At 41.0% G+C, this 72,089-nt stretch overlaps 1 protein-coding gene across 1 annotated transcript; it reads left to right on the top strand.

Annotated features, from left to right (window-relative positions):
- The first annotated feature begins 24,957 nt into the window (after positions 1-24,957).
- On the top strand, positions 24,958-65,803 carry pskh1 (protein serine kinase H1). The gene is made up of 3 exons (XM_072279487.1): positions 24,958-25,136; positions 25,581-26,669; positions 58,222-65,803. Exons 2-3 carry the CDS (start codon positions 25,728-25,730, stop codon positions 58,537-58,539), a joined length of 1,260 nt encoding a protein of 419 aa, XP_072135588.1. The 5' UTR covers positions 24,958-25,136; positions 25,581-25,727; the 3' UTR covers positions 58,540-65,803.
- The last annotated feature ends 6,286 nt before the right edge of the window (positions 65,804-72,089 follow it).

Below are 72,089 nucleotides of genomic sequence, written 5' to 3'. Positions count from 1 at the left end.
GGTTGTCAACCACTGACTTTCTCAGCCATCGTATCTCTGTGGAAGGTGCAAAACTCCTCCCATCAAAGTTAGTTGCTATTATGAATTTCCCACCTCCCCACACTACTAAGAAACTATGGGAGTTTTTAGGCATGGTGAATTTTTATCACCGTTTCGTTCCGTGAGCTGCTGAATTTATGCTCCCCCGTATAGTGGCTTTTGTCCTGGGTATGCCTCGAAACTGCAACCGGTGATGAGGCTCTGATTGGGGACTTTCAGAGCTTTGGGGAAAGTGGAGTTACCCCTTAGTCATTCATTGCTCCCAGGGCCGCTCTGACCCGGAACGGTAGCGCCTGCAAGGGTTCCTGCTCAGGATACGAGCCAAGGCCAACGGCAGATCTGCCAGGTTCAGTAACTGAACTTATGACGGAGAAGGCGGATGAGCTGTGACCTCAAATGTCAATGGCTATAGTACAGGCGGATGAACATTTGGGAAGAGAAATGGCGATTTCTTTAGTTCGCCCAACGAAATAGAACACTAATTTATTCTTGTGGAACATCCAACACTAATGGAGTAAGAATTCTTATGGATGAAAACATGGCAAAAAGTGTTTTAGGACATTGAGCAATATCAGAAAGAGTGCTCCTTGTTAGATTCACAGGACAACCATTTGATTTAGCAATTATACAGGTAAATGCACCAACAACAGATGTAACAAATGAGGATAAAGATAAATTCTGTGAAGATCTTGAACAAGCAAAGAATGGATGCAAATCTCAAGATATTGTTATTGTCATGGGAGATCTAAATGCTAAAGTAGGACAAGGTGCTGATGGAAATACCACAGGAAAATTTGGACTAGGGGAAAGAAATGAAAGAGGTGAGAAATGGGTAGAATGGTGCAAGATGAATAATCAGGTCATTATGAATGCCTACTTTAAAAACCATCCAAGATGCTTGTGGACCTGGAAAAGTCCAGCTGATAACACTAGAAATCAAATTGACTTTATTACTGTAAACCAAAGAGTTAGAAACTCAGTGACTCAATGTAAAACATATCCAGGTGCAGACTGTAATAGTGACCATAACCCAGTAGTATGTCATGTAAAAGTAAAACTTGAAAAATTAAAGAAGCAAAAATCTGAACAATCCCTTGACTACTTGAAATTAATTAAAGAAGAAAACTTAAGACAAAAATTTACAATTGAAGTAAGGAATAGATTTCAAAGTCTAGAAATGGAATCTGTTGAAGATGATAGCAATCATGTAGAAATGAAATTTAACTCTCTAAAGGATTCCTTGGTAGAATCAGCAAAGACAGTGATTCCTAAAAAAGAAAAAAGCACAAAGAATAAATGGAAGACAGATGAAATCAAAAATCTAATGGAAGAAAGGAGACGGAGGAAAGCAAATCCCATAGAATTTAAGTCCTTGGATAAAAAAGTTAAAAGCTTATGTCAAAAAGCCAAAGAAGAATGGTTAATCCAGGAATGTGAGCAAATAGAAAGAATCCCTATTACTGATCCAAAAAGATTACATCAACAAATCAAGAATATCACTGGTAAAAAGCTCCTCTGTTCTTCAGGTGGATGTTTGAAAGCAAAGGACGGTACCATTATCATGGAAAAAGATGAGATTATGAACAGATGGACTGAGTATATTCAGGAATTGTTTGAAGACGATCGAGGCGAAAAACCAGAAATTAAGAAAAACATTGAAGGTTTAAAATCTGAATTTTGTAATGCATTAAATAAGATAAAGAAAGGAAAGGCAGCAGATCCTGACGAATTAGTAATAGAAGAAATTATTGCCCTTGAAGATTATGGAATTGAAAAACTTACTGATGTAATCAATGACATTTATGAGACTGGAATAGTACCAGAAGAGATGAAAAAATCAGTATTTATCACTCTTCCGAAGAAACCTGGAGCAATAGAATGTGAGTTACATAGGACCATAAGTTTAATGAGTCATACCACCAAGATACTTCTAAGAATTTTGATGACAAGAACTAAAAGTAAGATACAAGCTGAAATAGGTAAAGAACAATGTGGTTTTGTGAAAGACAAAGGTACAAGAAACGCAATATTGATGTTAAGGATACTATCAGAATGAGCTGTTCAGGTGCAAAAAGATTTGTTTGTTTGTTTTATCAAATATACAAAAGCATTTGATAAGGTGAAGCTCAATAAGTTATGTGAAATATTACAGGAAACTCTAGATCTAGATTCGAAAGACCCCCACCTATTCAGAAATTTGTACTGGGAACAAACTGCTGCTGTAAGAATGGATGGAGAAGTGAGTCAGTTTACGAAAATCAAGAGAGGCGTTAGACAAGGGTGTGCTTTCTCCTCTGATTTGTTTAATGTGTACAGTAAAACAATATTACAAAAAATAAGAGACACCTTGGGAATCAAAGTTGGTGAAAACATCAATAATTTCAGATATGCAGATGACACTGTGTTAATTGCAAGTACGGAGGAAGAACTACAAAACTTAATTGATACAGTTGTTGAAGAAAGTGCAAAAATGGGTCTATCTATCAATTGCAAAAAGACAAAATGTATGGTGATATTCAAAAGGAAGGAGAGTCCTGTCTGCAGGCTGAAAATAAATGGGGAAGACATAAAACAATTACAGAACTTTTGCTGCTTAGGAAGCTGGGTGACATTGGATGGCAGGTGCGACATGGACATCAAAAGAAGAATAGGGATGGCAAAAGACACCTTTACGAGAATGAAGAGTATACTGACCAACACTAAACTAGGCATGACAACCCGCCTCAGAGCACTGAAATTTTATGTTTATCCAGTTATGTTATATGGCTCTGAATGTTGGACAATATCTAGTAACATGAGGAAACGAACTGAAGCAGCAGAAATGTGGTTTTTGAGGAAGATGCAAAGAATGTCATGGACAAAACGATTATCTAACGAGGATGTCATGAACAGAGTAAACACAAAAAGAGAAATAATGTATGAGATCATGAAAAGGCAAAGTAACTTCATTGGACATGTAATTAGGAAAGAGGAGTTAGAATGCATGGTAATTATGGGAAAGACTGAAGTGAAAAATGCAAGAGGAAGACAAAGACAAATGATGATGGAGACAGCAGCCAGAGAATTGGAAATGAATATCAATGAATTGATCCACTTGACCTGAAACAGGAGTGTGTGGGCCATGGCCGTCAAAGCTCAAACTGGCACGGCACCTGATGATGTTGATGATGTATAGCGGCTTAAAGGCAATACCCTTAATCAAGTGCTTGACTGGTCAGCGGGCATGACCAGGGCATTTGATGATACCAAATGAATTCTTTCCAACTCAAGCCTGCTGGTGTACCCGCTCCCCAGTGCACCCATAGCCGTTACTACTGACGCTTCAGACTATGCTATGGGTGCTGTGCATGAACAATTGGTCAGAGGTGTGTGGAAGTCGCTCGCTTTCTTCAGCCGAAAGCTCCGTCCCACTGAAAGGAAGTACAGCACGTCTGACCATGAACTTCTGGGTCTCTATGTGGCCGTCTGCAATTTTTGTTTTCTTCTAGAGCGTTGCCATCTTACAGCAATCGTTGACCACAAAACCCTTGTGTACACGATGGCTAAAATATCAGACCTTTGGTCTGCATGGCAGCAACACCACCTGGCTTACATATCCGAGTTCACAGTGGATATACAACATATCAATGGGAAAAATAATGCCGTGGATGATTGCCTCTGGCAGCCATTTGTTGAGGGGTTAAATATGCTGGCATGGCAGCCGACAAATCTACTGACTCAGAGTCCAGGCCTATTGAACAATTACAGGCCTGCAGTCAGTTGACGTTACGTTTGGAGAAGCTGCTGTTTCTCTCTCTCTCTGTGATGCCTCACCCAGTCGCTGCCCTAGCTCCATATTGTCCACAAGCTGGAGGTGGGCTGTTTTTCACTCCGTACGTTTGCCTCACACATCTGGGCTGGAAGGCCTCAAGGAAACTGGTTGCACTGAAGTTTGCTTTGCACAGCCTTTGAAAGAACATGGGCAAATGGCGTGCCAGCGGGCAAAAATTAACCGTCACGTTCAAGCACTATTGGTAGCTTTTGCGGCTCCTGAGTGACGGTTTGAGCATGCCAATGTGGACCTTGTTGGTCATCTTCCCCCTTCCCTCGCTTGCACGCACCTCCTTACCATGGTGAATCTGTGGAATTTGTTGCCACAGGTGGCAGTGGAGGCCAAGTCATTGGGTGTATTTAAGGCAGAGATTGATAGGTATCTGAGTAGCCAGGGCATCAAAGGTTATTGTGAGAAGGCGGGGGAATGGGACTAAATGGGAGAATGGATCAGCTCATGATAAAATGGCAGAGCAGACTCGATGGGCCGAATGGCCGACTTCTGCTTCTTTGTCTTACGGTCTTATGGTCATATGGTCTCATGGTGGACCGTACTACTAGGTGGCCAGATGTAGTCCCCTGGCATCAGCATCTGGGTTGCTCAGCTTGGCCCTCCCCTTTTGATATTTCCTCTGACCACGGTCCCCAATTCATATCAGACCTCTGGGGTGCGATGGCCCAGAGTCTCTTCGGTAGGCTACATCGCACCATGGCGTATCACCCGCAGTCCGGTGGCCTGTGCGAACAGTTTCACCGTTCCTTAAAGGCTTTTCTGAGGGCTTCCCTGACCGATGAGTGTTGGGATGATCGTCTCCCATGGGTCCTGCTGGGGCTCAGAACAGCTCCAAAAGAGAACCTGCAGTCGTCTGCTGCTGAGTTGGTATACGGGCAGCCATTATGAGTGCCAGGTGATTTCATTCCTGATGCCACCAGCACCTGGTTGGCCTCTCAACAGCGTTCCATCCTCCTCAGTAAACACAATTCCTTTGCACCTATTCCTACCTCCCATCATGATGTACAGCACTCTTGGGTTCCTGTTAACCTACATTCCACCTTGTTTGTTTTCGTCCACCATGATGCACACCAATATCCCCTAAGGCACCCTTATGATGGCACATTTCATGTTTTGGAACTGAAACAAAAGTTTGTTGGCTTTCTGAAGATCGTACCTAACCTCTTGTATTTAACTTGGTCACCCTGCCTGACTGCCACTGATCTTGCCTTGAGGAGATTGTGAACATCATGGTTCATCCAGGGCTTCTGGTTAGTGAAGACTCTGAATGATTTTGTGGGGACACACTCTCTGTGACTGATTTTATAAAGCCAGTGACAATTGTGGTGTATTCATTCAGATCCTCTAATGAGTCCTTGAACCCACTCAGTACCTTGGATGCCTGCTTAACATTGGCCTTAGGAGGTATGTAAACTTCAGTCAGAATCACAGTGAAAACAGTCGGTACTTAATCATCAGATGTTCCAGGTCAGGAGAACAAGAGTGCAACAAGACCACTGCATTTGAGCACTACAAAGAGTTTATCATGGAACACAGATATTCAGCTTTTGCCTTCTCCAAATCAGCAGTTCAGTCCATTCAATGTACCAAGAAGCTCTCGGGTCTTATCAACGTATCCGGTGTGTCCGGAGTGAACCATGTCTCCGTGAAACACAGAACACAGCAATTTCCTATTTCCAGCAGTACAACAATCTTGCCCTTAGGCCTTCAATCTAGTTCTGCAGCAACTCTGCATTTGCTAACAAGATGCTGGGTAGGAGATGTTTCATTCCCTGATATTTCCATCTGGCTTGGAGTTCTCCCCTCCTCCCTCTCTTCCAGCCGTGGGGATGTACCTTCATCTGCTTAAAGCTGCTGTACCTACATGATTGAGAGCTTAATCCACCAAGTCCTTCAGAAGGTTGTGAAATCGCTAGTTCGTTAAGATGGTCCAAAATACATTACTTAAAGGGAAATTACCGGCGACAGATTGTAGTGAAGTAGTTCAGAAGAAGCATATTTAGAATTTTAGTAAGCTACCTGCAACACTTTGCCATATTTCACCAGTGCCATCTTGCATAAGACGTCTTGTGATGTGCTGGCTGCAGCCCTCAAGTATCGCCATGCTTCCAGCACAAACACACACAAAATGCTGGAGGAACTCAGCAGGTCGGGCAGCATCGATGGAAATGAATGAACAGTCGATGTTTCAGACTGAGACCCTTCATCAGGACTGGAAAGGAAGGGGGTAGATGCTAGAATTAAAAAGGTGGGGCAGAGGAAGGAGGATAGCTAGAAAGTGTTAGGTGAAGCCAGGTGGGTGGGAAAGGTAAAGGGTAGGAGAGGAAGGAATCTGATAGGAGAGGAGAGGGGACGATAGGAAAGGAAAGGAGGAGGGGACCCAGTGGGAGGTGATAGGCAGGTGAGAGAGGTAAGAGGCCAGAACAGGGAATAGAAGAAGAGGGGAAAGGGAGAGAATTTTTTTACCGGAAGGAGAAATTGATATTCATGCCATCAGACAGAAAATAAGGTGTTGCTCCTCCACCTTGGCATAAGAGGAGGCCATGGCCCGACTTGTTGGAGTGGGAATTAAAATGTTTGGCCACCAGGAATTTCTGCTTTTTGCGGGTGGAGCGGAGGTGCTCAACGAAATGGTCCCCCAATCTACGATGGGTTTCACTAATGTAGAGGAGGCTGCATTGAGAGCACTGGACTCAACTGACAACCCCAACAGATTCACTGGTGAAGTGTTGCCTCACCTGGAAGGACTGTTTGGGCTCCTGATTAGAGGTGAGAGAGGAGGTCAATGGGCCGGGGTAGACCTAGGCCACTTGCAGGGATAAGTGCCAGGTGGAAATTTACTGGGGAGGGATGAATGGACAAGGGAATCATGGAGGGAGTGATCACTGCAGAAAGTGGAGAGAGGGGTGAGTTAAGGATATGTTTGGTGGTCAGAGGAAACCAGTGTGCCCAGAGGAAATCCACGCAGTCATGGAGAGAACATACAGACAATGGTGGGAATGGAATCCTGATCTTCCAGTTGCTGGCACTGTAAAGTGTAACGCTATCTGCGGCCCTTTGTAAAGATTAGAAAAGGCCATGTAGCATCTCTGGTGAGAGAAATGGAGTTAACACTTCAGGTCTCTGAGCCTTCATCAGAAGTGGAAAAGCGAGGAAACGTGTGCTTTGAGTTGCAGAGAGGGAGAGGTTTTGGACAGAATGAAGGGAATGTCAGTGACAAAACTTCGATGAAGATTGTCCAGATTTTGGGAGTCATTGAGAAGGGAAAAGAACACTTGTAAAGTGTTACCCCAGGTGGAATGCACTAAACTGAAGTACAAGTGAATTGCAGGTTTATCTGGAAGCTGAGAAGGAACGAGGTCAAAAATAGGGAAGTAGTGTACAGCATATGATGCTTACGATGTAGTCTCCTCTCCACTAGGAAAACCAAACACAGATCAGTGACTGCTTTGAGGGGTGACCTCTTTGAAACCTATCGACTATTGAATGGCCTAGAAAAAGTGAATATGAAGAAGACGTTTCTTACAGTGGAAGTGTCTAGAATCTGAGAGCACAGTCTCTGAATACAAGTATGTCCATTTATTACAGAGAAGAGGAGGAATTTCTTTAGCTAGAGAGTAGTGAATCTGTGTAATCCATTGCTGCAGGCAGTTGTGGAGGCCAAGTCCTTGGGTATCAGAAATTGATAGTTTCTTGATTCATAAAGGCATCAAAGGTTAGGGGGTGAAGGCAGAAGAATGGTGTTTAGAGAGATAATAAATCAGCCATGGTGGAATGGAAGAGCAGAGTTAATGCAATTCTAATTATGTGATATCTTAGTGTTTGACCTCTTACACTGTTCTAACAAGCCCAACATAAGCTGAAGGATCAGTTGGCAATGTTCCATCTCAGTATATTGCAGCCCCTGGGCCTCAGCAACTTCAGCTAACCAGCCTTTCCTGTTTATGTTAGAAATGGCCAGTTCTGATGTAAGATCATTCACCTGTAACATTAGCTTTGTTTTTCTCTCTCTAAGGAGGCCACCTGAGGCAGCGACTGCTTGCAGCTTTTTTTGTTACAGATTTCCAGAGACTGCTTAGTCCTGCAGGCCCCAGTCCTGGTTTGTACCTTCCCTGCCCTGTTACCTTCACTCACCTTCCTCTACATTTAAACAGATAGAGCATTGGTAAGTTACAAACACTTCCCTTTGCTTGACACCCTCTGAAAACTACCGCCATGCACAACTTGCTATTGATTGTAATTTGTTTCATTCTCTCCAACCATCCACCTTTCTTCAGCTTAAACCCCACTTGACATCTCACCCTCAGTTCCAATAAAGCATCATCAACCTGAAATGTTAACTTCGTCTTTCCTACAGAGAACTGGTCAATCTGCTGCATACCTTCTCTTGATAGCTTTCAATACGCTCACTTGCTTTGTCCTCTTTAGAATCACCTCATTCATTGACTCACCCAGTAGCACAACTTTGCTTGGATCATCCCTTACTCATTCAATAGTAGACTCAACCTTTTTAGCAATGACTTTTGTTCAGTTCCTCAGATGTTCACTTCTGCAATGTCCCAAGATCCTTGACCTGTTTCTCTTCGTTGTTACATGGTGACATCTACCTGCAGATTAGGATGTCATTTCTGCTTATTCACTATGATGCAGTCCTGGACATCTTGGACTTCTCTCCAGCTCTGAAGGGCTAAAAATATTGTTCTTTGTTACCACCCACCAACCCCAATGAATACCCCAGATACCAAGTCCATTTCATGTCTGGTTTCTGCCTTAGTTTGAGGCAGATAGTCTGGCACTATAGCGGTCACTTTGCGCACCCCCCCTCCCCCAATAGACAATAGACAATAGGTACAGGAGTAGGCCATTCAGCGCTTCGAGCCAGCACCACCATTCACTGTGATCATGGCTGATCATCCACAATCAGTACCCTTTTCCTGCCTTCTCCCCATATCCCTTCACTCCGCTATCTTTAAGAGCTCTATCTAACTCTTTTTTGAAAGAATCCAGAGAATTGGCCTCCACTGCCTTCTGAGGCAGAGCATTCCACAGAACCACAACCCTCTGTGTGAAAAAGTTTTTCCTCAACTCCGTTCTAAATTGTCTACCCCTTATTCTTAAACTGTGGCCTCTGGTTCTGGACTCCCTCAACATCGGGAACATGTTTCCTGCCTCTAGCGTGTCCAATTCCTTAATAATCTTATATGTTTCAATCAGATCCCCTCTCATCCTTCTAAATTCCAGTGTATACAACCCCAGTCGCTCCAATCTTTCAACATATGACAGTCCCACCATCCCAGGACTTAACCTCATGAACCTATGCTACACTCCCTCAATAACTAGAATGTCTTTCCTCAAATTTGGAGACCAAAACTGTACACAATATTCCAGGTGTGGTCTCACCAGGACCCTGTACAACTGCAGGACGACCTCTTTGCTCCTATACTCAATTCCCGTTGTTATGAAGGCCAGCATACCATTAGCTTTCTTCATTGCCTGCTGTACCTGCATGCTTACTTTCAGTGACTGATGAACAAGGACACCCAGATCTCATCGTACTTCCCCTTGTCCTAACTTGACACCATTCAGATAGTAATCTGCCTTCCTGTTCTTGCCACCAAAGTGGATAACCTCACATTTATCCATATTAAACTGCATCCCACCGCGCCCCCCCCCCCCCAAGTCTGCAAAGATAAACTAATCTATCACACTGCATTCATCTCAAATATCTATAGCTGTGGCTCTTGTCATGTCTTTGTCATCCCTTGATTTGATTATTCCAATATTTTTATCGCTGTCTCCCCACTCCTGTTAATTTCATTTTATTCTGGCTCATAATAAGTTCTGCTCGCCCATCATTCCTGCCTCACAGATCTAAAGTAGTTTTCTCCCCTCAATATCTCAGCACTAAAATCTCATTCAGGTCTCACCACCGCCTTGTTGTTCCCTTTCACAGTAACTACTATACCTATCCTTTATTCCGCTAATCATAACCTCTGATGCCTCCTCCCTTTTTCTTTCAAACTTACCTCTGTGGTTGTGCTTTTGGTCAACACCCCTCATCGCACAAAGTGTCTGCGTCTGTGAAGCAACTCCCATGTCTGAGTAGGTTCTGTAACCACAAGGAGTTTTTGTTGCATCCACTTCTAACTCAGGAACCTGAAAAAGAGCCAGCAGGGTGTACAATAACTTTACCCTTTAAGATCATAAGACAGTAAAATATAGAAGCTGAACTTGGCTATTCAGCCCATCTAGTCTGCTCTGCCACTCCATCATGGCTGACTTACTATCCTTCTCAACTCCATTCTCCTGCCATCTTCCTGTAACCTTTGATGCCCTGACTCACCAAGAACCTATCAACTTTAAACATACCCAATGACTTGGCCTCATAGCCTTCTATGGCAATGAATTCCACAGATTCACCAGCCTCGAGCTAAAGAAATTCTTCTCATCTCCACTCTAAGTGGACAGCCTTGTATTCTGAGGATATGCCCTCTGGCCTGAGACTTAACCAGCATTGGAAACCTTTTCTCCACATCTACACTATATAAGCCTTTCAATATTTAATAGGTTTCAATGTGAACCCCCCTCCCCATACTTCTGAGCTCCAACGAGTACAGGCCCAGAGCCATCAAACGTTCCTCATACATTAAATCTTTCATTCTCTGAATAATTCTCCTGAACTTCCTCTGTGCCCTCTCCAATGCCAACCCATCTTTGCTTGGATAAGGATCCCAAAGCTTCTTACAGTACTCCAAGCACGGTCTGACCAATGCCTGATAAAGCCCCTGCATCACATCTTTGCTCTTATAATCTAGTCCTCTCGAAATGCGTGCTAACATTGTACTTGCCTTCCTTACCACTGGCTCAACCTACAAGTTAACCTCCCAAGTCCCTACTGACTTTTGAATTTTCTCCCCGTTTAGAAAATAGTCATCCCTTTCATTTTTCCTACTGAAGTGCATGACCATACATTTCCTACACAGTGTTTCATCTGTCACTTCTTTGCCCATTCTCCCAATCTGTAAAAGTCCTTCTGCTTCCTCAACACTACCTACCCCTCCACCTATCTTTGTATCATCTGCAAACACGGCCACAAAGCCATCAATTCTGTCATCCAGATATATAACATGAAAAGAAGCGGTGCCAATACTGACCCCAGCAGAACACCTCTAGTCAATGGTACCTAACCAGTATAGGCTCCCTTTATTCCCACTCCTTGCCTCCTGCCAGTCAGCCACTCTTCTGTCCATTCTCATGTCTTTTGTGCAATACTATGGGCTCTTATCTTGTTCAGCACCTTTTCTGTTTTCTCTCCACTCAGCCATCCCTGTGGAATCTGCAGCCACGTAGAATAGGACAGGCAGGGAATGTTAGGAAAAGGAGGTGGAGTGGTAGTCTGTTTCCTTGTGTTCCCCATTTATTATAGTTCTAAGACCGTACCCCTGTGGGAGGCATGATTGTATCACACAAGGGGCAGCAGGAAGTGGGAGAAGGAGGAACTTATGTAGTTAGTCCGGCATGAAAACAGGCCCTTTGGCCCAACTTGTCCATGCCAACTGTGTTGCTCAGGGAGCTAGTCCACTCTGCCTGCACTTGGCCCAGAGTCCTCCACACCTTCCTATCCATATGGCTTTTAATCATTGTTAATGTCACCCACTCCTTCTAGCAGCTAATTCCAAATGCGCACCACTTTTCACGTGAGGGAGCTTTCCCTGATATCCCTTTTAAATCTTTCACCTCTGATCTCAAACCCATGTCTTCTTGCTTTTAGTAACCCCTCCTTGGGAAAAAGACTATGCATTGTATCTCATTGGTTGCCTTCTCAAAATGCATCACCTCACAGTCGCTGGGATTAAACTCCATTTGGCACTGCTCTGTCAAACTTTCCATCTGATCGATACCCTATTTTTCTCGCCATCCACAGCACCAGTTTTCTCATCACATCCATACAGGAAGTGTCCATTCAGACCTGCAACCCCCTCCCAGCTCCTATCACCTTGATCAAAATATATCTAAACCTAATGCTGCAAACATCTATCAACTGAGCAAATTCCAGACTAGAGCCTTGGTTATTTCCATCTTAAATAGCCAATTTCTTTTGCAAGATGATGGGTGATCTGTCATAGATATCTGTTGAGGCCAAATGAATGGGTATACTGTATTCACAGTGGAGGTGGATAGGTTCTGCCTTAGTGTGGGTGTCAAAGGTTACTGAGAGAAGGCAAGAGAACGGGGTTGAGAAGGATCTGTGGTGGCCAGTGCTATCATGTTTCCTGTTGTGTGCTGGGGCAGCAGGCTGAGGGTAGCAGACACCAACAGTATCAACAAACTCATTCGTAAGGCCAGTGATGTTGTGGGGATGGAACTGGACTCTCTGATGGTGGTGTCTGAAAAGAGGATGCTGTCCAAGTTGCATGCCATCTTGGACAATGTCTCCCATCCACTACATAATGTACTGGGTGGGCACAGGAGTACATTCAGCCAGAGAATCATTCCACTGAGATGCAACACTGAGCGTCATAGGAAGTCATTCCTGCCTGTGGCCATTAAACTTTACAACTCCTCCCTTGGAGGGTCAGACACCCTGAGCCAATAGGCTGGTCCTGGACTTATTTCCTGGCATAATTTACATATTACTATTTAATTATTTATGGTTTTATTATTATTTATGGTGCAACTGTAACGAAAACCAATTTCCCTCGGGATCAATAAAGTATGACTATGACTATGACTATAATAAATTAGCCATGATGGAATGGCAGAGCAGACTTGATGGTCGGAGTGGCCTAATTCTGCTCCTATGTCTTATGGTCTTATGCCAATAGCATAGAGTAAGAGATAACAAAATATAGTAAGCAATGCTAAGTCATCAACTAGATTTCATCTCGAGTACTGAATCCATGTGTGTTCATCTATTGGTGAGAGTCTTACAGCTTTGGAGAGTTGTGAGAATTATTGGAAGGGAGCTGTGGTAAGATGTAATGACTGGAAAAGGTGAGGTTACTCTTTTTATCTGAGGGAAGGTTAAGGGGAGATTCTGTAAGAGGTGTTAAAATTCATGATGAGTCAATGGAGTAAATAAAAGACATTTTCCAATGTCAAAAATATTGTAACAAGGTTAAACAGATGTTATGGTAATGAGTAGAAGAAGCAGATGAAATTTATTTGTACAGAAATAAGGAAAAGGTGATGTAGGAAAATGTGAAATTATTCTTTTGTGGCAGGAAGTGTAAGAAAGGACATCGAAATGATGAGAGGGCAATGTAGTTGTGAAAGCTGGCAATGTTTTTGGCGCATTGCTTGGGAAACTTTATGCAGGTTACACTTTGGTTATATCGGTATCGGTGAGATCGGGAGCTGGAGGACTGTGTATATCACTGAGTTTCCTATTAAAGAAACACGTTAATGAAATTAGAGTTATAGAGTACTGAGCACAGAAACAGGCCCTACAACCCATCCAGTCCATGCCCACCTGCTCGTCTGCCTAGACCCAGGTCATTTCCCTCCGAACCCCTCTTATCCCTGACCTATCCTTTCTGACGAACAATATGACAGTTGAGTAAAGGCACAGAACTAAAATGCTTTGATACCATTGTATCAGACTCACCCACTTCCTCTGGCAGCTCATTCTGTATACTCACCCCCTTCTGCATGGAAACAATTGTCCCTCTGGTCCCCTTTTAAACCTCTCAGGTCAATAAGTGTCTTGTGGTCATTTTGTTTAGAGACACCGGAATCCCGTAACAGGGATGACTGCATTTAAGTTACTGACTGTTCACTTGATTTGGTACGTGTCTGCTTCGGCTGCTGGTGCTTTGAGAAGTCAGCTGCAATATATATTCTTGACAATAAACTCAGTTAATATGCTGAAATAATGCAGCTGGCTAAAGCTTATCTCAGGAACCTAAGTATTTCCCAGTTGCACATTTTGCCAAAGAAGTCTTGTTAACTCTTGAGTTATAAACTCAAATACAGTTGTGGCATTAACCCTGATTAGTCATGCAACTCCTTTACTTCCATCTCTATCTCTTCTAAAAACATCAAAATCCCCTGGAACATTAAGCATCCAGTCCTGAACCTCTCTCAACACACATCAAAGTTGCCGGTGAACGCAGCAGGCCAGGCAGCATCTCTAGGAAGAGGAACAGTCGACGTTTCAGGCCGAGACCCTTCGTCAGGACTAACTGAAGGAAGAGCTAGTAAGAGATTTGAAAGTGGGAGGGAGAGGGGGAGATCCAAAATGATAGGAGAAGACAGGAGAGGGAGGGATGGAGCCAAGAGCTGGACAGGTGATTGGCAAAAGGGATATGAGAGGATCATGGGACAGGAGGCCCAGGGAGAAGGAAAAGGGGGAGGGGGGGAAACCCAGAGGATGGGCAAGGGGTATAGTGAAAGGGAGAGAGGGAGAAAAAGGAGAGTGAGAGAAAGAATGTGTGTATATAAATAAATAAATACGAGGGGGAGGTGAGACATTAGCGGAAGTTAGAGAAGTTGATGTTCATGCCATCAGGTTGGAGGCTACCCAGACAGAATATAAGGTGTTGTTCCTCCAACCTGAGTGTGGCTTCATCTTTACAGTAGAGGAGGCCGTGGATAGACATGTCAGAATGGGAATGGGATGTGGAATTAAAATGTGTGGCCACTGGGAGATCCTGCTTTCTCTGGCGGACAGAGCGTAGGTGTTCAGCAAAATGATCTCCCAGTCTGCGTCGGGTCTCGCCAATATATAGAAGGCCACATTGGGAGCACCGGACGCAGTATATCACCCCAGTCGACTCACAGGTGAAGTGTCGCCTCACCTGGAAGGACTGTCTGGGGCCCTGAATGGTGGTAAGGGAGGAAGTAAGGGCATGTGTAGCACTTGTTCCGCTTACAAGGATGAGTGCCAGGAGGGAGATCAGTGGGGAGGGATGGGGGTATGAATGGACAAGGGAGTCGCGTAGGGAGCGATCCCTGCGGAAAGCGGGGGGGGGAGGGAAAGATGTGCTTAGTGGTGGGATCCCGTTGGAGGTGGCGGAAGTTACGGAGAATAATATGTTGGACCCGGAGGGCGGAAGTTACGGGGGAAGTTTCCCTTTCTGATATGTCTATCCACGGCCTCCTCTACTGTAAAGATGAAGCCACACTCAGGTTGGAGGAACAACACCTTATATTCCGCCTGGGTAGCCTCCAGCCTGATGGCATGAACATTGACTTCTCTAACTTCCGCTAATGCCCCACCTCCCCCTCGTACCCCATCAGTTATTTATTTTTATACACACATTCTTTCTCTCACTCTCCTTTTTCTCCCTCTCTCCCTTTCACTATACCCCTTGCCCATCCTCTGGGTTTCCTCCCCCTTTTCCTTCTCCCTGGGACTCCTGTCCCATGATCCTCTCATATCCCCTTTGCCTATCACCTGTCCAGCTCTTGGCTCCATCCCTCCCCCTCCTGTCTTCTCCTATCATTTTGGATCTCCCCCTCCCCCTCCAACTTTCTAATCTCTTACTAACTCTTCCTTCAGTTAGTCCTGACGAAGGGTCTCGGCCTGAAATGTCGACTGCACCTCTTCCTAGAGATGCTGCCTGGCCTGCTGCGTTCACCAGCAACTTTGATGTGTTTTGCTTGAATTTCCAGCATCTGCAGAATTCTTCGTGTTTGCGCTGAACCCCTCTCAACCAAGTTTCTGTAATGGCCACGACATCATAGTTTCATGCCTTCAAAGTTCGAAATAAATTTACCATCAAAGTACGCATATGTCACCTTGCAACACTCGGATTCATTTTCTTGCAGGCATTCACAGTAGAACAAAGACATACAATAGAATCAGAGAGTGGTGGCTGTGTGGAACGAGCTTCCAGCAGAAGTGGTTGAGGCAGGTTTGATGTTGTCATTTAAAGTTAAATTGGGTAGATATATGGACAGGAAAGGAATGGAGGGTTATGGGCTGAGTGCAGGTCGGTGGGACTAGGTGAGAGTAAGAGTTCGGCATGGACTAGAAGGGCCGGGATGGCCTGTTTCCGTGCTGTAATTGTTATATAATCAATGAAAACTACACACAAAGGCTGATAAGCAACCAGTGGGCAAAAGAATACAAACTGTGCAAATACAATAAGTACACAGACAAGGAAACAATTACCAAAATAAACGAATAATGAATGAATTAATTCTGAGAACACTACTTGTAGAGTTCCTGAGAGTGAGTCCATAGGTTGTGCTCAGTGATCGGTCCAGAGTTGAGGTGAGTGAAGTTATTCATGCTGGCGCAGGGGCCTGATGGTTGGTTCCTGAGCCTGGTTGTGCGGAACCCAAGGCTCCTGTACCTCCTTCCCGATGGCAGCAGCGAGAAGGGAGCACGGCCTGGATGGTGGATGGCAGTGCTCCTTGTAGATGTGCTTAGTGGTGGGGGAAGGAGCCATTCCTGTGATGGATTGGGCTGCACCTATCATTTTTGTAGCATTTTCTGACCTTGGGCCTTGCTGTTTCCATACCAGGCTCTGATACAACCGGTCAGGATATGCTCTACTGTGCCTCTATAGAAGTTTGTCAGAGGTTTAGATGACATGCTGAATCTGCGCAAATTTCTCAGAACGTTAAGGTGCTGCCATGGCTTCCTTGAAATGGCACTTACACGCTGGTCCCAGGACTGATCCCTGATGTGATAACGCCAAGAAACTTAAAGTTACTGACTCTGTCCATCTTCGATCCTCTACTGAGGACTGGCTTATGGACCCATGACTTCTTCTTCCTGTGGTCAATAAATCAGCTGTTTGGTTTTGCTGACATTGAGCTAGAGGTTGCATTGGTTTTCAGTCTCCCCCCCATATGCCGATTCATCGCCACCTTTAATTTGGCCAACAACAGTGGTGCTGTCAGCAAACTTACCAGGCATGGTGTTGGAGCTGTGCTTAGCCTCACAGTCATAAGTAAACAGCTGGTAGAGCAGGCGGCTAAGCACACGGCCTTGTGGTGCAGCTGTTCTGATGGTGATTGTGGAGGAGATGTTGTTGCCAATCTGAACAGAATAGGGTCTGCAAGTGCAAATGAGTGTCTTTGCTCTAAGTTCATCACTCTTACCCTAGCATTAAAATAAACACTTCAAACGGCCTGTCCCATTGTGTACCTCGCTGTACTCCTGCCTGGCTCCCTTTTCAGACTTGCTGGTCAATGCATCTGCTTTCCTCTCAGCCCCTCTACTTTCTGACCTGGTGCTTTGGTCCCTATGCACCTAGTGGGAAATTAGTTTAAACCATCCCAGGTACCACCAGCAATCCTCTCAGCCAGGATATTGTCTTCCCTCCATTTCAGATGCAACCCATCCCTCATGTACAGGTCGCCTCTACACCGGGAGAGGTTCCAGCAATCCAAGAACCTAAAACCTTGTCCCTGCATCAGCCTGGCATTCATCTGTCTACCTTTCCATTCCCATCTTCACTAGCACCTAAAGTTATGAGTAACCTAAAGTTACTCAAAATCCTACCAGAAGTTGGAAACCAATCTAAAACCGTTAGAAAGACTTATTTTGCTGCACTGATTCATGCCCACAATTAGCTCACAGCCACAAAACTTCAACAACTTTTCCATTCTCTCCAGAATTCAATGTTCAGCTATCAAGATAACAGAGCTGTAAGTTTTTTCTTACTTGATTCCTTTTTCTCTCTATTCCAGAATAGTTTTATAATTTTCCATCTCTTCGAGTCATTTCTTATATTTCTTTTGATCTACTTGCAATCTTACTTTGCTCTTCTCCAGTGCATGGACTGGATAATTCACCAATTTTGGAACAGAAATTTACCGAATTTGTACCTTGAAAGGGTGCTTTTTGCCAGATCCTAGAATCAAATATGTCAGAGTAACTGGAGAATAGAGTGGACGGGGAATGGTTGTAGAGTGTTGGTGTGTACATGTTGGGGGCCATGCCCAGGAGGTCCAAAGCCTTGTGCCTAAATGAGTTTCCAGTTAAAGAGATATTTGGAGGCAACTGGAACATTAATAACTGTATGCAAATTTTAAATGTGTTCGTTAATTTTATCTGAAGGTTGACGCCCGCCCATTCAGTGAAATGCTCAGGAGTTTGAGACTTGTAATAGTGCAGAGCCACCTACTGGCTTGAGCATGGCACTGTTGTCAATGGGATGAAAATCAAACAGTTGAGGTGTTAAGAAACTCTATTCCAAAGTCACCTGCAGGTATCTCAGGGTGTTTAATGTAAGGGTTTGTGAACCGAGTTTATACAGACGTTTCCAAAAAGAAATACCAAGAAGATGGTGCCAGCAAGCAATGTGACCAAAGGCGACATCCTTCAGACAGTTCACGAAACTACTTCTTTTATTTCCTTTACTTCTTTCAAAACTGATTCAGCTGCTATAGAAACCTGTGATTTACATTTTGATGGTGTGTTTTCGGGCTGATTGAGTAATCTGGACCTTTGCTGTCTCTGAGGGAGTTTGGTGCAGTTTCGAGCAGACTGTGTGACCTGGAGGGCAAGGAGCCTGGAGATCGCAAGCCCATGATCGGCTCTATGTCGATCTCGCTAATTAAAGCGTTGATTTAGATTGAAATCAATGAGGGCGAGAGCGGAAGGTGAGCGAGTGTTCAGTGCCATCTGCCTGCATTTGACCGCTCTCTCTTTCGCTGTTGCTGGAGGAAGGGGCCTGCGTTTGACCAGTCTCTCCCACCCTCTCTGCTGCCGGGGGATGGTCTTGGGCAAGGTTTAATTGACACCGTTTGTGGAATGGACTTTGTAGTTCATGTGATGATGTTTCTGGTTGCTCCTTTTTTTAGATTGCTGTTTTGATCGGGGCCAACTGGCTCTACAGCCTGCAGTCAACAAACAGCACAGCGCTGAACTGAACTACTCTGAATATTCCTAAATTGTTTCAATGTCCTTGTGGTTTGATGTTTTATATTCTGTCTTTTTTTGCCATTGGAATGATTTATTCTTTTTTTTGCAGGTTTGATGTTTGATGTTTTTTTGGAACAGGTTCCATGGTGTTTCTTTGTTTTATGGCTGTCTGTGGGAAGACAAATCTCAAGGTTGTCCACTACATTCAAACTTTAATAAGAAATGTAGTGTGAATCTTTGATTTCTACGTATAGGAACTTCAGTAATTGGGGGACACTCCTGGGCCTTTAAAACTTGGCACAGATACAGCTTCCATGTCAGGTGTGCACAATGCTTCCTCCTTTTATGATGGGGATTAATTCCTTAAACAAAATTTTTGTAAATTGAAACTGAAGGCTGAAATGCATACTGGGCACTTCCATATAGTGTACAGAGCGTTGTTTTATTCATAGAGAAAAAAATTACCATTGCAAGTCAAAGATGGATGGCTAAAGAATCAATGATATTGTAGAGAAAGTATTTGAAATGAATATTTGTAAATGGGTGATTTCTGTATGTGTAGCGTTTGGCTTGCTTGCTTTGTGACTGAGACGTAGGTGCTCCCATGTGTCTCCTACTTCTTGGCCACCATAGACACAGCTGACTTCCCCATCCTCCTCCATTATCCACCAGTAGGCGGGAAGTTACAATTTGGGTCACAGCCAGAGTATTAGGTACGGTTCATATTGTCGCAGATTTGGTAGGACATGATTACAGCGGAGAAGATTTCACCAGTATGGTGGCACAGGGTTCTGCAGATAGCGGAAGCAGGAGTGACACATGCACAAAGCACCCGAGGAACCCAGCAGGTTTCTGGCTGAGACCCCTCGTCTGGACTGCCTGGGATGGAGTGTTTTAAACATGAGGAGAGACTGCCGAGGCTAGGTTTGGAGGAAAAGAGGCAGAGTGGGGAACCAGATGGAGGTACATAAAATTATAGGAGTATAGAGACTGAGAATCATGGAATGTGGTTTTAATTAGGAAAGTCAAGCTGGTGTAAGAGATTAGTTACAATTTGTTTGATGCACGAGAGGCAGAGTGGTCTGCTCCTGTTTCTTTTTATGACATTCTTATGTTTATAACCGTGTTGTTATATTTAACCCTCAAGTGAGATTTGCACCACCAAGTCTGATTAAATCCATCTGGCCCTCCCTCACTTCATCTCCTGTTGAAATCTGCAACTGTAACTTTCCTGTCCTGGGTTTCAAATATGCAACAATTTTCTGGCTGGCCTCACGTTTTTCATCCTCTATAAACCTGAGGTTATTCAAACTCTGCAGAGCATGCCTTAACTCCCCAGACCCTTCTTCTAAAGCAGACCCTGGCAGCTGAAACAACTTGGTTCTGCTCTCCTCTGCTGTGGACTCTGCAGAATTCTGTGCAGGATCTGCAGACTCTGTCATGGTGGGGCGATGGGGATGAGAGTTGTAATGTGGCAGGTAACTGATAGTTTGGGATGGTGTGCACCCCTTCAGCAGGGTGATTATATACACAAAGGAAGAAACAGTCCAAAAAACTTTACATTCATGATCTGTCCATTCAGTAGTGTGAGCTTTAAAAAGTCACATAGCACCATTGCCATCATGTGGTCCCGAGGCAATAACCCTTTGATTGTCCGAGGGGCTTCCACACCCAGCTCCGGGTCTCCGTGTGCAGTAGTGTTAGGAGCCAACACTGTGGCCCTTCCCCACAGAGTCTTGGCACTGTTTGCACTGAGCTCCAGTGCATCTCCCAATGTGTACACCTGCCGCCTGAACTGTGCCAGTCGGCACCACTCCCTTACACACATCTCACTGTGCTGCAAGATTAACAAGGTTTCAGGCAGACTGAAGGGTGTCCCTCACCGAGTTGATAACCTTTCAGCAACACTTGATGCCTGTCTCGGTGTGTGTCCCCAGGAACAGTCCACCAATCATCTGTTAGGCGGGTGCTGGGGATGAACAGACCCTTACACTGACCTTCAGGGACCATCAAGTAATCTGATGTTTGCCACTTGCCTCCACCTGCTTCTGTCCTGCAGGACCGACGAGTGCCTTCTTAAACTAATGATGAAACAAATTTTAGCCCTTTCTTAAAGGTCAGTTTTGGCATGAACACCCCTGCAGGTCATGGACCAAATACGTGCAGAAGAACTTTAAGCGAGTGACATCAAATATGAATTAGATACCAGTTGATATTGCTGTTGTGCTGGGAGAGGCAGAGGGGGAGGGAGAGGGGGAAGCAGAGGGGGAGGGAGAGAGGGAAGGAGGGGGGGGAAGGAGAGGGGGAGGAAAAGGGCAAGGGAGAGAAGGAGGAGGACAGTTGGTGGGACCAAACCAGGGAGAAGGTGGGGGAGAGTAAACGATGTAAGAAGCTGGGAAGTGATAGGTGGAAAGGTACAGTGGCTTGTAGAAGTTTGGGCGCCCCGGTCAAAATTTCTGTTACTGTGAATAGCTAAGCGAGTAAAAGATGAACTGATTTTCAAAAGGCATAAAGTTAAAGATGACACATTTCTTTAATATTTTAAGCAAGAAAACTTTTTTATTTCCATCTTTTGCAGCTTCAAAATAACAAAAAAGGAAAAGGGCCTGAAGCAAAAGTTTGGGCACCCTGCATGGCAGTACTTAGTAACACCCCCTTTGGCAAGTATCACAGCTTGTAAATGCTTTTTGTAGCCAGCTAAGAGACTTTCAATTCTTGTTTGGGGGATTTTTGCCCATTCTTCCTTGCAAAAGGCTTCTAGTTCTGTGAGATTCTTGGGCTGTCTTGCATGCACTGCTCTTTTGAGGTCTATCCACAGATTTTCGATGATGTTTAGGTCGGGGGACTGTGAGGGCCATGGCAAAACCTTCAGCTTGCGCCTCTTGAGGTAGTCCATTGTGGATTTTGAGGTGCGTTTAGAATCATTATCCTGTTGTAGAAGCCATCCTCTTTTCATCTTCAGCTTTTTTACAGATGGTGTGATGTTTGCTTCTGGAGTTTTCTGGTATTTAATTGAATTCATTCTTCCCCCTACCAGTAAATGTTCCTTGTGCCACTGGCTGCAACACAAGCCCAAAGCATGATCGATCCACCCCCGTGTTTAACAGTTGGAGAGGGGTTCTTTTCATGAAATTCTGCACCCTTTTTTCTCCAAACGTACCTTTGTTCATTGCGGCCAAAAAGTTCTATTCAAAAGGTTCAAAGGAACATCTAAACAAGCCTGATGCATTTTGGAAACAAGTCCTGTGGACTGTTGAAGTTAAAATAGAATGGCAGAATATAGCATTAATGGTATCTCAAAGCTGCTACATAGGTTGTCTCTGTGGTTAAGAAAGCATATGGTGCATTGGCCTTCATCAATCATGGAATTGAGTTTAAGAGCCGAGAGGTAATGTTGCAGCTATATAGGACCCTGGTCAGACCCCACTTGGAATACTGTGCTCAACTCTGGTCGCCTCACTACAGGAAGGACATGGAAACCATAGAAAAGGTGCAGAGGAGATTTACAAGGATGTTGCCTGGATTGGGGAGCATGCCTTATGAGAATAGGTTAAGTGAACTCGGCCTTTTCTCCTTGGAGCGACGGAGGATGAGAGGTGAGCTGATAGAGGTGTACAAGACAATGAGAGGCATTGATCGTGTGAATAGTCAGAGGCTTTTCCCCAGGGCTGAAATGGCTAGCACAAGAAACCACAGTTTTAAGGTGCTTGGATGCAGGTACAGAGGAGATGTCGCGGTAAGTTTTTTACGCAGAGAGTGGTGAGTGCGTGGAATGGGCTGCCGGTGGCGGTGGTGGAGGCGGAAAGGATAGGGTCTTTAAGAGACACCTGGATGGCTACATGGAGCTTAGAAAAATAGAGGGCTATGGGTAAAGCCTAGGTAGTTCTAAGGTAGGGACAAGTTCAGGACAGCTTTGTGAGCTGAAGGGCCTGTATTGTGCTGTAGGTTTTCTATGTTCTACGTTCTATGTTCTACAGTGGAACTCAGCTCCAGCATTCTGTGCCGGTTTGCTAGACTGAAATAAACAGCTGACTCATATGCATTTTCAATATCAAACTATATGCAACATATATTTTCTGCAGCAAGATAATGTTGCGACAAAAAATTGCTGAAAGGAAATTGAGGGAAAGGAAACAAATCATTGATGCAAGGTGTAGTTTTTAAGGAGTTGTTAAAAGTCTAGCCTAGAAATTGATTGTTTCCATTTTTTGTGTGTGTTTAAACAATGATGTAACTCATCGTAAAGCTTTATGGGAACATTGTGTAAAGAGTGAGAACTCCAGTTGCACGATTCATAGAGTGGCATTAAGCTTTGTCTATATTGTTACTCTGGATTTGTTGGAAGGTTTTGGTAAGGCACTTTCTGTTGACGTGTTACAAATTCTCACAGCTTTCAGCATGTAGCCTAACAGGTGCGATTTTTGCAGACAGTTCTCAAGACCCACTTCCAATCAACTTCACATGACAAATTGACTCAAAGTTGTTTGATGTAAAGGACAAAAATTACATGCAAAGTGCTACAGTGGTGAATAGGAAACAATTAAATAAGATATACGTTATCATAACAAGGACTGTTCTGTGGGTTTTCAAATGGAATGGTACTTTATTTGATAACTACCTGTTCTGCTTAGCATAACTTAAAACAATCCTGTAAACACTCCTCCACCTCCCTAGTCCTCACCACTGGTGCTACCTGTACGCTGGGATTAAAAGCACAGCCAGATGATTGGACTTTCCAATGTGTGGGTGTGGGATAGCATGGTAAGTGTTTTTGATGGTGTTATAACAGTGGTCAAGTCTGTTGGCTCCTCTGGTTCCACGGGTAATACGTTGGTGGTAGTTGTTCAGAGACTTCTTCAAGCTGGCCTGGTTGAAATCCTCAGCAATGATTATAGGCATCCGTTAGTCTCATGAGACCATGGATTTGTGCTTTGGAAGGTTTCCAGGGTACAGGCCTGGGCAAGGTTGTATGGAAGACCAGCAGCTGCCCATGCTGCAAGTCTCCCCTCTCCACGCCACCGATGTTGTCCAAGGGAAGGGCATTAGGACCCATACAGCTTGGCACTGATGCCATCGCAGAGCAATGTGTGGTTAAGTGCCTTGCTCAAGGACACAACACACTCCCTCAGGCAAGGCTCAAACTAGCGACCTTCAAATCACTAGACGAATGCCTTAACCATTTGACCACGCGCCAGCAATGATAGAGAAAGCATTAATAGTGTGCTGTTTCGTGATTTTTGATCACAGTGCTCAGCTCTTCCTATGCCTCCCTGACATTGGCCTGAGGTAGAATGTACATCGCTACTAAGATGATGGCAGAAAACTCCTTCGCAGATAAAATGGATGACACTTGACCGCTAGATTTTCCAGATCGGGTGAGCAGGATTAAGATACAACTGCTATGTAAAGCATCCTCTATCTTTAAAAGACCCAGTTGTCCTGTCTTTGAGGTGAATGGTGAAGCCCTGGGTTGCAGTGCTGTGTCCAAAACTGTGGGCTGAGCCATGTTTCCATGAAGCAAAATACATAGCAGTTCCTGATATCTCTCTGGTGCTGCAACCTTGTTTATAGTATTGCAATGACATAATCCGTCACATGTGAGCACATGGCCAAGTGGTTAAGGCATTGGACTAGCTACCTGAAGGTCGTGAGTTCGAGCCCTAGCTGAGGGAACATGTTGTGTCCTTGAACAAGGCACTTGATCACACATTGCTCTGCGACGACACTGGTTCCAAGCTGTATGGGTCCTAATGCCCTTCCCTTGGACAACATTGGTGTTGTGGAGAGGGGAGACTTGCAGCATGGGCAACTGCTGGTCTTTCATACAACCTTGCCCAGGCCTGTGCCCTGGAGAGTGAAGGCTTTCCAGGCACAGATCCATGGTCTCGCAAGACTAACGGGTGCCTTTTAAATAATTTGTCAAGATGTGTAAGCCAGCAGCAAGCTTGCAACTTTTCAAATCCGTTTTTTTAACTGATTGCATTGTTTGCAAGTATTCTCAGATTTTTCTTCTCACAACCAATCACACATTTTTACCTCTCATGTAAAACATTTGCAAATGAGATATTAAAAAACACTAAGCAATTTAAAATGATCTTTCTTGTTCTGTTTTTCTGGCTTGACGTGCATGTTTTGTTTTTGCAAGACCAGCAGAATCACCCACCCTGACGAGCGACGAGGACGAGCGAATCCGCCGCAGAGAAGCGCGTTCTCGCGACCCGCCCGCGGGCACGCGGCTCAGTCTGGCCGGTGCCTGACGGGAAGTGACGTTGGTCAGCGCGGCGCCTGAGTTCAAGGAAAGTTCGCGACGGCGCTCGGTTTTCCGTGCGAGCCATCGAGCGACGCTGAGGCCCGGGCGCCGAGTGTGGGATGTCGCGTCTGGCGCTGGCGGTGACCGCAATAGCGAGAGCGGCCGGTTGCGTTTGCGAGAAGGGTTTTCGGCGGAGTCAGGTGGGCAGGGCGGGGGTCTGTGGGACGTTAGGCTGAATAGTGTGGGGCCGGGCCGGGCTGGGCTGGGCTAGTCTAGTCTAGTCTAGTCTAGTCTAGTCTAGTCTAGTCTATGCCGTGTCAGGGCTGACGGTGGTCTTGAGAAGGGGCTGTTGGAACAATGAAGTAGGGCTGGACTTAGCTGTGTGGGGCCGTGTCAGTTAGATTGGCCTGGGTTCGGTTGTGCAGGGTAGGTGGTGGGGCTTGGAAAGGGGCTGTTCCAACAATAGGCTAAGGGGTGGAGTTGATGGTAGGAGATGAGGGTTCACCACCTGGATCTTTAACCCTCTGTTGTAGGCGAGGGATTGAGATCTTTATCGGTTTCTCCAGCTTATGCACTGCCATTGTTTAAACCGTTTTATGAAACCAATTTAAATGCCAACCTGAAAGAATGTTTCTATTCTACAGGGAACTCGTTTGCAAGTATGGTTATTGGACGCGTTTTGAAACACGTACTGTGTCGTTGCAGAGGAAGAATCAAGGTGCAGGTAGACAAGGAGCTGGATGATGATGAAGGGATGAAATGATTTCCTGGTCCAGCAACAGCAGAAAGTAATGGGCTGCGGGACAAGCAAAGTGCTTCCCGAGCCAACTAAAAACTTTCATTTGGATCTCGTCAAAACTGTGGAGCCATACACCGGCCAAAATGTAGATAAATATAAGCACTTTATTAAAGACAATACCATCAAGAATCGGAACAAGAATGATGCACCCCCGCCTCATCAAACTAATGCTTACCAACAGAGTGGCCATTGGGACCAGCAAAACGATCCTAGGAGGAATAAAGTGGCTAAATATCGTGCTAAATTTGATCCCAGAGTGACTGCGAAGTATGACATCAAAGCACTGATAGGTAGAGGGAGTTTCAGTCGTGTGGTTAGAGTGGAACACAAAAGCACCAAACAGCCTTATGCAATAAAACTGATTGAGACAAAGTACAAGGAAGGCAGGGAAGTGTGCGAGTCTGAGCTTAATGTCCTCCGGAGGGTGAGGCATACCAATGTCATACAACTGATTGAAGTATTTGAGACTCAAGAGCGAGTGTATATGGTAATGGAGCTTGCTACTGGAGGTGAACTTTTCGATAGGATTATAGCCAAAGGTTCTTTTACTGAACGTGATGCCACAAAAGTGTTGCAAATGGTTCTTGATGGAGTTAAATATTTGCACATACTAGGCATCACGCACAGAGACCTGAAACCTGAAAACTTGCTGTACTATCATCCAGGAGCTGATTCTAAAATTATGATTACAGATTTTGGATTAGCCAGCACTCGAAAGAAAGGTGATGATTGTCTCATGAAGACAACCTGTGGCACCCCAGAATATATTGCTCCTGAAATCCTTGTGAGGAAGCCTTACACAAATTCTGTTGACATGTGGGCATTGGGTGTGGTTTCTTATATTTTATTAAGTGGAACCATGCCCTTTGAAGATGATAATCGCACTCGATTGTACAGGCAGATATTGAAGGGCAAATATAGTTACTCAGGAGAGGTAAGTGATTAGTGTTAAAGTATGGTATAACAAAGGTTCTGCAATTAAGTAACCCATTATTTGAATGTGGTTGCATGAGTGTTCCTTGATTAATTCCAGTGTATTGGAGTAAATGTGCAGACACATCAGTGTTGACTGTGTGTATAAAATCCTTCCGACATTTTGCACTTGTTTAGTGATTTCCATTTTAAAATGAAGCAAACTTACCTTCATGATAGTCAAAAATATTTAATATGTCAAAGGATGTAGTATGCTCTCAGGGTATTTTTCAATGTCCTTGTCCCAAGGTAAACCTACACTGACTTCCATCCCAGTTTTACTTCTGGTCTTGGATGTACATGTCAATGGACCTGACACATAATTGGTCATCCGTATCTAAGGTGACTAAAAAAAAAATCACCATCAGCACCAGCTGTTCTACAAAACTGTCTTCTACTTCATCTTTACCTTGAAAATATTCCTAAATTTATTTTCTATAAAACTACCTACCAGGTTGCTGTGTACTCTACCTTTTTCTCTAATAAATTTGAAGAAATTGTTTATTTTTGACATCGTTGAAAATGATTTGTTTAGCACCTTCCAAAATCCAGCCCTTGTAATCCCTCCCACTTTGATTGTAAAGCTCTATATCTGCATCTCATTGTGTTGAAGTCTTGTTTCTTTCTCTCTGGCAGACCATCTCAGTGTAGCTGATCCTTACTTCCTGACAAACTCAGCAAAATGTCTTGACCACTCATTGATGGTTCTATCTTTTCACTCATCAACCCATTTACTTACATAAAACACCATAATTAACCCATTTTCAATTCCTTTGCACATATTTTTGATCTATTACCAACTTCCATTTTCTTTCTATGTTCTACTTTACTGTCCATCTACCCAACAGGTCAAATCTGACTCTTTTCCATGCAATAGCGTGAACGTTCTCATTGTCATTGGTACAATATTGTGATCATGGTGCATTATTTTTGAAGTCTTCTATGTGATCAACCACTTTACCCACTAAGGCTGTCCTTCATTCAGCGGTAGAGCCTTTTTTTTACTGTTTATATTTTATGATCTTTGTGCTTAGTGGCTTCATGTGTGGGAGGTGTTTATCCTTCATGTCAGCATTCCTTTTGCCGCAGCAAGACCTCCAGTTATGTTTTTACTGTATGTGAACAAATAGAAATCTACCAGATTTTCTCAAAATTACTTACTCACTTGAGATCTCAAGTGTAAAACTCCCAAGCTGCCAAGCAACTGCCACACTGAATCTATTACCTGTCATTCAATTTTGGGACATGTTCTGACAATGAAACAAGCTATTTAAATCTTTCTTAGGCATGGTTAATGGAATGTGAATGCTAACCACTTTGAAAAACATCTACTTTTGTGCAAAATGCCAAGGATGTTGGTGTATTACATTCAGCTCTTTAAATACTAAAGCCAATGCCCTCGGTCCTGGTACAGTACATTCCTCAGAGTTTAGAGCTGGAGAATGCCTTGTAGGATATAAGTAATTTTTTTTTTGAAGTGCTGGTTCAGTACCCCTTATCCGAAATGCTTGGAGCTGGAAGTGTTTCAGATTTTTTTGGATTTTGGAATATGTAATGAGATAGCTTGGGATTGTCATCATTTCCAACACTGAATTTAAGTGCTAAAGTCTTTGCCTTACAGTTCTTCATTACACATATGTACTGATGCAGCTGTTCAGTGTGTTAACTTTTCATCAACAACGATCTTGGTAAACTGATTATTGAATTTCTCTGCTGCTTCGTGATCAGATGCTCGATCATTAGAAATCTTTAACAGTTTAATGCTGTGCCTTTTCTTAAATTTCTGCAACCAGTCTGCTGAATACTCCCAATTCTCAATTTTCAGTTTGTTGTGACAGATCTTTGCTTGTTTCACGATCAGCAGCATATTAAGCAGTTGAAGCAACATGTGTTTACCGACACTGAATCCATTCTTTCAATACACGATCTTCATTGTTTGTTTTATGCAGTGTTTTTCTATTTTTCATTACATATGTGAGGTAATTTGTTAGAACTGTCTGGTGCACAAAGACCTGTGCATCCCCTTGGAGTCTTCCCAGCACCTCATGGAATTTTCCATTTATGACATCACGTCAGCGCTCAAAAAATTTTTGGATTTCAGTGATTTTTGGAATTTTGTATAAGAGTTGCTCAGCTTGTATCTTGATTTTTACTCATACTTAATTACAGTAACATCTGTGATTTAATACAATTCCAAAGCAAATGTGTAATTAGCTCTTTTTAACTATACCTGTTTTGGTATTTGTCCTGAACCTCTAGTGATCTTTTGATATCATTGGTGAGTTGCCGCAACTAAGCATCAGGGTAATCTTTGTGTTGAATGGTGCATAAGTTATTCTGTTTGTCAGGTCACTTATAGAAATTCAGTGATATTTCTTGGTTGTTACTGGATTGTGTCTGTACTTTGAAGTTGCTAAGCTGTTAAAATGATGAAAAAAGCAATAGGTATATATACTTGTGACAAAGTGCAGATCATTAGGCTTCATGTACACTAAATTATAAACTTATTGTTGAGGTGACATATATTGAACTAGTGTGAGTTGGCTATTGTGAAAATATAGTTCATGTGTGAACCTATGCGATGTCTGTGTTTATACTACTCCCCCAGTATAAATCTCCAGATATTTTTCAGTGGGCTGACATGCGATGATAGATTACAGGTTTATTATCCACTAGGTAAATTTTTCTTGTCTTCATCAGGTGTTATGTTTTTATTTATTTAGTGAAACATCGTGGAGTGGGCCCTTCTGGCCTTTCAAGCACCACCATCCCCTCAAACCCCAATTTAATCCTAACCTAAACACGGGGTAATTTACAATGACCAATTTGTCTATCTGGTATGTCTGAACTATGGGAGGAAACTAGAGTACCTGGGGAAAACCCACACATTCCACAGGGAGGATGTACAGACTCCTTACAGTAGATGCTGAGATTAAACTCTGAACTCAGGTGCCCCAGAATGTAATAGTGTTGTGCTACTGTGGTGCTTTTTGGAAGACAAAGACAAACAGACTTCTGTAATCTTCATCTAATTCAGCACATAAAGGTGAACATTAGAAGAAATTTACTTTTAATTTTGGTTTAGTTAAATGAATTGTGGTAAAGATTAATGTCTATTTCACACAAAATTGGTACGCCATAGATTTTGAGTAAGATTGTACATTTGGTTTATTGTCACATTCTGGGATACGATGGAAAAACTTAGTTTTGCTGCCATGAATACAGATCATTCTATCATATCAGTGCATTGATGTGGTCCAAGGAAAATACGATAACAAAATGCTGAATAAAGTGTTACAGAGAAAGTGCAGGCAGTCAATAAGGTACAAGGCCATTATGAGGTAGATTGTCAAGTTAAGAGTCTATTTTATTGTATTGAGGACCATTCACTGACCTTGCAACAGTGAAAACTGTCCTTGAGTCTGGTGGTGCATGTGTTCAGCTATTTGTATCTTCTGCCTGAGGGAGGTGGGGGAGAAGAGAGAATGTTTGGTATGGGTGGGGTCTTTGATTATGTTGCTGCTTCACTGAGCTATTGAGAAGTTTGAACAGAGCCCATGGATGGGAGGCTGGTTTCTGTGATGTGCTGTGTCTGGGACAGAGCAATTATCATGATCCATGCAGATAAGATGTTTTGTATAGTGCATTGATAAAAATTGGTGAGGATTAAAGAGGACATACCAAATATCTTTAGCCTCTTCAGGAATTAGAGATGCTGGTGTGCCATTTTGGTCATGGTATTGTGGTTGGCCCAAGGCAGGCTGTTGATGATATTCACTCCTAGGAACTTGAAGCTGTCAACACTCAGAACCTGAGCACTCTTGGATGTAGACAGCAGGGTTGCAGTGCACACCCACCCCCTCTCCCTTTCCTCCAGTCAACAACCAGTTCTTTTGTTTTGCTGCTATTGAGGGGAAAGTTTGTTGTCATGACACCATGCCACTTTCCTCCTTCCTGTACTCTGACTTATCCTTTTCGAGATTTGCTGCATAACAGTGTGCTGTCTTCAAACTTAAAGATGAAATTAGAGCAGAATCTAGCCATGCAGTTGTGATGTATAGGGAGTAAGCTGGGGGCTGAGGATGCAATCTTGTGTTGAGGATAATTGTGGCAGAGGTGTTGCTGTCTGTCTTTACTGACTGCAGCCTTTTGGTCAGGATGTTAGGAAAGGGAACTGTCCCAGGTCAAGGTATTTGGAGAACATGTGCTATCTATCCACAAGTGTATCGATAGCTCTTTCCCTCCATTCTGTTTCACTTATTTTTTTTGCTATTGGATGCAAGTTTTCAGAGAGGTAATTAAAAATAATTGCTAATGATTTTTTTGTTTCCTAATGTTATATTTTGGACACAGCATAAATTCATTTTTAAATGGAAGTCTTGGCCTTACTGCAAATGGAACGTGATGTATTCCATGACTTTAACCACTGATTTTCTTCAGTGGCTTTGATTGTATTAATGGTTTTGAGGACAATGGAGTAGCGTCTGAGCCCTGGGGTAGAATCTTAGGTAACTGCAAGCTATCTGTCTTTGTGACTGGGAGTTAGTTTAGTATGGGATTCAATAAGAAAGGGTAAAAAGAGAATTAAAAGTATTGAACATGGGCATCACAGTGATGTAGCTAGAAACACACAAGGGGCTGGAGGAGCTCAGCAGTTCAGGCAGGGTCTGTGGAGGCAAATAGATAGTGAACTTTGACTTGAGGCCCTTTATCTAAACCCAAAATGTCAGCTGTCTACTTCCCTCCCCAGATGACACCTGACCTGCTGAGTTCCACCTTCTTGTAGCACGCTCAAAATGCTGGAGGAACTCAGCAGGCCCGAAACATTGACTGTACTCTTTTCCATAAATGCTGCCTGGCCTGCTGAGTCCCTCCAGCAGTTTGTGTGTGTTGCTTGGATTTCCAGCATCTGTAGATTTTTTTCTCGTTTGTGATTGGTCCACTTTCTTGTGTATCACTCTAGATTTCCAGCATTTGCAATCTCTTGTGTCTTGGTGTAGCTAGTGGTATATACGTACTATAGTATATACTGGCCCTCTTTTGTATTTCTGTAAGTCAGCTCATGCAAAATTCTGCTTGAGTTTTGCATCAGGTTTGGTTTGCCTATCCTCCAGAACTTCATCTCAGTTGTCTATTCGTTCCCCATGTTTGTAAATTTCTCCAGCTCTAAACTTCTATGTGATCTCTCCTTGTCCACTTAAGGTTACTTTATTGTAAAATACATGACAGTACAATGAAATTCTTTGCTCGTGTGAAGCTCAGAGTAAATGGTATACATGGTAATAATAATACAGTGATGAGTGGAAAGTAAAGGAGTAGTGCGAAGTGCAGTAATGCAGACTGAATAATGCAACAAGAGATGCTGCAGTGACAATTATGGAAAAAGTAGATTTGAGGTTTTAGGAGTGTGGCAGCATCACTGGGAGAGAGATGTGGAAGATGTTCAGACAGGTGACTGTGGGGACAAAGCTGTTTTTGAATCTGGTCATTTGGGCTTTCAGTCTGCTGTGCCTTCCAGAGAGAAAGGTGAGTGGCCAGTGACAGGCATCATTGATGTACCATTAGCCTTCTGATCCAACACACCTTGAAGATGGATTGGATGGAAGGAAGCAATGAGCATGCAATGCACTCGGCAGTGGTTTAGAGGTCCACAGCAGAGCAGTTGCCATGCTAAGCTGAGATGTAATCAATTAGAATACTTCTACAAACGTGCTGCAGAAAGTTTGAGAGAATCCTAGTGGACAAGCTGAATCTTCTCAGATACCAACAAAAGTACGTGTGTTGATGTGCTTTCTTGATCAGTGTGGAGGGACCAGGAGAAGTGGTGTTACGTATGCCTAGACACTTGAAACTATTGGCTATTTCTACAGCAGTGGCATTGAGGAGGACTGGGTTGTCCTCACCCCTGCACTTCCTTAGGTTCTTAGTCATACATTAAGAGCTATGCCATTGTTCTGACACTATAATTTCTTTCATGTTCTTATCATCATAGTTGTTGATCCGACCTATAACAGTAGTGTCATCAGTGAACTTGAAGATTGAGCTGATGTTGTTTTTGGCCATGTAGTCATGGGTATACAGAGAGATGAACTGGAGACTGAGTGTGCAACCCCAGAGAGCCACAGTTTTGAGAGTTGGGGTAGATGAAATGCTATGATTGATATTTGCAGATCAGAAAGTCCAGAAGCCATTTCCCACACATGCCAAGGACTAATAACAATTAATTTATTAAGTATTTATGATATTGAAGGCTGAGCTGTAATCGGCGAATAACATCCTGTCGTGTATTGTTATTAAGGCGATCCGGATGTCCAGGACTAATAACAATTAACAGAGACCCGGATGGTAGTCTGCCTCCCTGGTGCCAGGGTCCGGGATATTTCTGATCGTGTCCAAGATATCCTGAAGTGGGAGGGTGAGGAGCCAGAGGTCGTGGTACATATAGGTACCAATGACATAGGTAGGAAAAGGGATGAGGTCCTGAAAGGAGAATATAGGGAGCTAGGAAGGGAGTTGAGAAAAAGGACAGCAAAGGTAGTAATCTCGGGATTACTGCCTGTGCCACGTGACAGTGAGAGTAGGAATGCGATGAGGTGGAGGATAAATGCGTGGCTGAGGGATTGGAGCAGGGGGCAGGGATTCAAGTTTTTGGATCATTGGGACCTCTTTTGGCGCAGGCGTGACCTGCACAAAAAGGACGGGTTACACTTGAATCCTAGGGGGACCAATATCCTGGCAGGGAGATTAGCAAGGGCTACTGAGGTGACTTTAAACTAGAATGGTTGGGGGGTGGGAATCAAATTAAAGAGGCTAGGCGTGAGGAGGTTAGTTCACAACAGGGGGATGGGAACTAGTGCAGAGAGACAGGGGGGTGTAAAGTGAGGGTAGGAGCAAAAAGTACTAAGGAGAAGAGTAAAAGTGGCAGGCCGACAAATCCAGGGCAAGCATTAAAAAGGGCCACTTTTCAACATAATTGTATAAGGGCTAAGAGAGTTGTAAAAGAGCGCCTGAAGGCTTTGTGTGTCAATGCAAGGAGCATTCGTAATAAGGTGGATGAATTGAAAGTGCAGATTGTTATTAATGATTATGATATAGTTGGGATCACAGAGACATGGCTCTAGGGTGACCAAGGATGGGAGCTCAACGTTCAGGGATATTCAATATTCAGGAGGGATAGACATGAAGGGAGGGGAGGTGGGGTGGCGTTGCTGGTTAAAGAAGAGACTAATGCAATAGAAAGGAAGGACATAAGCCGGGAAGATGTGGAATCGATATGGGTAGAGCTGCGTAACACTAAGGGGCAGAAGACGCTGGTGGGAGTTGTGTACAGGCCACCTAACAGTAGTAGTGAGGTCGGAGATGGTATTAAACAGGAAATTAGAAATGTGTGCAATAAAGTAACAGCAGTTATAATGGGTGACTTCAATCTACATGTAGATTGGGTGAACCAAATTGGTAAAGGTGCTGAGGAAGAGGATTTCTTGGAATGTATGCGGGATGGTTTTTTGAACCAACATGTCGAGGAACCAACTGGAGAGCAGGCTATTCTGGACTGGGTTTTGAGCAATGAGGAAGGGTTAATTAGCAATCTTGTCGTGAGAGGCCCTTTGGGTAAGAGTGACCATAATATGGTGGAATTCTTCATTAAGATGGAGAGTGACATAGTTAATTCAGAAACAAAGGTTCTGAACTTAAAGAGGGGTAACTTTGAAGGTATGAGACGTGAATTAGCTAAGATAGACTGGCAAATGACACTTAAAGGATTGACGGTGGATATGCAATGGCAAGCATTTAAAGGTTGCATGGATGAACTACAACAATTGTTCATCCCAGTTTGGCAAAAGAATAAATCAAGGAAGGTAGTGCACCCATAGCTGACAAGAGAAATTAGGGATAGTATCAATTCCAAAGAAGCAGCATACAAATTAGCCAGAGAAAGTGGCTCACCTGAGGACTGGGAGAAATTCAGAGTTCAGCAGAGGAGGACAAAGAGCTTAATTAGGAAGGGGAAAAAAGATTATGAGGGAAAACTGGCAGGGAACATAAAAACTGACTGTAAAAGCTTTTATAGGTATGTAAAAAAGAAAAGACTGGTAAAGACAAATGTAGGTCCCCTACAGACAGAAACAGGTGAATTGACTATGGGGAGCAAGGACATGGCAGACCAATTGAATAATTATTTTGGTTCTGTCTTCACTAAGGAGGACATAAATAATCTTCCAGAAATAGTAGGGGACAGAGGGTCCAGTGAGATGGAGGAACTGAGCGAAATACTTGTTAGTAGGGAAGTGGTGTTAGGTAAATTGAAGGGATTGGAGGCAGATAAATCCCCAGGGCCAGATGGTTTGCATCCTAGAGTGCTTAAGGAAGTAGGCCAAGAAATAGTGGATGCATTAGTGATAATTTTTCAAAACTCGTTAGATTCTGGACTAGTTCCTGAGGATTGGAGGGTGGCTAATGTAACCCCACTTTTTAAAAAAGGAGGGAGAGAGAAACCGGGGAATTATAGACCGGTTAGCCTAACGTCGGTGGTGGGGAAACTGCTGGAGTCAGTTATCAAAGATGTGATAACAGCACATTTGGAAAGCGGTGAAATCATCAGACAAAGTCAGCATGGATTTGTGAAGGGAAAATCATGTCTGATGAATCTCATTGAATTTTTTTGAGGACGTAACTAGTAGAGTGCATAGGGGAGAACCAGTGGATGTGGTATATTTGGATTTTCAAAAGGCTTTTGACAAGGTTCCACACAGGAGCTTAGTGTGCAAACTTAACGCACATGGTATTGGGGGTAAGGTATTGATGTGGATGGAGAATTGGTTAGCAGACAGGAAGCAAAGAGTGGGAATAAACGGGACCTTTTCAGAATGGCAGGCGGTGACTAGTGGGGTACTGCAAGGCTCAGTGCTGGGACCCCAGTTGTTCACAATATATATTAATGACTTGGATGAGGGAATTAAATGCAGCCATCTCCAAGTTTGCGGATGACACGAAGCTGGGTGGCAGTGTTAGCTGTGAGGAGGATGCTAAGAGGATGCAGAGTGACTTGGATAGGTTGGGTGAGTGGGCAAATTCATGGCAGATGCAATTTAATGTGGATAAATGTGAAGTTACCCACTTTGGTAGCAAAAATCGGAAAACAGATTATTATCTGATTGGTGGCCGATTAGGAAAAGGGGAGGTGCAACGAGACCTGGGTGTCATTATACACCAGTCATTGAAAGTGGGCATGCAGGTACAGCAGGCAGTGAAAAAGGCAAATGGTATGCTGGCATTTATAGCGAGAGGATTTGAGTACAGGAGCAGGGAGGTACTACTGCAGTTGTACAAGGCCTTGGTGAGACCACACCTGGAGTATTGTGTGCAGTTTTGGTCTCCTAATCTGAGGAAAGACATCCTTGCCATAGAGGGAGTACAAAGAAGGTTCACCAGATTGATTCCTGGGATGGCAGGACTTTCATATGAAGAAAGACTGGATGAACTGGGCTTGTACTCGTTGGAATTTAGAAGATTGAGGGGGGATCTGATTGAAACGTATAAAATCCTAAAGGGATTGGACAGGCTAGATGCAGGAAGATTGTTCCCGATGTTGGGGAAGTCCAGAACAAGGGGTCACAGTTTGAGGATAAAGGGGAAGCCTTTTAGGACCGAGATTAGGAAAAACTTCTTTACACAGAGAGTGGTGAATCTGTGGAATTCTCTGCCACAGGAAACAATTGAGGCCAGTTCATTAGCTATATTTAAGAGGGAGTTAGATATGGCCCTTGTGGCTACGGGGATCAGGGGGTATGGAGGGAAGGCTGGGGCGGGGTTCTGAGTTGGATGATCAGCCATGGTCATAATAAATGGCGGTGCAGGCTCGAAGGGCCGAATGGCCTACTCCTGCACCTATTTTCTATGTTTCTATGATCCAGAGCCCAGAGTTGAAAATAGTGCATGGGCGATGATGCTCTCCATAACTTTAGTTTGCCTTTATGCAAATTGCAAGGAATCTAGATTGTCATGGAAGCTGGCACTGATGTGGGTTGTTACCAATTTCTCAAAGCACTTCCTAAGGTTAATATTAGATTTACTAGTCAATCATCATTGTGACAAGACGCTTTTACTACTTTTGGAGACTACAATGATGGATATTTCTTGAAGCAGATGTAGACTATAGTCTTTTGAAGTGAGTGGGTGAGGATGTCAACAAAGATGATGGCCAGTTAATTGGCACATGATTTCAGAATCTGTCCATGGAATTCCATCTGGGATGGCCACTTTTCAAGAATTAATCTTCATGAAAGCAAATCTGACTCCTGCCTCTATATGTATGGGATCGAATAGTGATGGTGGGATGAGTTTTGGTGAAAGTTTGCTTGCCTGCCCAAAACGGCTCTAGGGGGTATTGAGCTAATCCAGTAGAAATGTTTCATTGCCTGGGATTGCTCCTGGTTTCAGCTTATGATCTGTGATGGCATTCAGTCCCTGACACAGATACACTGCACGTGGCTAATTGAATTAAGCCTTTAGCTTGCTCTGGTACTCTCTTGTGTGTATCCCTGATTTTGGTTGCCTGCAGCTTCTTGATTTTAATTGTTCTGAAATTGTCAATTCTCCTTTAATTACTTAGATCTTGTGCTTTAGATGGCCCTTTAGACTTTTCCATCTCACCATAGCTCTACCTTTAGAAGTGGCTCAATGTCAGATGTTGACATCGTATTATTTCTCCTTGGACAGTTTACACTGCTTAAGCAAATTCAGTAGTAATATGAAACACTGGATAAAGTTTAAGTTCAAACAGATACCATGGAATAGATGATCAGTACGCATAAGCAGTGCTTCTTGAATTTCTTGGGCTGTATTAAAATTATTGTCACCATCAGTTTGTCCTTTGCTTTTTAAGCTCTGATTATTTATAAAATTATTAGTTGCGGATTTGACCTTGACACATCTTTCTAGTACTGAATGTTGAAGGATTTTCTAAGTGCCCATGATATTAATACTAACTTAGCCTCACCTCAAAGGCAATTAAGAGAGTGAAATACTTTTTAGAACAAGTATTGTTTATAATAACTGTACCTTTTTTTGTAGTTTGTTATGTTTGCACTAACTTATTAATTTATTTTGTCTCTATCAGACATCTTCACTCTGCCATTCATTAAAGTCTTGGCTACAGTTTCATTTTCCTGTCTTTCTTGTATATGTATGTACCTATAGTGTGTGTGCGTGAGCATGTATGTGTGTATGTATATATGTGCATGTGTGTACAATTATATACAGTGGCATGCAAAAGTTTGGGCACCCCGGTCAAAATTTCTGTTACTGTGAATAGTTAAGTGAATAGAAGATGAACTGATTTCCAAAAGTCATGAAGTTAAAGATGAAACATTCTTTTCAACATTTTAAGCAAGATTAGTGTATTATTTTTGTTTTGTACAATTTTAGAGTGAAAAAGAGGAAAGGAGCACCATGCAAAAGTTTGGGTACCCCAAGAGATTTGAGCTCTCAGATAACTTTTACCAAGGTATCAGACCTTAATTAGCTTGTTAGGGCTATGGCTTGTTCACAGTCATCATTAGGAAAGGCCAGGTGATGCAAATTTCAAAGCTTTATAAATACCCTGACTCCTCAAACCTTGTCCCAACCATCGGCAGCCATGGGCTCCTCTAAGCAGCTGCCTAACACACTGAAAATTAAAATAAATGATGCCCACACAGCAGGAGAAGGCTATAAGAAGATAGCAAAGTGTTTTCAGGTAGCCATTTCTTTAGTTCTTAATGTAATGAAGAAATGGCAGTTAACAGGAATGGTGGTCAAGTTGAGGTCTGGAAGACCAAGAAAACTTTCAGAGAGAACTGCTCATAGGATTTCTAGAAAGGCAAATCAAAGTCCCCATTTGACTGCAAAAGACCTTCAGGAAGATTTAGCAGACTCTGGAGTGGCGGTGCACTGTTCAACTGTGCAGCGACACCTGCACGGATATGACCTTCAAGGAAGAAAAGCTTTCCTGCGTCCTCACCACAAAATTCAGCATCAGAAATTTGCAAAGGAACATCTAAACAAGCCTGATGCATTTTGGAAACAAGTCCTGTGGACTGATGAAGTTAAAATAGAACTTTTTGGCCGCAATGAGCAAAGGTATGTTTGGAGAAAAAAGGGTGCAGAATTTCATGAAAAGAACCCCTCTCCAACTGTTAAGCACGGGGTTGGATTGATCATGCTTTGGGCTTGTGTTGTAGCCAGTGGCACGGGGAACATTTCACTGGTAGAGGGAAGAATGAATTCAATTAAATACCAGCAAATTCTGGAAGCAAACATCACACCGTCTGTAAAAAAAAAGCTGAAGATGAAAAGAGGATGGCTTCTACAACAGGATAATGATCCTAAACACACCTCAAAATCCACAATGGGCTACCTCAAGAGGTGCATGCTGAAGGTTTTGCCATGGCCCTCACAGTCCCCTAACCTAAACATCATCGAAAATCTATGGATAGACCTCAAGAGCAGTGCCCAAGAATCTCACAGAACGAAAAGCCTTTTGCAAGGAAGATTGGGTGAAAATCCCCCAAACTAGAATTGAAAGACTCTTAACTGGCTACAAAAGACGTTTACAAGTTGTGATACTTGCCAAAGGGGGTGTTACTAAGTACTGGCCAAGCAGGGTGCCCAAACTTTTGCTTTGGGCCCTTTTCCTTTTTTGTTATTTTGAAACTGTAAAAGATGGAAATAAAAAAGTAATCTTAAAATATTAAAGAAATGTGCCATCTTTAACTTTATGCCTTTTGGAAATCAGTTCATCTTTTATTCGCTTAGCTATTCACAGTAACAGAAATTTTGAACAGGGGTGCCCAAACTTTTGCATACCACTGTATATATGTGTATTTACGTATATATTATCTGTTCCAAAATATCTTTATAATTCAATGTTTATTTTCTTATTTATAGATACAGCATGGCACCAGGCCCTTTCTGACTCAATGAGCCTGTGCTGTCCAGTTACACCAATGTGACCAATTAATCTATTAACCCGTACTTTTTTGGAATGTGTACAATGAATGGATGTATTGAAACTGTGAAGTCTTAAGTCCTTACTGCAAAACTAATGTCTTTACTATGTGCTGCAGATAAATGTTTGTCACACCACAATTATATATGATGATTAAACTGTGCATGTAATGTTCTGAAGAGCTTTTCAAGTATAATTTTTAAAAAATGGCATGATTATAAATTGAACTAGGTTTTGAGTATGTGGAAAAATATTTTGATACATTATTTGAAACTGAGACACTGTTACTTTTTCAGAGTTAACATTGTAGAACAGCAAGGTCCTGCAAGCAGGATAATTCATTGTGTTGATTTTGGCTGAATGAAAATTGTTTCTTTGCTGTCATACTAGAGTGAAGCTTAATAGCAAGAGATGCCAAGTGAGTCATGCAGGTAATAGTTATGCAGTTTTGTTTACCCCTGGCCGATGTCCCTACGAGCTTCTGATATAAGCAATGTGGTCTTTCGCTAATGTGTAAGGATTGAAAGGCATGTGCTTTGGGTGCAATGAGTTCATGAGAATACTGATGAACAATTTTACATAACATTTTTCAATGATGGTAATGATTACATTTGAGTCCCTGAGAGAATTTCCGTATGGAATGATGGGTTCAAGGCAGTTGAATACTTGAGCAGCAGCTAGATCAATTAGCTAGAACTGAACAATGCAGGAGTATAAATCAAATTGATGTACATCTATTCAAGCAATATAATGCTCTCCTATGCTGTTATCAGGGGGAATCTGTTTTTAAGGTTGCATGCTTGCTTTTTTGCATCTTGTGTTTATGTACTTGGTTTTGATAGGTTACATTAATGCTATGTTGAATTCCTAGCAGCTGCTGTTCCAGTAGTTTTAGTGTCTTGGCATTTAATATTCTGTTAATAAATAATTATTTGATTGGTACAGGCAAGGGCCAATGTTACTAAGTTCATTTCTAATTTGGGGCTTTATATTTTTACATAATTTCTTTCATTTGTTTAATGCCTAATCCTGGACTTTCAGATGACCTTCATTTGAAGCCAACATAATTTCAAAACTAAAATATGTCGTGAGGATTGTTTATTTTTCAGTTATGTTTTAAATTCTACATCTTTGAATAAAATAGTTGGAAGAATGAATTTGGACAGGTTTAGTAAAGATATTCACCCATTCTGCCCTTTGTTTTCTACATTTTAAGAACAAATGTTGACATAAGATAAGCCAAGCAGCCATTTCCTATAACAAGAATTTCCTTGTTTTCATTCTATGTTTAAAGTTTCCGTCAAACTCAATATGTAAGTTTGCTGATGACACAACAATTGTAGGCCGTATCTCGGGTAATGATGAATTTGAGTACAGAGAGGAAATTAAGAACCTGGTGGCGTGGTGCGAAGGCAATAACCTATCCCTCAACGTCAGCAAGACGAAGGAATTGGTTGATGACTTCAGAAGGAGTAGCGGACCGCATGACCCAATTTACATCGGTGGTGCGCAAGTGGAACAGGTCAAAAGCTTTAAGTTCCTTGGGGTCAATATCAAAAATGACCTGACTTGGTCCAACCAAGCAGAGTTCACTGCCAAGAAGGCCCACCAGCGCCTTTACTTCCTAAGAAAACTAAAGAAATTTGGCTTGTCCCCAAAAACCCTCACTAATTTTTATAGATGCACTGTAGAAAGCATTCTTCTAGGGTGCCTCACAACCTGGTATGGAAGTTGTCCTGTCCAAGACCGAAAGAAGCTGCAGAAGATCGTGAACACGGCGCAGCACATCACACAAACCAATCTTCCATCCGTGAACTCACTTTACATCGCATGCTGTTGGAGCAGTGCTGCCAGGATAATCAAGGACATGACCCACCCAGCCAACAGACTTTTTGTCCCTTTTCCCTCTGGGAGAAGGCTCAGGAGCTTGAAGACTCGTATGGCCAGTTTTGGGAACAGCTTCTTTCCAGCTGTGATAAGACTGCTAAATGGATCCTGACCCGAATCTGGGCCGTACCCTCCAAATATCCGGACCTGCCGCTCGGATTTTTTGCACTACCTTACTTTCCATTTTTCTATTTTCTATTTATGATTTATAATTTAAATTTTTAATATTTACTAATTTTTACTATTTTTAATATTTAATATTTGTAATCCAGGGAGTGGGAAGCACAGAATCAAATATCGCTGTGATGATTGTATGTTCTAGTACCAATTGTTTGACAACAATAAAGTATAAAGCATGAATCTGGGTCCTCCTGTGCATAGACATAGCTAATTTCTCTTTTGGGGGGAGTTGTAAATGTTTGCAGAATGATGAATTGAATACTAAAGTTCTCTAGAAGCTGCTCAATCATATCTATGCTTAGTGGCCATTTTATTAGTTACACCTATACACCTCATTAATGGAAATAACTCAATGCATAAAAGCATGCAGACATGGTCAAGAGGTTCAGTTGCTCAGACCAAGCATCAGAACAGGGAAGAAATGTGATCTAAGTGACTGTTGAATGATTGTTGATGACAGAAGAGGTAGTTTGAATATCTCAAACTTCTGATCTTCTGGGATTTTCACGCACAACAGCCTCTAGAGTTAGAGAATGGTGCGAAAAACAAAAAAAAATTTCCAGTGAGTGGCAGTTCTGTGAGGGGGATAATGCGTTGTTAATGAGACAGATTAGATTAGGTCAAGCCGACTGGAAGGCGACAGCATGGAGACTCCAGTGCCTTTGAATGGAAAGTTCTACAAAAGGTAGTGGATTTGGCCCAGTACATCACAAGTAAAGCCTTCCAACCTTTGAGCACATCTACATTGAACACTGTCAGAGGAAGGCAGCATCCAGCATCAGAGAACTCCACCTCCCAGCACATGCTCTCTTCTCGCTACTGCTATTAGGTAGAAGGTACAAGAGCCCCAGCACTCGCACCACCAGGTTCAGAAACAGTTACTACCCCTCAGCCATCAGGCTCTTGAACAAAAGGGGAGAACTACACTCACTTGCCCCATCATTGAGATGTTCCTACAACCAATGATCCCACTTTAAGGACCTTTTATCTCATTATCTCATGCTCTCATTATTTATCACTACTTATTTATATTTGCATTTGCACAGTTTGTTGTGTTCTGGACTTGGGTTGAATGTTTTCCTTTGGTCCTTATTGACTTAAGTTTGGTTGATGACCCCCTTGAGTAGATGCCAAGTTCACGAAGAAGACTGTTACTTCTCTTTTTTTTCAGTGTTTGGCTTGTATCCATATCTGAATCTTGACTTGCCTACAGGTTTTGCAGGAATGAATTGAGTCTTTTGTGTGAAAGTTATTAGTGAGTAAATTATTAGTGAATGTAGGTTAACTTGATGGTGAAATGAATGCTTTCCTTCATTATTACTGAGGAGGTGATGGATGTTAATTGGCATCAATGAATGTATACTATTTTCCTGTGGGTAGGTCACATGGGCTATTCCCATGTTTTTGTTATACAAAGCAAAACTTGCAGAGCAGTTGGGTGAACAGTATCTGTACTCTTAGGCTTTGACATATTTTATTGTTCAGTGGATTTAGTTTCTCTGCATCATAGTAATAGTCATTTGGTTGGATACTGGAGGTCAGGTAGGATTGTTCACTTTGCAGTTTTGGAGTTAGAGATTCACAATCATCACGCCATTGTGTGTCTTGTGTTACTCTGTGGTTGAAGGTGGATTATCAAAGTGGATCTTCCTATTCTGTGGTGTCCATAGTAATTGTCACCGAGATGTGCATGGTATAGAGTTTTGCAATGATCTTTTGGTTTTGGAGCTAGAGAGCTGTCTGTAACCTACTTTTGATGCTTAACATATAAGTGGTTCTGTTTGGTAGTAGATTTGTTTCTGAAGCTGTCCTTGGCAGTTGCTTGTTCATTCCACACTGAAAACTGGATCAGTCTGCTAGCTGAGGTACACTGGACTATGAAGTTTCAGATTGTATCAGTTACCAGTTTTCACCTTGTGGCACAGTGCATCATGAATGTTCTTGCATGCTGGTTTAAGTGTTTGAAGTCTATCCCACTTAAGTACTTTGTTCATACCATACTATGTATTAACATATGCTGTTATGGTAGAAATGACATCTACTTCACAATGAGTACATTTGTCAGTTTAATGCTATCATGGGTACATTTATTTGCAAAAAGATAGGTTGGTGGGAATCTGGTGAGGAGGTTACATATTGCTTTTCTTTACATCTGACCCTAGCACAGCTACATCAATCAGAACATGACTGCCTTAATTAGTGCTTGCCTAGAATATGTTCTGATCCTTTGCTTCCATTACAGCTTCAAGCAAACAGTGTTCAGTGTGGGCTGTGGTTTAGCAAGCAGGTTGCAGGTGGTAGCTAGGGCATGATGTTTGTGGTAAAGTCTCAAGGTCCTCTGAGCATTTAATTGGAAAGAACTAAAAATGAGATACAAGAGTGAAATGAATTCTATATGCACAAGGAGCAGTAAAGTGCAACACTGGGTGGGAACTCTTAACATTTTTGCTTTCCAGCATCAATTTTCAGAATCTCTTGTGTTTATTTTTCTACATGCCTGTTTTCAGAGTGGCTTCTGTGCCTTAAGAGGCTCAAGCCCAGGTATACTAACGTTTGCTAATTACTGAGATTCTGCCATTTACCGACTTCAAAAAGGCTGAGACTGATCACATTAAATAAGCACGTACAGAACCATTTGGCAACTGGATATTTACAGATATGTATGCAGGTTGCAATTCTTCATTTTAACATGCGATGCATTCTAATCCTTTAAATTGTTTTACCTTTCTCTGTGTGGGTTTCAACTTTTATTTTGTGCATAAAGTTTTAAATAGTTAAAATATATGCATTTTTAGATTTTTTTTTCTGTTTATGGGAATTTTATCTGTTTAGGTGCTCACCCTAGCTTGATGACAATACTTGCGAGATTCAGGGATCATTCTGAGCTTTACCTGACAATAGCTGCTCTTACTCCATCCCCTGTTACAGATTGCTAGATCAATGTGGTTTATTTTCTTTTGAGGTTAACAGCAAGTGTCAACATTGCTTTAATCTCCAAGCAAACCACATTGATCTACCAAAATGTACATGTTCCAATCTTTTCACCTTTTAAGGTGTTTTTAAAAAAAATCTTAACTTCTCAGTTTTCTGACTGTGAATTTAATAGTGATTGACTGTTCGTTCTGTTAGTGGGGTACATTCTGGTAAGGGGGTGTGTTGAAAACTGCACAAGATCGAAATAAGTTGTAGAAACTTGTAAAGTTAGTCAGCTCTATCATGGGTATCAGCCTCCGTCGTAGTATCCAAGACATCTTCAAGAGTGGTGCCTTATAGGAAGGCGGTGTTCATCACCTAGGACATGCCCTCTTTACATTGTTGCTGTTGGGAAGTCAGATACAGCCTGAAGGCACGTACTCAGTGATTCAAGATCAGCTTCTTCCCCTCTGCCATCCAATTTCTAAATGAACACTGAACCCACAAACACGACCTCACTACTTCTTTATTTCTGTCATTTTGTACTGCTTATTTAACTTAGCTACTTAATAGACATGTATATACTTGGTGTAAGCAACACACACAGAAAATGCTAGAGGAACTTAGCAGGCCAGGCAGATCCATGGAAAAGAGTATAGTTGACGTTTCAGGCGGAGGTGGCTTGTGTGTTTTGCTTGGATTTCCAACATCTGCAGATTTACTCGATTATATTTAACGTAACTCAGTTTTTTTTCTCTATTTATCATGTATTTCATTGCACTGTGCCATTAAGTTAACAAATTTCATGACATACGCTGATATTAAATCTGATTCTGATGTATAATTCATAGGTGGTAATATTTGTGATGCGTACCTCTGATCACAACTAAGAGTTGATCTGTTTTTAAATAAGGCGAATACCATTTAACCTCTATTTTTAAAGGGATGGTGGATGCAGAATTCATAGTTGTACACTTTAAATTTAGTAAAGTGCTTTACAGCCAATTAAGTGTAGTCAGTGTTGTTTTGTAACTCAACACATAAGTGTAATGGAATCTCTGACACATCTTGAAGACCATGTCAGTCCCTTAAACTAAGCTGAACATTTATTTTTAGTCTGTTTTAGCTTGACCTGAGCAAGAAGGATTTTAAACTTCCGTTCATAATCTCTTGGTAAATGAGCATTTTACTAAGTTGTAACTGCTGCACTGGCAGTTTTGCAAACTAGATATTGGGAGTATAAATCATTATTAGTATATTTTCTAAGTTTCCTTTATAGTTACTTATGCAGGGAGAAATATTGCACAGTAAAAACAAATTTATTCCCATATTCTATCTTGGAATCAATTCTCACCCCTTCTCTCTTTTCCCATTTCTCCATTCTGACTCCCTTCTCATTCCTCTCTTCCTTCCCTGTCCATCACCTCCCTCTGGTTCCCCTCCTCCTTCCCTTTCTTCCATGATTCACTGTCCTCTCCTATTATATTCCCTCTTCACCAGCCCCTTACCTCTTCCACATATTGCCTCCCAACTTCTTACTTCATCCCCCTCCCCCACCCATCCACCTTCTCCCTCATCTAGTTTCACATCACCTACCATCTTCCCCTTCCTTTCCAGTCCTCATGAAGGGTCTTGGCCCAAAATGTCAATTGTGTATTCCTCTTCATAGATGCTACTTGACTTGCAGAGTTGTTACGGTGTCTTCTGTATGTTGCTCAAGATTTCCAACATCTGCAGAATCTCTTGTGTTCAGTCCTGGATCTGTGTCTAGTTATCTGCCTTCAAATGAGCAGTGTTAAATATGAATTCTGAGTATCAATAACAATAAAAATCAGAATATAGCAAATGCTGAGATATTCAGGTTAGCCAGCACATGAATAAAATAGAGTTAGCAATACAGGTTGTTGATATTGCATAATTTCACTCAAATGATTTAACATTTCATCTATGTAATGGTGCTTTTGACACTATTTGGAAGTGCTGCACCAAGTTTTTGTGTGCTTCTCATGTTTTATTAACAGAAATGTGCTGGCTGTGATGGGGTTCAGAGTAACATTGGAAGGTGCAGGACCAGAAAATAAATTGTCATGATTGGCTAACCTCAAAGACTTTCTTTTTCCCCCCAGTTGTCCAGCAAAAATTAGTATGAATATTGCTGGAATTCTTATTTCAGGTCCTGGAATTGAACCGATAATGTAAATATTTCACAGTACATGTAAATAGGGTAACTTCTAATGGACAGTTTTGTAAACTGAAGTTTACCAAAGCTTTATAAAACTTCCAGAGTTTATATTATAGACTGTTATTTGCAGAGTACAGATAATATTAGAGGTGATGCTAAGCTTACACAAAAAATATAAAATCTTTAAAGCTGTATATTTGTGGCAATCCAAAGTTGATAAGGTTAATAATATAACAATATTATTACATCAACCTGTTTTAACTATTTCTATAGTAGTGCAATTTATTTTTGTTTTCTTTAGTTGCAAATAGTTCTTAAATTGCTGACTGATAAAATAATTAGTGAGGCCAAGAAATCTATAAAAAGTTAGTGATGTACCTTGTCAGCATACATAACGCACACTGTGTACTCACAAACACTTGCATAATATGGTTTTATATTTAGATACTAATGATAGAAACAGTGCTTTGGCATGTTACTTATCCAGAAATTATAAATCCATGCACTAAAGTTTGGTCTTTGGGTAGTTTTCCAAAAAATGAGAGTTCATTGCAAATATCTGAAAAATTAAGAGTTTGTTGTAGAGATTTTCCAGATGGCTTCAAGCATGATGTATTACAGGGCTCAGGTTGTAGGTGTGTTGCCTTCTGAGAAAATGATCCGTAAAACAAAATTGTTTCATCTGTACAGACATCAAACACTAGTTAGAAAAATTTTTGTATTTGTTTACTTTATTCACAAATAACGTGAGAACAAATTCTATACTGTATCTCAAATTTTCTGCTGGTGATTTGTGAATTCTGCAAAGGAAATTTGTATTATTGAAAAGACCATAATGCAGGGGTTGCCTGTATTCATTTATAGATAAGCTGTATTGACTTTGTTCTTAATGATGTATACTGAAAACCAATCCAGTGCAAAGTGTGGTTGATGCTGTTCGTGTGTTGGTTGTAAAACCTAAAGAAGAAGGCAAACTCTTTATTCATCTAAGGAATGGACATTGTCAGCAAAATCACCATTTCTGTCAGTAACTAATCGTCTTTGAGAAGATAAAAGTGAGTTGTGTCACATACCTTTTGCTAGGTCTTATAATAAAGAACTGAAAAACACGGTGGATGTATTCAGAGACATTTTATTGCTAGCAATAATGAGAAGTATCTCCACTCAATGTCTGGAGGTTGCTTTTGACTTGAAACTTACAAAGTTTATTTTCTATACAAGTTCTTAGGCTATGCTTTGGCTGTTATCTGTTCTGCAGGCAGATGCTCCGCTTCAATAAGCTGTACTTCCCAAAGCCAGCAGTAGATCAACCTTCCCTTAGTTACACAATGCACAATGATCAAGGACATTACATGGCTCCTGTCATGCACCAACATATAGTAAAGTGCTATGGGATTTTACAGGTTCCATTTTGTTACATTACAGAATTCAATACATAAAAATCTCAAAGTTTCAAATATATTTCAACAGATAAGTAAGAAGCTCCAGGAATCTGATACAATTACAATAATCGAGTAATAAGATCCCTGTCAGGATAGTACATAAGTTGGAAGTGTGACAAGAATACACATAAATTAAGATGTTTGCTGGCCTGGGCTAGCAACATGGCATCAGCAGTTGGTCTGCCACCTGTCCTCAGGGGAGGGAGAGATAAGGAACAATGAAGCAGCATTTGGAGGTGTTAATGAAGGAGCCATCAGTCTGGGTATTGTCAAGAGCGGCTCCCCCTTTGAACCCTGAACTGTTTGAAGTGATGGACAGGCGATCTGGAGATGTGTAATGAAGGGACGGGAGAGAGAGCTGTCTGGAGCGGCTCCCCCTTTGAACCCTGAACTGTTTGAAGTGATGGACAGGCGATACCCCAGCAGGGGGATAAAAAGGGACAGGTTCGCTAAGGCAGGACACACACGACACCCGAGGTAACGAGACCCTGGAAGCAGTGCGCCTCCCACAAGCCGGTGGGAAGTACCGGGCCATAAACGCACAGGGTGGAAAGGTACGATCAGTGGGAACCCGGTGTGTGTCCGCCCTTGCTTGGGTGCCGGGTTCACTGCAGAGGATCGACCGCATCTGGAGGAGGGGTCACAGTCGGTGACCTCAGGTGACATCACAAAGGACCCGCCCGAAAGCTGCTTGTGAGCAATATCGCCGGTCTGTGAGTGGAAGCCGTTCTGAATGATCAGTCGTTCTCGTTCTCTCTCCCTCCCCCCACATTGTCCATCGCCATGGCAACGATTACTGCGAACTGAACTAAATTGAACTGAACTTTGTGTCACTTTGAAATTGGTCATTTACCCCTAGACAACGATAGAGCTTGATTGATGCTGTTATCTTAATTCTGTGCACATGTGGGTTTATCATTGCTGAACTGTTGCATTTATTATCCTTTCGATTACTGTGTTGCTTGTTTCTTTAATAAAACTTCCTTAGTTCTAGTAATCCAGACTCCAACTGAGTGATCCATTTCTGCTGGTTTGGCAACCCAGTTACGGGGTACGTAACAGAAGGAAATGGTGTTCTTATATATAGGTCCACAATCCCTTATCCGAAATCCTTGGGGCCAGTTGCATTTCAGAATTCAGAATTTTTTGGATTTCGGACCCCCCCCCCCCCCCCCAATACCAAAAAACAAAAAACACGTATGCTCAAGTCCCTTATTTAACCTGTCTCAGTGTGGTGGACTTTAGGACCCGGCGGCACACCAAACCTACATACATCCTCCTGTCTACTTTAAATCATCTCTAGATTACTTATAATACCTAATACAATGTAAATACTATGTAAATAGTTATACTGTATTGTTTAGGGAATAATGACAAGAAAAAGTTTTAATTCCAACAAAAACATTCAAGAAAACATAAAAAATATACAGCTTCAAATGAACCAAATCAAACACATGGTAAATGACTCATTGGAATAAATGTAGAGTATCACTGTCACTGTCACTATAAAACTTCAGTAACTTATCTTTCTGTTTATTTAAGTCATATACAGTGGTAGTTCCGACACTATTTTCTTCAGTAAGATGCCGCACAGACACACCACGATCAAGCTTCTGCAATAACTCCACTTTCTGTGTTATTGATAATGGTAGACGCTTCCTTTTCTTTTTCTCATTGTTACCCATAGGGGTATCTGCAGCTCTTTTTGACATTTTCACAGTGAAATTAAACAGAAAGTCAACAGTGAACACAAAATATCAATGAACAGCAAATGCACGTGTAACCAGTACGAGCGCCGAGTCACAACTGATGTCTGGCAGTCTCTGCTAGTGTTGCCACGTCACACGTGAATGATGTCAGTTGTTGGTGAAAAACCTTCGGTTTTCGGAGCTTTTTGGATTTCAGAATTTCGGTAAAGGAATGTGCACCTGTATTTGATTCTGTTGACCATGGTTATAGATTATGCAGATTTTGGAAATGCTTAAGTTTGGAATGAAGTAACACATTTTCTAAGCATTACACTCCCTTCATTGTGACTGCAGCACCTGTTCATTGTAATATATACAACATCTGCTATTTATTTGTGTTTCTGTGACTGGTATTTGATTTTCTGATCAGTGGCAACCCCCTCACTAATAGTGATGAGCTTGTCTTAAATATTCAGTGGAATTATAGGTGGTCAAACTTCCTTGGAAATGATCATTGAGATGTTTTATATGAACGTTTTGTGCTTATAATCAGGCCATGATTAACTTTTCTGCAACTGAGCATGTACTGCTTCATTTTCTCAAGAGTTGGGAAAGGAATAGCACTTAATTTCATCCACATAAACTCCATTCATGGCCTTTGTCATTAAGAAAGCGGCTGAAGATGGTTAAGTGAAGATACTGCTCTGAAGAATTCCTATTTTGATGTTGTGGGCTACAAAGCTTTTTCTTTTGTGCGAAGATTAACTCCAAACATTGGAGTGTTTCCCCAATGGACTTCACTTTAACCTGGGTCCTTGTTGTTTCAGCCTATAAAATATTGTATTGATATATCTGAGATTTAAACTACTTGAAAATTTCAAATATGGAAATTGGTGTGAACATCATGTTCTATGTTTTAAGTTGTGATCTGGAATTTGCAATGCAGGTCTGTTGACATGAGAACTTCAGTCTGAAAATTTCAGTTGTTAGCCTTATTGATTAGCAGCCCTTGTCTTGCACCCAACACCACTATTGTCATTCTGAACCAAACACAAGACGATGTTATTCCATCCTAAATCATTGTCATAAAAGTACATGGTATTAGTGTACTTTTGAATGAATTTCCACATAAATACACCCTAAACTACTTATTTTCTTAAAGCTTACTAAGCCAATAATCCTGACCTGGATCAAGTACAGAGGTGGGCCCATTCCAATCTAAATCGAAATGTTTGATCAGAATGCACTCCAATCCAACCAACATGTTCGAATTAGTTAGGTTTGGATTGGTAGCTAGGCTCCTTAAATTCAGTGCAGTTAACAGAGAGTTAATCAGCATGCCCTGTTGTAACGGTGAAAAATTAATGTTGCTGTTGGCTATTCTTTGCTCCCCTGCAGTGTTTCACAGCCTCAAAGTCAAGTGTGACTGAGTTACTAATGCAGTACTAGGTTACTGCTTAACAACCTCCTTGGCCTTAAATTTGTGCATGAATTCCCCCAATTTAATAGTCCGTTATCTCTTGAGGGAAGAATCTATTAGCTTTTATAGTTAGGTGGACATCAAAAACTAATACTTATTCATTATGTTTTGAAGAATAAGTAACAACAGTGTACAGTGTCAAATTTGAAGTACATTTGTATAGTTATTTTTCTGCTTCAGTTTAATTATCCAAAATAAAATCAGAAAATGCTGTGGAAAGTTCATCAACCTGAAAAGGTTATCTGTGCTTCTGTCATCACAGATCTTGCCCAATCTTAAATATTTACTGTTATCAAATTTCCATCAACTGAAGTTTCTTAATTTTTAACTTATTTTCTTAAGTTTTACCCTCGGCACAAGTTATGCAAATACACGTTTTAACTTGTACTTATTTCACCACGTTGAGACTAATATGTACAATCTCAGTTGTTAGCCTTATTGATTAGCAGGCCAACTTATAAAACTAATGTTTAAATGCCAAGTCTATATAAGTCTATATATTTGACATGAAACCTGTGTTGACATAATTTGAGGAAATAACAGGTAGGTTAGACAAAGGAAAGTCAATGGATGTTGTTTTTGTGGATTTTCAGAAGGCCTTTGACAAGGTGTCACACATGAGGCTGCTAAACAAGATAGTTATGGTATTACAGGAAAGAGTGCAGAAATTTCAGGGGCCCTAGTAGAGATATTTAAAACGTCTTTTGCCATGGGTGAGCTGCTGGAGGATTGGTGGGTAGCTGATGTTCCATTGATTAAGAAAAGTTCTAAGAATAATTCGGGAAATTATAGGCTGGTGAGCCTGACATCAGTATTGGGTTAAGTTATTGGAAGGTATTCGAAGGGATTGGATATGTAAGTATTTGGATGAGCAGGGCTACCCATTGTAGCTTGTATCTAACCAATCATATAGAGTTTTTTGAGGAGGTTACCAGGAAAGTTGATGAAGGAAAGACAGTGGAGGTAGTCTATATACAAGGCCTTGTCAAGAAGGTTCAGTCACTCGGTTTTCAGAATGAGTTAGTAAATTGGATTTGAAATTTGCTTCATGGGAGAAGCCAGAGAGTGGAAGTAGATGGTTGCTTCTCTGACTGGAGGCCTGTGACTAGTTGTGTGCTGCAGGGATCGGTGCTGGGTGATTGTTGTTTGTTATCTATATCAATGATCTGGATGATGATTTAGTAAATTGGATCAGCAAAATTGTGGATGACACCAAAATTGGGGGCGTAGTAGAGAACGAGGAAGACATTCAAAGCTTGCAGTGGGATTTGAACCAACTGGGAAAATGGGCTAAAAATAGCAGACATTTCAGGTGTTGCAGTATGGAAGGATGGCATGGTGAACTGTAGGGCTCTAAGGGTATGGTTGAACAGCCCCATAATTCTTTGAAAGTGGCAACACAGGTAAGTGGATGTTTACCTGTGAGAGTTTTTGGCATATTGTCCTTTATATATCGAAGTATTGAACACAGGAGCTGGGATGTTATGTTGAAGTTGTTTAAGACTTCGGTGAGGCCTAATTAGGTGCAGTTCTGGTCAACTACCTACAGAAAAGAGATTTGATAGAGATATATAATATTGAGTGGTATACGTAGGGTAAATGCAAGTAGGCATTTTCTGCTGAGGTTGGGGGAGACTAGAATTAGCGGTCATGGGTTAAAGGTGAAATGTTTAAGGGGAATATGAGGAGCATCTTCACTCCAGGTGTTGAGAGGGTGGAACGAGCTGTCAGCAGAGGTGATGGAGGTGGATTTGATTTTTAACATTTAAGAGAAGAACATGTATGGTAGGGTATGGAGGGCTATGGTCCAGGTGCAGGTTGATGGGTGTAGGAGGACAATAGTCCAACAGGGACTAGATGGGTTGAAGGGCCTATTTCTGTGCTGTCATACTCTATGACTCTATACCTGGCATGGAAAGAAAATTGGCTGACTGGCAAAAGGCAAAGAGTAGGGATAAAAGGGGCTTTTACTGGTTGACTACTAGTGACTAGTGTTCCACAGTGATTGGTGTTGTGTCTGCTACTTTTCATGTTATACGTTAATGATCTGGTTGATAGAACTAATGGTTTTGTGGCCAAGTTTGCTGATGATACAAATATAAGTGGAGGCACAGGTAGCATTGAGGGAGGAGAGAATCTGCAGAAGGACCTGGACAGATTAGGAGAATGGGCAAAGAAGTGACAGAAGGACTACAGTGCAGGGATGAGAATGGTTATGCATTTTAATAGAAAGAGTAAAGGTGTAGTATATTTTCTAAACAGTGAGCAAATTTAGAAATCAGTGATGCAAAGGGACTTAGAAGTTCTCATACAGGTTTCCCTAAAGGTTAATTTACAGTTGAGTTAATAAGTGCAGGGTTAGCATTCACTTCAAGAGAACTAGAATATAAAAAAAACAAGGATGTAATACTGGGGCATTATAAGGCATTGGAGTATTGTGAGCAGTTTTGGACCATTTATCCAAGAAAGGATGTGCTGGCGTTAGAGATGGTCCAGAGGAGAATTACGAGAATAATCTTGTGAGCGTAAGGGTTAAGGTATGAGGAATGTTGGATGGTTCTGGGATTGTATTTGTTAGAGTTTAGAAACATGTAGAGGATTCTCATTGAAACCTACTGAATATTGAAAGGCCCAGACAGAGTGGATGTTGAGAGGCTGTTTCAAATCTGGAAGAGATAGGGCGCAGCCTCAGAATAAAAGGAAAAAAACTGCGAAGAAATTTCTCCTTAGAAATTTCTTTAGCAAGTGTGGTGAATCTGGAATTCATTGTCAAGACTGCTGCGGAAGCCAGGTTATCGGGTGTATTTAAAGCAGAGTAATATAGTTTCTTGATTAGTAAAGGCATCAAAAGTTATGGGGAAAATGGCTAGAGAATAAGGTTGAGAGGGAAAATAAATCAGCCATAATTGAATGGCAGAGCAGACTTGATGGGCTGAATAGCTGAACTCCGCTCTTATGTTTTGTGGAACAACGTGTAGTAAAATATTTGCCTTAGAAATAGAATAAGGATGCCAAAACAATTGTGTTATCGTGTAAATGTAAGCCTCTCTCAATATATTTTATGCAACTGAAGTAGCTGTAATAAAGATTGTTTGTTGACTTGAAGATGCAATGTGGGCTTAGCCTACCACTTTAATTGGTTGATAATTTTTGGCTATTGAACGTAGCTCTTGTGATACAAAACCCAGAATGAGCTAATCACAGGAAAATGTTGGATCTGTTGGTGAGACAGTAATAAATGAACAAAAGTAGAAAATGAGATGTGCAAAATGTGATTGTCAACTGTTCTGTAGTCTACACCATTCCAGTGAGGGATGATAAAGTGCACTAACTATTACCATTGAATTGGGCACTTTTGCACTGTATTTCCTCTGAAAGTGAAAGTAAAATTGTGTGTTCTTCATATCCAGGTGCCTTGAATATCTGAGGGATCTGATGGATAACAGAAAAGTTGTAATGTTTTTTCATTGTTAATGTATGCAAAGCAGGTATTTGTGTTCTTGTAGTGCCTTATGTCAATGTCTTATAGTGCTTAAGGCAATAAATTCTGCTGAAGATGTGTTATATAAGCCATTAGGCACATGGATATACAGATTAATATTTTGGTATAATTAAAGCCATTTGCTATTAGAGCTAACTGTGTTGCATTTGTGCTATCAACCTTCTATAATAATGTATTATTGTGGGTAAAGATGCTTTCTTGGAGGTTACATAATTTAATTGAGAATTGTATGGCCCAAATTGCAGTAAAATCAGAACTTAAACACTTCTAAAACTTTGCAGTGATAACATTATAGTAATAGTTTACAAGGCATTCACTGTAGAGGAAAAAATAATTGGTTTTATAGACTGCAACAAGGACTTGAGCACTAAGTAATAATCTTTGCTAAGTAACACAAATACTTCAAAATGTAACCTGAGAAGTTTTGCATTTTGATCTACGGAAAAGAATTAATCCCTTGTGGAACAGTGATGGGAGTCCAGATGAGAGTTTGCTTCTTTATGTATCCATTTTTTTACCTAGTTATGAATATTTAGTTGTCCTTATTAGTTAATTCATCGCATTTCTTCAGTTTGAATACGCCACAGCAATGCCTGCTGACCTAGGATTGGATTTTCCAATCTGTCATTGTTGACTTGTTCTCTGAGACAGTCGTATTGCCAAATCAAAGTAAGTTTATTATCAAAGTATGTATATGTCAACATGTACTTCCCTGAGATTCATTTTCTTGCAGGCATTCACAGTAGAACAAAGAAGTACGATAGAATCAGTGAAAAACTACGCACAGACTGATAAGCAGCCAATGTGCAAAAGAAGACTAACTGCAAATACAAAAATAATGAATAGTAATAATAAATAAGTGGGTAAATGTATAATAGTGAAAACATAAGTTGTAGAGTCCTTGAGAATTAGTCCATAGATTATGTTCAGTGATCAGTTCAGTGTTGAGGTGAGTCAAGTTATCCACGCTATTTCAGGAGCCTGATAATTGAAGGGTAATAACTGTTCTTGAACCTGATGTTGTGGCCATAAGGCTCCTGTACCACCTCCTGGATGACATGGCTTTGAATCGTGGGTGCTCTTTAATGGATGCTGCTTTCTTGCGGTAGCGCTCCTTGAAGATGTGCTTATTGGTGGGAGGGCTTTTCCTGTGTGGACTGAGCTATATCCACCATTTTGTTTTTTGTAGGCTTTTCTATTCTTGGGCATTAATGTTACCATACCATGCATGACCGCAACCAGTCAGGATACCCTCCATAGAAGTTTGTCAAAAGTTTTAGTTGACATGCTGAATCTGTGCAAACTTCTAAAAAAGTGGGGGTGCTGTTATGCTTTCTTTGAATGACACCTATATGGTGGTCCCAGGACAAATCCTCTGAAATGATAATACCAAGGAATTTAAAATTACTGACCCTCCCCACCTCTGATTCCCTAATTGGGACTGGCTTGTGTTTTTTTTCCTGATTTAGTCAATAATCATCTCTTTGATTTTGTTGATGTTGGGTGAGAGGTTGTACAACTAGATTTTCAGTCTCCCTCCTATATGCCAATTTGTCACCAGCTTTGATTCAACCAACAACAATGGTTTTATTGGTAAACTGAAATATGGGATAAGTATGGCATTGAAACTGTACTTAGCCTCACAGTCAAAAGTGTAAAGTGAGAAGAGAATGTGTGTAAGCACGTAGCCTTGTGGTGTGGTACAAGAATCACCCCTTGTAATAATGATCAGTGAGGCACAGAGAATCTGTATTTACTGACAAGTAACTGTTACTGGTTCAAATAACAAAAGCATGTGGATTCACAAACTAACTACTTGTGTGCACACCCACTTGAATCCTTGACTCTTCATGAACAGTCAATGAAGAGAAAAGGTATTACCCAGAAAGGAGTCCATCCTCCCCAGGTATTCCTCATGGTCCCGATCTCCATGTGCCTGTGTGGTTCTCTTTAACCATGATGGTTGGTCTCTGGTTGCTGGAGACTTGTCGCCCCCACGTATTTGCAGCTCCTGACTCTTGTAGTGTTCCTTATCAGTTGAACTGGTGGATCTCCTTCCCATTGGCTCAAGGCCTGGGTCACTTTCTTTCTGGTTCTAGTCCAGGGTACAACCAACATTGTTTCGTGGTTCTGCCCACCCCAGCCTTGCGTATTTGTGTCTTTCAACTCTGACTGCTCCAAATCAGTTAAATGAGGCGACCCAGATAGAGTCAAACAAGATTACAGATTGCTTCTGTAGTAGGTCTGGTATTTTACATAATAAGTAGCTACTCATCTGAGAATGGTCTCAGGTTTAGCAGGTCATTACCTGAAGCTCCTTGTGTCCATATTCAATTGCTCTGATTAGATTATTCCAGAGCCAGAATCAGTTCAGAGTCCACAAAATGGCAGGGGGAGGTTCCCCTGTCCTTGATGCATTAATTGTGACTAATTGTCTTTGTTACCCCCCCCCCCCCCCCAATTTTGTGGGCTCTGAACTGATTCTTGCTCTAGAATTTCATTGCTTAGGAACTGTACCTTTGTATCTTCTAGAATACCTAAAATTTTGTCCATGCATGTCAAGCCCTCAACCCCAGTATAATACACATCTGAGTCCTCCATTTCTCCTTTGTTAACCTGCATTACAGTTTGCTCCAAGCAACGACCTCACTGTTGGCACTTTTTCCCCTGTAATGGCTCTGGAGCAAGGCTGGCCATGGCCTCAGTCATGCTTAATTATTTTAAGTTGTGCGTCTGTACTGATGGTGATTGTGGAGGATATGATGTTGCCATTTTGAACTGACTGGGGTCAGTAAGTGAGGAGATTGAGGATCCAATTACATACGGAGGTATCGAAGTCTAGGTCTTGGTGCTCATTGATTGGTTTCAAATACAAAATGGTGACCCCTAATTGAAAAATGAACCAGCCCCTATGCCCTGGGTGTGACAAATTGTCAAATGTCAAAAATAATGAATACTATGAAATGTATTGATATGCATCATTATCTAGCAGATTCTGTCCCATGAGGAACTGCAGAAACCTTTTGTTCACTCCTCTCACTTTATCTTGCTTCTTCCCTGGTGCTTTTTTCATTTCAAATTTGATTACCTTTTTTTTCTTTTGTGTTGCTCAGTTTGTTTTAATTTTATAAAATGTTATTGTTACTTAAGTAAATTCTTTTAGACTTTGGAATATGGTTATGTTGATAATCACTAAACTTATTGTACACTTATAAAGATTTGGTGATTATTTATTTTCTTTCTTTTATATAGCCGTGGCCCAGTGTTTCAAACCTTGCAAAGGATTTTATAGATCGTCTTCTTACTGTGGATCCCAATGAGAGGCTGACTGTGGGCCAAGCCTTAAAGCACCCTTGGATAGTAAGCATGGCAGCCTCCTCATCTATGAAGAATCTGCATCGCTCCATTTCTCAGAACCTTTTGAAGAGAGCTTCATCTCGATGTCAAAGCACCAAGTCAGCCCAATCCACAAGGTCCAGCAGATCCACTAAGTCCAACAAGTCACGGAGAGTACGAGAGAGGGAACTAAGAGAATTAAATTTGCGATACCAGCAGCAGTATGAGGGATGAAAAGAAACTTGGAGCTTTGTCACAATGTTATCTTTCGCTGTGCACTTTCTATTTGTGTAACTCTCATAACATGTTGACCACTTTGGATTCAATGAATTGGTAACATGGAGAGTTTGGACAAACCACTTTTCTAATTTACGAGATCCATCAGATTACTATTCCACAATTCACTAAAAATAGTTAAATGCTGAGCATTGTTCAAACATGGTGAATATTGAGCCAATAAGACTATTTCCTACTAAATTAGTGTGTATGTAATTGATTAAACGTACTGGCCATTTTACAGGGTAAAATTAGATTGCATAACTGAAATTTGTCTTAAGTGCTGGAAATATTGAACCTCATTGCTCTGGTTACATTTTATAACTAACAGTTAAGCCCAGTGTTTTCAAAATCTTGTTAGGAATTAAAATGCTGTGTATGTTACATTCAAAATTGCAATCTGTTTAAGTTGTCTTTAACCATTTTATTTTACAAAAAGGTCTTTAGTCCTTAATAAATACAGATACAGTAAGATGAAAGTTTTAACTTGGCAGTGTGCATAATGTAAACATTAATTCTTGCTGAAATGTTAGATGTCCAAGGAACAGAAAGAAAGATACCATTCACAAATATTTTCTCCCCAGTATAAACTCTTCTATACTGCTGAACATCTTTATTTACATTAAATACTGAAATGACAACCAACGACAGTATATTCATCTGGCACACTAAGTAGGCAATTTCTCGCAGACCTGTGAATTAAGGTCTGTTTTACGATTTTATATCTTACAGAGCCCAAAAGTTGGTACATACACATGAGATGAAGGTAGATGTTAAAATATTGTAAACAAGGTTTAAAAGATAAAAATAATTATGTTCAACACTTATGGAGTTTTTGAGATGTATATTTGAGAAAATCACAGTTTACATGGCTATTTTAGAGCCAGAGTAGTGATCAGCTGCACATGATTTAAAATTCACTTCCTCCTCATGGAAACAATGTTACACATTTTTGGAGTTTGCTCTTTTTAATGTGAGATACTTCAATTGAGTTCATTATACAGGAGGAGGGAACCAATAGATTAAATTCTTAGCTTCCATATTTACCTATTTTAATTTCTAAAGTGTCTTCCTCTCTTTGAGTGCTGATAGCCTCATTCTTAGCAAATTCCAGAAAATATTCATTGTGTCATTATTGTGTAGAATTCAAAAATCACAGCTGCTCTATACATTAAATGTATGTGCACTTCAGTTAATTTGGATGTGAACAGCCATATAGCTTTAATTTGTAATCTTATTCCTAATAACTGTCCTGAAACCAGCATGAACTGAAAGTGGAATGGTCTATTTCTAAATGAGCCTAGTTTGCTTGTTGGAATCCATGGGAAGATGGCCAAGACTGGAAGAGTCTTGCTCTGTTAATGAGTAGGTCACATCTAAACTTTATGGTAAAATATTATTGTACCAAACATATACATACAATAATTTCAGAATGAAGGAACTCAATCTTTCTTCTAAATTTTCATTTTCTTTAAAAAAATATTTCTTCCTGTAGACATCTGTACACGATTTTCACTTTAAGTGAATGGGTAAACACATTGCCAGACTGCAGATTTTCTGAATTAACTTGTGATTAATGAACACCATCAACCCAAGGTACCTTTTCATTCTTGCATTATCCAGATAGAATATGTCTTGCCTCTCTAGGGGCAGTAAAGCCAACATGATGGAGTTGCGCATGTAGTCTAATATTTGAGCAAAATACACAGTTGTTTTGAAGGATGTTAATTATCCTATGTTTTGGTATATTAATTTGCATTATGCCATGCCAGACTTTGCTCATCTCTGCTATAGGAAACAAGTAGTTACATAAACAGCATTCCTGTACTAGGTGTGTCCCTTGATCCCCACATTGACTTGTGTATTTTTTTGTATAAGCCTCCAGTGTAAAATAAGCTTTGTTCTTAATTTCCATTGATTTTATCCCATCTTTAATCTCATTGGCCCTTCTTTTTATTCCTCTGGACTGTGGACCATTGGAAAAGTTTCATTTTTTCACATAGCTGTTAACTGGGGCAAAAGAAAGCAAAAATGCTGGATACATTCAGCAGGTCAGGCAACACATGTGAAAAGATGATGGGTGTATGACTTAACTTTCTCTTTGCACATGTACTGTCTGACTGACTACATTTCCAGCATTTTTTTTTTGGATTTCTAGTAACCACTGTTTTATTATTTTTTTCACTGACAGTGATGTCTTGAGACGACTATCCTCATACACTGGAATTCCCCTTAATCAGGGTTATGTCTGCCTGCCATTGCCACCATTAATGGTTACATAGCTTGTTTTTGAGACGTGGAATGCATTGGCTGAAAGTGAATTATAACCTGCGGCAGAAATTGACTAATACTTGAAGAATGTTTGGATCTTTGGGGAAGAGCAGGGGTATGGTATTATTAGATAGCTTTTTAGAGTGTTGGCTGTGGCCTGATTGGGCAAATGGTCTTATGTGGTATACGTATCGATATTTTAGTTTTTCTTAAAACCCACACAACCATTAAGCAACCATTCTCATCTGAACACACTAAAGCAGCATGAGTAGACTTTTATGTTAAAGGTACTATGTAAGTGCATGTTGTTGAAAGTAACTAATAAGGGCTTTTGCTTTTCATTGAGACCAGTGCAGCCTGCAGTTTTCTCCTAAATGGCACTGTTAGCTGATGGTGGTTGAATACCTTGAATCCCTTTGAAGTATATTTGTAATATGGAGACCCTTGTATTTTGATATTTTTCTGACTGAAAAAGATTGTCTGTTCACAATATTTTGGTTGTGCCTTTTTACCAGTCCCTTATACACTTTTATCCCCATCAAGAAGGCCTTAAAACTTTCTGCTTCTATCTCAATAGAAGAACCAATCTGTTCCCCTTCACCTCCACCCTTCTCCAAATGGCAGAACTGGTCCTCATCCTCAACAATCTTCCCTTCAGCTCCTCCCACTTTCTCCAGACTCGAGAGGTAGCTACAGGCACTCGCATGGGTCCTGGCTACGCCTGCCTCTTTGTTGGTAATGTAAGACGGTCTTCCTTCTTTCTCCTATGGTCCACTCTTCTCTCCTATCAGATTCCTTCTTCTCTTTATTTTTATACCCTCCTGGCTTTACTTATTACCTTCTATCTATCTCTTTTCCCTCTCCCCACCTTTTTATTCTGGCATCTTTCCCCTTCCTTTCCTGTCCTGAAGAAGGGTCTTGTCCTAAAACATCAAATGTTTGTTCATTTCCATAGATGCTGCCTGACTTGCTGAGTTCTTCCAGCATTTTGTGTGTGTTGCTTTGGATTTCCAGCATCTGCAGACTTTCTCATGTTTATTGTTTATATGTTTGTCAGCATCTTTTAGCAATAATGCTTACTGGTAGAAATACTTTCAAGTGCATTTAAAACCAGTTTTTTCATAATGGTCTTCCAAAGATTTTGGAGGGGACTCAATCACTTTTGTTAGAAAACATATTTGGTTGTACATTAAAGCAAATTGTGGCAAGATAGGTAGTTGTTGGGGCCACATTTTATAAATTCTCATAAGTAGTGGTGTAACTGAGAGCAGTACTGTATGAATTATCAAAAGGAATTTCTATACTCGAGCAATCTGCCACCATTAATAATTGTAATCATGGTTCCTATTGACTGAAATTAATACCTTTTGATAATTTTCCCAAATGTAATAATTCTCATTCTTGTCAATTACAATGTGTGCCATGATGATTGTAATTCAGTTAGCATTCAGGCTAAAATAAACATTTTTATTGCAGAATATTGAGATTGGTGAACCTATATGTATACCATGTTATCTGTGGTTCATATTTTAATATTTGCCTGCTCTTTTTTTAACCATGAAAAGTCAATACTTTGTCGAGACCAAACATTGATGAGAAATTATTGCTCAGTTAGAAATCTTGTTAATAAACCTTGTTTGCCTACTTGAAAAATTGCTGGGTGTAGAAAAAGCTTTATAAGATGTCATATTTAAAATCCAACTCGTTGCTGTTGTGAACAAGGTGGTAAAACTAAATACCTTGATTGCTACTTTATACTTTTCAAACCTAATACATTGTAAACCATCAAACTTTATATTGTCATTGTTTGCTTTCAGGATTTCTTAATGGTCAATTACTGAGGGTGTTACGCTACGTAGCTAACAATATGGATTTTCATAAGGATGAGTAATTTATGGTGTGCAATTTAGCAATTTGCAGGTCTGATTCTGACAGTGGATATTTTACAGTCAACTTCTCTCAGTCTTAAAAACCAGAATTTAAATCGGTACCAGAATTAAATAGAAATAAAGTTGGCTGATGGAACCTTTTACTACTTGTCACTTTTTATGTGAATTATGGTATTTCATTGCTACTGTTGATATATATCGAGAACTAAATTTTAATCAATGTGGAAATGTGGTTTGTGATGTTCTGGAAATAACAATCTTTAAAAAGTGAGATGTAGTACATGCTTAGCACAGTTTAACAGGCAATATCTAAATAGGTAGATGCCATCCAATGTGTATAGTATGCTACATTAATTTTTTTGTGATTTTCTGGGAATTCATGTGTTATAAAATTAATTGGGAAAAGTGTAATTTTTCTTGCTGGAATTGTGTTTTAATGAAAGTTTTAGATTTTAAATTAGTGGCATCTTCAAACTTAATTCTGAGCAAGTTATACTTGAAATTTGTGAGTAGAGATATACACCAATTCCATGATGTGCATGAGTTTAAAACAAAACCCCAAGACTGGAATTATTTGATTTTTTTTTTGTTCTAGATAATTTTAATTTTATAGAAAAAGAGAATGCATTTATTTCTGCCTAGTTAACTGCAGTTAATATGCTGTATTACTACAGTGGCATAAGATCCAATTATATAAGTGAATCATCACTTACTAAAATTCATAGGTTTAATCCAATATATTATGGATTTTATTATACCATTGAATGAACAATTGGCAATTGCTATTTTTGTCTTCCAGGTTTGACATGTTTAGAGTAGTAGTAATTTAGTGTACTTCCACTGGTCTCAGCTGTGCAAATGATCCAAAGGATTCTCTGTCCGACAGGCCATTGGGGAAAAGTGAATTAATTCAATTAATTAATTGCAAATATTTTGAGTTTTTGACTGTTGATCTTAATCTGAAAATTCTGCTTGTTAATCTAAACTGGAATTGTGGTTTAACATATCTGTAGGCAAAATGTGTACGTATATTTTTAACAATGCAAACATTGTTAATGTAAATGATAATACAGAGCAAGTAGCTACATGTCTAGAATTCAAATGCAAGTCAAACTGCACAGAACCAGTATTTGTCAAAATTGTTCATAACTGGACCTGTTCAAAATTTATTTTTCATTATTATGCAATGTCAGTTTTATATTGTCATGTGCAATTGTGATGATAAAGAGATTCTGTATCAGTATATTCATGCCATGTTGGTATTGGTGTCTTTTTTATTTTATTCACTTTTTAAAGCAATTCTCATTACACAATAGTAATGCAGTCTCAATGTTTCAAGTTTTACTTAGCTGTTAGTATTACTGTACTGTAAAGAAAATGTCATGAACCAGTACAATGTTATGCAAAATAATTTGTCATTTGAACCTCAAATATTGGTAATCCAATGATATGACACTCAGAATGCATTCTTCAGCCACTCCATAGTTGGAAGAATATAATTCTTATATGGTTTGAATGGGATGAAAAATTCTCACCCCTTGTAGTTTACTGAAATCCTAGTGATGCATTGCCTGAAACAATGTGGATTACTTGAACTACTAAAAAATGAATGTGAAATGAAAGTTTAGATTTTCCCCAAATCTGGTTGGTGAACTTCAGTCATCCCTGTAGGTGAATAATTCTTTGAGGATTTGTTGCAGTGGATCCTCCTGGCCTGAAGGAGCACTAGAGCAAGGGCATCCAAACCTTGGCTTATTGCAATTCTTTGATTGGTTTATATTTCAAAGGAGGCTCAAAGTGGGGGTGCATTGGGATGCAATATAGTGATAGGATTGCTAAGGCCAAGGGAGGGAGTGGGTGAAGTACGTGGCAGGAAGGAGATTTACAGTGGTCGTTGGGAGAGTCAAATAATAGTTAGGTTTCCAACAGAAAGAAGATCAGCTCAAACCTCAATGGGGAGGATGTTTGTGTTTGGGTGGAGTCAAGTGTGTAGTTAGGCATACGATAGTGTGGGAGAAGGCTGAAGACAATTGGTGGGGATATTATTCAAATAGATAATGCATTGGGAAAGCTAAGGAGTTTGACAGCATTGGGGAGAAGACGAATAATCAGTGACAATGGAAAGTTAAGGGTGACAGTTAATGAAGAACATGGAGTTTTCAGACTTGGGCGGTGGCTCAAGTGGAGGTGATCTTCAGTGTTCTCATGCAGTTGGGGTTTGCCCAACTGCGTCAGTACACTATTGCATCCATGTGCCAGCAATGTTTGCAGATCAGTCTTCCATTCTGACCTGAAAGCAAAGGACTCTACACTAGACTTTTTTAGTATAAGACTAATTAGAATCATTATTAAACAAGCTTATTGTACTGTTAGTTTTGTGTAATGCTCCAGAACTTGCCTTATCTTTTTCACAAGATTAATATGTTAAGTACTGTGGACAGTTTTGTTTCCACTTTGAGCAAATGGCAATGAGGGTGGGAGGTGAGCAGTTTAGAAGTTCAGTAATACCTGCTCAGTGCTGTAGTAAAACAGGACAGTTTAATAGGATTATCTACATGAATGATGGCATATTTATTTTGCAGTGTTGCTGCGTAAAACTTAATGCCTCCTGAAGAGTTCTTTTGTGGGTGGAATATTGTATACAAAGTGCTAATCTAGAGTGGCCCGTTTTAAATATAGTGTTTATATATTTTTAAAAGGCTGCTTTACTTCCCACTGTGACCAAACATTAAGACTGAAATGTGGTATACTCTAGGCCAACTGTCTCCCTTTTTTGCCAAATTCAATTACTTTCTGGTTCTCAATATACAGTATATATTTTTTAAGATGTGCTGTTTGTAAACCACTGTGTTCAGTTTTAATCCCTTTTGTGGTTTCTTCATTGTTTTTATACATTTAAAAGTATAATCATTTTTAGATCATTGCTGAGCATTAATCTGTAATTCAAAGATTTTGCAGAAATTATTTATTTTATGAATTCAGTCAATTTCTATGTAATAGTAAACGTCTTCATTGTATTACAATAGTGTTTGTCCACCTTATCTTTTTATCCTTGGATTTACTGCATAGTAAACATTTTTGTATTTCCTGTTATTTGTCCATTAAAAAGATAATACTCTGTGTTCTCTCATTCTTGAATTTTGGAACACTAAGCCTATATTTAATGGTCTGTCAACATTTCTTAGCAAGGCGGTATTGCGAACAGCTGTCCTCTGCTAACAGCACAAAAGTGAGACAAATGCATGCATGCCAAGTTCTTTGGTATATGTCAGCAAGAGTATGATTTTTCCCATTTATTTTCCATGGAAGTTCCATTTGCAAGTATTCCTCACTTGCTCCTAGCAGGTTTGGCAGTTGCCCATGGATAAAAAAAATTTCTACTATCTACTTAGTACTATCTATATAAAGTGGTGGGTGAATAATTCCTCTGCTAAGATTCTGGAAAAAGATTGTTTCTTTAATAAAAAACAAAATGCAGGTTGGGTAACTTCATTAGGGAGAGAAATAGTCATTGTTTTAAGTCATTGAACTTCTCGGTTTGGAAGAAAACTTGTCTGTTTATAAATGAGCAACGTGAATACTATTACTAGTACTTACCAGCCCTCCAAAGTACTTGTCTCCCCTGGGGGAAGCTGCAGCAATGGGACTCCAGCACTGTGGCTCAGAAGGAAAGTGGGGATGGTAGGCACGAGATAGACACCTGGATGGTATGTTCGTTCCCAGGGTTGGATGTCTTGGATTGGATCAACGGAATTATAAAAGGGGAAGGTGAACAGCTAGAAGTCTTTGTACATATTGGGATCAATGATATAGGTAGGAAAAGCAATGAGGTAACTAAAGAGAGAATTTAGGGAACTAGTAGAAAGCTGAAAAGCAGAACCTCTAGGGTGGTAATCTCTGGAGTTTTGCCTGTACTGTGCACCAGTGAGGATAAGTATATGATGATTTGGCAGATGAATGCGTGGCCGTGGAACTGTTGTGGGGAGGGGGTGCATTTTAGATTTCTGGATCATTGAGATTTCTTTTGGGGAAGGTATGACCCATAAAAAGAGACTGGTTACATCTGAACCCAAGGAAGACAATATCCTTGTGAGCAGGTTTGCCAGAACTTTTGGGCAGGGTTTGAAATAAGTTGGTGGGGGAATGGGAATCAGAGTGATGGACAGTTGCTTTACAAGCAGATTGAATTCAATTGACTTTATTTCTTACATCCTTCATATACATGAGGAGTGAAAATCTTTGTGTTACGTCTCTGTCTAAATGTGCAATTTATAGTATTATATAATAAATAGTATGTACAAAAGGACAGTCAATATAATATAGAAATACAATTGTATCAGCATGAATTAATTACTCTGATGGCCTGGTGGAAGAAGCTGTCCCGGAGACCGTTGATCCTGGCTTATATGTTGCGGTACCATTTCCCGGATGATAGTAGCTGGAACAGTTTAACATTGGGGTGACTTGGGTCCCCAATGATCCTTCGGGCCCTTTTTGCACATCTGTCTTTGTAAATGTCCTGAATAGTGGGAAGTTTACATCTACGGATGTGCTGGGCTGTCCACACCGCTCTCTGCAAAGTCCTGTGATTGAGGGAAGTACAGTTCCCATACCAGGCAGTGATGCAGCCAGTCAGGATGCTCTATTGTGCCCCTATAGAAAGTTCTTAGGATTTGGAGGCCCATACCAAACTACTTCAACCGTTTGAGGTGAAAGAGGTGCTGGCAACACACATCAAAGTTGCTGGTGAACACAGCAGGCCAGGCAGCATCTCTAGGGAGAGGTGTACGTATTTGCGTGAAAGAGGTGCTGTGCCTTTTCCACCACACAGCTGGTATGTACAGACCATGTGAGGTCCTCGGTGATGTGTATGCCAAGGAACTTAAAGCTGTTCACCCTCTAAATCCCAGATCCATTGATGTCTGGGGGTTAACCTGTCTCCATTCCTCCTGTAGTTCACAACCAACTCCTTTGTTTTCTTGATATTGAGGGAGAGGTTCTTTTCTTGATACCATTGTGTCAATGTGATGACTTCTCTGTAGGCTGCCTCATTTTTATTTGAGATTAGGCCAATCGGTGTAGTGACATCAGCAAATTTAATTAGTGGATTGGAGCTGTGTGTGGCAACACAGTCATGGGTATACAGAGAGTAAAGGAGGGAGCTTAGGACATGGCCCTGAGGGGCACCTGTGTTGAAGGGCAGAGATCAGGGAGCCCACTCTTACCACCTGCCAGCGATCTGACAGGAAGTCCAGAATCCAGCCCCACATGGCAGGGTGAAGGCCAAGGTATCTGAGCTTCTGGTTGAGGCTGGAAGGAATTATGGTTTGTTGTGAGATTGTGAGGAAGGGCAGATAGATAATACGGCAAAATTGCAGTCAGTGAATGTAATGGGAACAAATTGAAAAGGGTGACAAACACAGGACTGAAGGTGTTATATTTGAATGTGTGCAGTATATGGAATAAGGTAGATGATCTTGTAGTGCAGTTAGAGGTTGGCAGGTATGATGTGGGCATCACTGCGTTGGCTGAAAGAAGATTATAGTTGGCAGCTTAAGATTCAATTATACATATTCTATTGAAAGGACATGCGGGTAGGCAGAGGGGGTAGCATGGCTCTATTAGTAAAAAATTAAATCAAAACTTTAAAAAGAGGTGACATAGGATTAGAAGGTGTAGAATCGTTGTGGGTACAGTTAAGGAAAAGCAAGAGTAAAAAGACCCCGATGGGACTTTATTCAGGCCTCCGAACAGTAGCCAGAATGTGGGCTTCACCTTACAGTCTTACGATAGTCATGGGGTATTTCAATATGCAGATAGATTGGCAAAATCGGGTTGTTGCTGATTTTGGATCCGAGGATAGAAAATTTGTAGAATGCCTCTGAGATATCTGCTTAGCAAGACAAGACCCTATGGTATTACAGGAAAGATACAAGCACGGGTAGAGCATTGGCTGATTGGCAAGAGATAGAGTGGGAATAAAAGGAGTCTTTTCTGAGTGGGGATCGCTTTGTTTTACATTGTATATTGATGATTTCGATAATGGAATTGATGGCTTTGTGGTCAAGTTTGCAGATAATACATTCAGAAGAATGTGTGTGAGGTCGGTGTTCTGTGCTGGGTGTCAGATGTGGGAAGTCCGGGAGACTCCCAGCCTCCCCGGACGGCCACATCTGCTCCAGGTGCATCAAACTGCAGTTCCTTAGGGATTGTATTAGGGAACTGGAGATGCGGCTCGATGACCTTCGTCTGGTCAGGGAGAATGAAGAGGTGGTAGAGAGGAACTATAGGCAGGTAGTCACACCGGGGCCTGGGGAGACAGATAAGTGGGAAGGGCTGGAGTCAGAGGCTAGAGAGCACCTCTGTGGCTGTACCCCTTGACAATAAGTACTCCTGCTTGAGTACTGTTGGGGGGTGGGGGGGATGGCCTACCTGGAGAAGTAACAGTGGTCGTGCCTCTGGTACAGAGTCTGGCCCTGTGGCTCAGAAGGGTAGGGAAAGGAAAAGCATGGCAGCAGTGACAGGGGACTCAGATGATTCTGTGGACGCAGGAAAGAAGCACGGCTGGTAGTTTGCCTCCCAGGTGCCAGGGTCCAGGAAGTTCCTGATCGCATCCATGATATCCTGAAGTGAGAAGGAGAACAGCCAGAGGTCGTGGTACATATTGGTACCAACGACATAGGCAGGGAAAGGGAGGAGGTCCTGAAAGCAGCCTACATCATCATCATCATCATCATCATCAGGTGCTGTGCCCAGTTTGAGCTTTGACTGCCATGGCCCACACACCCCTGTTTTGGGTCAAGTGGATCAATTCATTGGTATTCATTTCCAATTCTCTGGCTGCTGTCTCCATCATCATTTGTCTTTGTCTTCCTCTTGCCTTCTTCCCTTCAATCTTTCCCGTAATTACCATGCATTCTAACTCCTCTTTCCTAATCACATGTCCACTGAAGTTATGTTGCTTTTTCATGATCTCATACATTATTTCGCTTTTTGTGTTTGCTCTGTTCATGACGTCCTCGTTAGATATTTGTTTCGTCCATGATATTCTTTGCATTCTCCTCAAAAACCACATCTCTGCTGCTTCAATTCGTTTCCTCATGTTACTAGATATTGTCCAACATTCTGAGCCATATAACATAAGTGGATAAACGTATTTCAGTACTCTGAGGTGGATTGTCATGCCTGGTTTAGTGTTGGTCAGTATACTCTTCATTTCTCGTAAAGGTGTCTTTTGCCATCCCTATTCTTCTTTTGATATCCATGACGCAACTGCCATCTGATGTCACCCAGCTTCCTAAGTAGCAAAAGTTCTGTATGACTTCACCATTTATTCTCAGCCTGCAGATAGGATTCTCCTTTTTGGATATCACTATACATTCTGTCTTTTTGCAATTGATAGACCCATTTTTGCACTTTCTTCAACAACTATATCAATTAAGTTTTGTAGTTCTTCCTCCATACTTGCAATTAACACAGTGTCATCTGCATATCTGAAATTATTGACGTTTTCAACGCCAACTTTGATTCCCAAGATGTCTCTTATTTTTTGTAATATTGTTTCACTGTACACATTAAATAAATCAGGGGAGAAAACATACCCCTGTCTAACACCTCTCTTGATTTTCGTAATCTGACTCACTTCTCCATCTATTCTTACAGTGGCAGTTTGTTCCCAGTACAGATTTCTGATTAGGCAGAGGTCTTTTGAATCTAGATCTAGAGTTTTCTGTAATATTTCAAATAACTTATAGTGCTTCACTTTATCAAATGCTTTTGTGTAGTCGATAAAACAAACAAACAAATCTTTTTGCACTTGAAAAGCTTGTTCTGATAGTATCCTTAACATCAATATTGCATTTCTTGTTCCTTTGTCTTTCACAAAACCACATTGTTCTTTACCCATATCAGCTTGTATCTTACGTTTAGTTCTTGTCACCAAAATTCTTAGAAGTATCTTGGTAATATGACTCATTAAACTTATGGTCCTATATAACTCACATTCTATTGCTCCAGGTTTCTTAGGGAGAGTGATAAATACTGATTTTTTCATTTCTTCTGGTATTATTCCAGTCTCATAAATGTCATTGATTAAATCGGTGGGTTTTTCAATTCCATTATCTTCAAGGGTGATAATTTGTTCTATTACTAATTCATCAGGACCTGCTGCTTTTCCTTTCTTCACCTTATTTATTGCATTACGAACTTCAGATTTGAAAATACTTGGACCTTCAATGCTTTTCCTAATTTCCGTTTTTTCGCCTCGATTGTCTTCAAACAATTCCTGAATATACTCAGTCCATCTGTTCATAATCTCATCTTTTTCCATGATAATGGTACCGTCCTTTGCTTTCAAACATCCACCTGAAGAACAAAGGAGCTTTTTACCAGTGATATTCTTGATTTGTTGATGTAACCTTTTTGGATCAGTAATAGGGATTCTTTCTATTTGCTCACATTCCTGGTTTAACCATTCTTCTTTGGCTTTTTGACATAAGCTTTTAACTTTTTTATCCAAGGACTTATATTCTATAGGATTTGCTTTCTTCCGTCTCCTTTCTTCCATTAGATTTTTGATTTCATCTGTCATCCATTTATTCTTTGTGCTTTTTTCTTTTTTAGGAATCACTGACTTTGCTGATTCTACCAAGGCATCCTTTAGAGACTTCATTTCTACATGATTGCTATCATCTTCAACAGATTCTATTTCTAGACTTTGAAATCTATTCCTTACTTCAATTGTAAATTTTTGTCTTAAGTTTTCTTCTTTAATTAATTGCGAGTAGTCAAGGGATTGTCCAGGTTTTTGCTTCTTTAGTTTTTCAAGTTTTACTTTTACATGACGTACTACTGGGTTACGGTCACTATTCCAGTCTGCACCTGGATATGTTTTACATTGAGTCACTGAGTTTCTAAATCTTTGGTTTACAGTAATAAAGTCAATTTGATTTCTAGTGTTATCAGCTGGACTTTTCCAGGTCCACAATCATCTTGGATGGTTTTTAAAGTAGGTATTCATAATGACCTGATTATTCATCTTGCACCATTCTACCCATTTCTCACCTCTTTCATTTCTTTCCCCTAGTCCAAATTTTCCTGTGGTATTTCCATCAGCACCTTGTCCTACTTTAGCATTTAGATCTCCCATGACAACAGCAATATCTTGACTACAGGGAGTTAGAAAGGAAGTTCAGAAGTAGGACCACAAAGGTAGTCATCTTGGGATTACTGCCTGTGCCATGTGACAGTGAGTGTAGAAATAGAGTGAGGTGGAGGATAAATGTGTGGCTGAGAGATTGGAGCAGGGGGCAGGGATTCAGATTTCTGGATCATTGGGACCTCTTTAGG

This window comes from Mobula birostris, chromosome 15 (assembly GCF_030028105.1).
Source record: "Mobula birostris isolate sMobBir1 chromosome 15, sMobBir1.hap1, whole genome shotgun sequence".
Lineage (NCBI taxonomy): Eukaryota > Metazoa > Chordata > Chondrichthyes > Myliobatiformes > Myliobatidae > Mobula > Mobula birostris.
Note: the sequence above shows the minus strand (reverse complement) of the source record. Positions and strands in the feature narration are given on the sequence as shown.

Bases quoted from the DNA above. Each gene is read 5' to 3' on its own strand.
- pskh1 (XM_072279487.1), top strand. From the start codon at position 25,728: ATGGGCTGCGGGACAAGCAAAGTGCTTCCCGAGCCAACTAAAAACTTT. The intron at 26,670-58,221 runs GTAAGTGATTAG...TCTTTTATATAG, and splicing joins AATATAGTTACTCAGGAGAG to CCGTGGCCCAGTGTTTCAAA.